General features: G+C 30.9%; 4 protein-coding genes across 4 annotated transcripts in view; 2 read left to right on the top strand and 2 right to left on the bottom strand.

Annotated features, from left to right (window-relative positions):
- LOTGIDRAFT_154033 (hypothetical protein) overlaps positions 1-46 on the top strand; it is a gene marked incomplete at both ends in the record, with an annotated part of 2,912 nt that extends 2,866 nt beyond the window's left edge. Inside the window, one exon of the mRNA XM_009061766.1 lies at positions 23-46. Coding sequence (XP_009060014.1) covers positions 23-46 — 24 coding nt within the window. The remainder of the gene's footprint in view (positions 1-22) is intronic.
- Positions 47-1,771: 1,725 nt separating this feature from the next.
- Positions 1,772-20,000, bottom strand: LOTGIDRAFT_182855 (hypothetical protein). Its single transcript, XM_009061765.1, has 15 exons — positions 19,880-20,000; positions 18,919-19,074; positions 16,588-16,753; positions 16,044-16,122; positions 15,050-15,156; positions 10,452-10,615; positions 9,581-9,754; positions 9,044-9,147; positions 8,195-8,326; positions 7,585-7,736; positions 7,058-7,236; positions 6,549-6,679; positions 6,086-6,236; positions 3,560-3,716; positions 1,772-2,493 (listed from the first exon to the last, which is right to left on the bottom strand). Exons 1-15 carry the CDS (start codon positions 19,992-19,994, stop codon positions 2,370-2,372), a joined length of 2,091 nt encoding a protein of 696 aa, XP_009060013.1. The 5' UTR covers positions 19,995-20,000; the 3' UTR covers positions 1,772-2,369.
- Positions 20,001-40,251: 20,251 nt separating this feature from the next.
- LOTGIDRAFT_228920 (hypothetical protein) lies at positions 40,252-42,054 on the bottom strand. The gene is made up of 2 exons (XM_009061764.1): positions 41,968-42,054; positions 40,252-40,836 (listed from the first exon to the last, which is right to left on the bottom strand). The coding sequence occupies exon 2, from the start codon at positions 40,800-40,802 to the stop codon at positions 40,440-40,442; it is 363 nt and encodes a 120-aa protein (XP_009060012.1). The 5' UTR covers positions 40,803-40,836; positions 41,968-42,054; the 3' UTR covers positions 40,252-40,439.
- A 4,942-nt stretch (positions 42,055-46,996) lies between these two features.
- On the top strand, positions 46,997-69,099 carry LOTGIDRAFT_106380 (hypothetical protein; the record flags this gene model as incomplete). Its single annotated transcript, XM_009061763.1, has 19 exons — positions 46,997-47,154; positions 47,618-47,719; positions 48,036-48,150; positions 51,650-51,772; positions 52,235-52,342; positions 52,596-52,666; positions 52,821-52,932; positions 53,660-53,769; positions 54,124-54,259; positions 55,215-55,325; positions 55,581-55,649; positions 56,178-56,274; positions 57,283-57,393; positions 57,714-57,827; positions 59,407-59,504; positions 59,883-59,967; positions 60,490-60,609; positions 61,429-61,521; positions 68,945-69,099. Coding segments are annotated over 19 exons (2,088 nt in total), but the record flags the coding sequence as incomplete, so codon positions are not given.
- Positions 69,100-72,089: the final 2,990 nt, after the last annotated feature.

The raw sequence follows: 72,089 nt of genomic DNA, 5'->3' as shown, positions 1-72,089 counted from the left end.
TTACGTATCTTTTGTCTTTCAGTATATATATATAATAATGAGATGATTTTCCGTTTTTACGATGAACTGTTTTTGAGTATTTGTCATTGTACAATAGTTGTTTGCCGTGATTACGATTTATGGTAGGCGTATTGGTGACCCGATTACTCCAAAACAATCATGTCATTAATATTTTGATCAGATTGATTATACTTCAAAAGGTTATCACTTCCATGGATGTTTGTGCTGACACCTATCAATACCGAAACGAGGTCATTGGTTATCATGTCTCCCAAAGTGCTTTCTCAAAATAAACCGTAATTTTGATGATGTGTTCAAGACGGTAATTCCATTATGTCCAGAAGTTTAGTATTAATATGATCATAATAAGATTAAGTTCAGTATTGTCCTAAAGGTATAGATTTAAGTATGCCACCAGAAATTATTGAAGGCATCAGCTTTTTTTCTCAATTGGTTTTACGCCGACTAGCCCCTTTAACAAGAGTCATTATACTTTATCCACGAAGTCATCTCTTGACATCACCTAGTCATTAGCTTCATAAGGAAAGGCTTGTTTTTAATCTTGTTTCAGTCGCTGACCCAAACGACAAGAAGTCGAGGATAAATGACACAGACATCCTCTGAGAATATAAGCAATAAGTTCATCAGTAAACAACATATCTATAATTACATTGTAATTTCACATTGTTAAAACCATATAGTCAGACGCTTAAACTATTCTAATCTCCGTAATGTCTCTAGACAAATTCATTTGATTGAAGTAAACAATTAACAATATTTTCAGACATTCCTTTCTCAGATTTAACGGGGATGAGATCTGATAGACTGACGATCCAATTGATCGAAACGTTCCTATCGCGAAATTTGTCGAAAATGTCGCCACAATTTTAGAACATATTTCGTTTGTTTTTACGACCTATGGCTCAAATTATGGCTCATTGGAAATATCATTGCAGGGCTTCTTTTCACAAGTGATGACTTAAACGAGGGGATCTGTCCAGATCCAACAATCATCATCACAGACCATCAAAGCTGTCTTTGGGGAGCACGTCTCCACACATGGCTGCTTTTGTCATGTGACTAACCAAAGCTCTCCTGCCAGTAGATGAGGAAAGAAGGGGATGGTATAGATTTGCGGAACCCCCAAGAAGAGTTTTGTTTGGATTCTCTGTTCATACTTTGACACCAAATAGGTGATTAAGTGGAGGTGTATTGAGTAATTAGTGCTGTCACATAGGGTTAACTGGGGAGGGGGGGGGGATCATCAAAGTTAAAATTTACAAACAGCATGTGACAAACAGTTCAATAATAGGCGATCATAGGCGTGCGATAGATAAACACCCGTGTCCCTGTTGATTGCTGGCTTGGACCTTCTGATGTGGATGCTCTCCATTGTTTACCTCATCTTTGCGTGTAGGTTGGTGTAGGACTTCGATTTCCGACCAACGCACCTTGTGCCTTTTATTCAGTAACAGGTGTTCAGCCACTGCTGATTGCTTGTCTGGGATGTAGACTGATGATCCTTGATTCTCTTTACCAATATGGGATTCATTGAACTATGATGATCTCTTGTTGTTAATGATTCCCTTAAAGAAGCATTAAAGATTAAGTACATGTATATAAATTGTCCTATTTTCTTATTTCTTTGGTGATCAATTATCTGATGAGTAACCCACACGTATATTTGAATTATCAGGAAGCAAAAGGAATTAGAGATTGTAAACTACATCATGAAGTTATACACTTTGTAAAAAATAAAATAAGGAGAATTATAGCCACTTAAAATATATTTATTTCTTTCAACTTCAATCTTATCACAATATACAAATTTATTTTGTTATTTCTATATTTTCCTGGATTGTTGTTCACTTTTTAGACTTGTCCCATACAGATAACAAGAATAGTGTAGTGGAATTCTATATCAGTTTGTTCTGCAATGATCATAAACATGTTTTATATCCTACTTTTCCGCTCCTGGTTTGGTTACGAAGACGAATAATGCCATTCAGTGTGCAATAAGCAAAATTTTGCCAAACGTCCAGGTATCTGTAATGTACACAGCATGTAGCACATTAGGCCCCTGTTTATTGTCCCACAGCTACCACAGCTCCAACCATATTTTAAAGATATAACGACTTATACAGTTAACATCAGTAATGTTTCTAAGGAGAGCACCATGGGGGTGAGGCTTAAACCCCCAGAAATTAGACCCAAGATTTGGTTCTTCAAAGCCTGAAACTGTTGGCTCTGCTTGATGTTATTGTGGCATCTCCACCTAATAATTTATATCAACATCACTGGTTTATCATGTTTCATATCGGAATGTCACAGTTTATTTTGAATGTTGAATAATTGATGAGAAAGTTTTATTATAAATCTAAGTCAATATTTTGGATGATAGCATCACGCTCCATGGAATATGTATCATTTAAAAATTCTTCAAAAGGCCTCTGTAATAAAATACTATGTAATGCTCCACTGGTAAATCTGAAACTACAAAAGAAACATAAAATAATATCAAGTGATATTTTGTTATCAGGGCCTTTTTTTTGTTATAAAATTCAATACTTCTTTAAAATTCTTTTCATTAGATTTTTTGAAGAATGGGCCATGATATGTCAAAAGTACCATAGTTTCTACTTAATAGTAGGTCAACAATAAAACTTTACAGTTGATGTAAAAAAGGCTACTAAAACTAGATAATGATCAAAATTGACTGTTTTCAAAAGACATTAATTTGTCATAGCATGTCTTATTTTTATCTTATGTGTGATTATGAAAACATGATTACTTCTGTATTTATTTTTTTACATTTTTGTCAGATTCTCAAAGGAATACATTTATACAATGAATACTAATTGTATCCAACAGGTTTTAATTGTCTATCCAAAGCTCTTGTGTCTATAATTAACATCTATTATACAAAATAAAATCATATATAAAATTGATGGCATTTATGCATGTTGTTTCTTATATAATTCTATCATGTTTGTAATTCTATTTGGCTATTGAGTGAAATGTCAGTAATAAAATGCGAAACAGTAAAAATACTGAGTAAGTACATCAAGGGCATAGCACATTGTATTATAAAGGCAAATATTCAAGAGAATTTACTTAATTGTCATCATGTGTCTCACTTTTGTATAAACTATCGCATAAAATGACACCACAGTTGAATACAATTTGGAGTTGTTAAATTTCTCGATCCCACTTATATGTCATTTAGTCATTTGATACATTGGATACATTCTTGATGGTGAGAAAGTCGAATTTGATTGGATTTTTATGTGTATCAGGGACACTGTTAGCATCTTTTTGCACTTTTGCAATTTTTAATCAGAAGTCTGTTGTTCCTGCAATTCCACTAAGCGTTTCATGACGTCCCTATCATAAATTGCCATTAACAATATAAGAAAATTTTGTGATAATTACGGTTATCAAAAACTTGATTCTAGAGGAATCGCCAGAAGCACAGACATCCCACTGAAATTTGAAATGAAAAGTTGAAAAAACTAAGGTTGCTGCTTTTGAGACAATCAGGTGTCTAATCAATTCTTACCTTCTATAAAATATTGTATATTTATTTTTAATAAACTGGCTGAGTTTTTCAAATAAAGTTTCTTCTTCTTGTTTTTTAACCGCTTGTTTGGCTGCTAGAGCTTGTTTATATTGAGATAACAGTGGATCACTCTCAAATCTGTTTAATGCCTTGTCAGCTACAAGACAAAAATAATTTCTGTTATTGGAAGTTAATAACAATTTTCCACATTGTCCAAAATCATGAATTCAAGGCATGGTAACTTTTATATCCTTAACATGACTTCTTATAGAAAATTAAGATTCTGTCCAAAATCATGAATTCAAGGCAAGGTAACTTTAATATCCTTAACATGACTTCTTATAGAAAATTAAGATTCTGTCCAAAATCATGAATTGAAGGCAAGGTAACTTTAATATCCTTAACATGCTTCTTATAGTAAATTAAGATTCTGTCTAAAATCATGAATTGAAGGCAAGGTAACTTTAATATCCTTAACATGCTTTCTTATAGTAAATTAAGATTCTGTCTAAAATCATGAATTGAAGGCAAGGTAACTTTAATATTCTTAACATGACTTCTTATAGTAAATTAAGATTCTGTCCAAAATCATGAATTGAAGGCAAGGTAACTTTAATATTCTTAACATGACTTCTTATAGAAAATTAAGATTCTGTCCAAAATCATGAATTGAAGGCAAGGTAACTTTAATATTCTTAACATGACTTCTTATAGAAAATTAAGATTCTGTCTAAAATCATGAATTGAAGGCATGGTAACTTTAATATTCTTAACATGACTTCTTATAGTAAATTAAGATTCTGTCCAAAATCATGAATTGAAGGCAAGGTAACTTTAATATCCTTAACATGACTTCTTATTGTAAATTAAGATTCTGTCTAAAATCATGAATTGAAGGCAAGGTAACTTTAATATCCTTAACATGACTTCTTATTGTAAATTAAGATTCTGTCTAAAATCATGAATTGAAGGCATGGTAACTTTAATATCCTTAACATGACTTCTAATTGTAAATTAAGATTCTGTCCAAAATCATGAATCAAGGCAATGTAACTTTAATATCCTTAACATGACTTCTTATAGAAAATTAAGGTTCTGTCCAAAATCATGAATTGAAGGCAAGGTAACTTTAATATCCTTAACATGACTTCTTATTGTAAATTAAGATTCTGTCTAAAATCATGAATTGAAGGCAAGGTAACTTTAATATCCTTAACATGACTTCTTATTGTAAATTAAGATTCTGTCCAAAATCATGAATTGAAGGCAAGGTAACTTTAATATCCTTAACATGACTTCTTATAGTAAATTAAGATTCTCTCCAAAATCATGAATTGAAGGCAAGGTAACTTTAATATCCTTAACATGACTTCTTATAGTAAATTAAGATTCTGTCCAAAATCATGAATTGAAGGCAAGGTAACTTTAGTATCCTTTACATGCTTTCTTATTTAAATAAGGATTCTGTCCAAAATCATGAATTGAAAGCAAGGTAACTTTAATATCCTTAACATGACTTCTTATAGTAAATTAAGATTCTGTCTAAAATCATGAATTGAAGGCAAAGGTAACTTTAATATCCTTAACATGACTTCTTATAGTAAATTAAGATTCTGTCTAAAATCATGAATTGAAGGCAAGGTAAATTTAATATCCTATTATTTATTAACTTTTTCATTCATCACAAAAAATCCCGGGTAGATTGGCTTACATTTCCCTGCTGTCAATTGACTGTCATATTATAGAGTCTGTTTGTACACAACAATGTAATATGCCATCTATATTGTATAAGTCGTGGCATATCTTCAAGGAAATTTCGAAAACCAAATTACCTATGTGTTATCTACACTATAAATGTCATACTATATAACATTAAATTTCCTCATCCTGACGCATTCGGACGACTTTCCGTGCAGAGATCACCCGAATGTGACGTATTTTGTGGAGATTCCCTGTCTTTTTTATGCACCAAAGCATCCATCTGTCTAGAAGTCCGTGCGTCAAAAGAAAGATAATGCATACGTTTAACGCACATATGGAATCATATTTGACGCATGACGGATCCGCAAGAGCCATTAATGTCCGCATGACTCATTCGCATGACGCGTATATGGAATCTTAGCTTAATACATCCAAGCCTAAAAAGTATTCTTAAATAATGTAAGCTATATATATCATCATTGAAGTGAACCAAAATGACCATATTAAAATGTTTGTACTTTCTGAAGGTGGTCAAGTTGATAACCAATCATAGATGTCATCAGGTGTTCCAGATGGGTAAGAAAGCCCTTTCTATCAACTTTCAATTATTGTTTAAAACCTCAGCCTCATATTAAATAGTTCATTTGCTGTTACCAATGTATTGCCAGATTTGCATTTTGGATTTCGTTTTGGCGGCAATGGTGGCATCAGTTGAAGAAACTCTTCCTCCTGACCTCCAGCAGGCAAGCACTGCCATTGTTTGGTTTGGATCGTTAGTACTCAGGTTTTTAATATTATTAACTATTAATATTAAATACATCTTACCCATTCCATCATCTAATGTACCATTAACTGCCATTTCATATTCCACCAGATTCTCCATAAAATAAACTTCAGTAGTATTAACATATATATACATATAACACGATGGTGTAGATGATATAGTGTGAACATTATGGAACGCTCCAGCAGGTACCTACAACGATAACAACTTTGGTTTAGGAGGATCCTTTCTACCTGCTGGTCCTTGGCTTCTATCTTTCTAAATCATTACAGCTGGGTTGACTATAATAATGAGGTAGATTATTTAAGGTCACTCGAGCTGCTATGCCCTACATGTCTGGCAAATAGAGCCAAATTAACACCCCTGGGATCGTGCAAGGATTGTAGCATGTTAAGAGCCCTTTCAAAAGACTAGAAGCTAATAATTGGTCTGACAAGTACTATTGTACAAAGTCAAACAAGCAAACTCTGCCTTCCAAGAAAAATAATTGAAAAAGGAACATACCTGCATGTGTTCACCTTCTATTAAAGTATAATTTTCTAGTTTTTCTACCAGTTCTACTAAAACTTTCCCTTTTAAAACAGTTATACTGGTATTTCCTAAATCTTCTTGTACAAAATTCTCCAGATATAATCCTATTTGTAACAAAAAAAACAATTCTCTTTATCAACATGGCATCAGATACCTTTCAACTGCTCTAAATATTTTATTTCAATCTTACAATTGCATAAGCTTATTTGTATTTCACAATGTCACATTTGGATTTATCTACATAAACATGGCCATAAAAGTGTTAAATTTTTGCTCATTAATTTTACAGAATTTAATATATATAACATTGTTATAGTGACAAGATGTTACTAGAACATGAATATTTACATAGAGATACAATAAGGTTAACAATTGCTTTAACAGTTGATACACAACTAAATCATCAAAACATTTTTAAGCAATACAATTATCAATCTATAGGCCAAAATCTTTTTAACCAAAATAAACTTTTCTAAAATTACCTGGAAAATCAGCCACAAAAACCACATCAGCTGACTCTGAAGAGTTGGTAGTTGATTTCTGTATTTCTGCAAGTTTTCCTCTCCAGTCAGACAGATCTACCAATAATGGCATCAACCATGGTGTTTCTTTAAATGGACTCCACTCTTCTGATAATATATCAACTTTTGGATCAAACATTCTGTACATAACAAAAGATACAAATTCTAATTCATCCACACAAATAATTAGACCAGAAAAAGGACCGATGAGTTTAAAAATTTATCAATTTGTGAGAATTTGAAAATAGTAGAACTCTTCTCGATTACGACAAATAAATGAAGGTACTGGCTTTTAATCTTGATTTTCATTCTTCTAGTCAACCAAATTTGTAAATGGGTAGCCTACAGATAATCCAGAAAGGCCAAGGGGTTACCAATGTAAAGATAGGAATGAAACTAAATTTCATACTTTAAATCATACAGGTCAACTTATTCAAGGGAAGCAACCAATATATTGAAAATTAATAAAACAGTTGTCAAACATTTACCTTTGTTGAAATCTATCATTTATAGATTTCCATACATCAAAATATAAAGCTACATTGGTAATATTGTAGGCTTTTAAATGGTCAGCTATGCAATGTGCATGTTGTTTTAACATATCAGCATGGGAACTCCATCTTCTTGAACCAACCCATGCCTGGGGCAAAAAGAAAGAATATATTATCCATAGTCCATTTCTTTGGCTAGATGTTGAGAAACCAGGTTTTGTAAAAGACCTGCCTTGGTAAAAAACTTCTTGAATATTTTTATTTGCTATGAACAAATTTAAGAACACCAGCTATCTATGCGTAGAAGTTGGTTTAGCATATCATAATGCTCACCCATTGTATCCCCAGTTCAAATTGTTTGAATATATGATGTTTTATACACTTATGCCCCTAAATATCTGTCAGAATGCACCAAAAACTCTCTCTGAAACTCCATGAAAGGCTTATGACTATGAAACCTCCACAAATTCGCCAGATTTTTAAATCAGCCTGGACTGTTGTCCCATTGAGTCTGTCTACCCCCTATTTGTAATCCCAGTTTAATATGATTTTCTTTTCTCTTTGACTAAGACTATGTAAGTGCAATTTTCAAATCATCATGTCTTACCTGTGGATTCAGATATCCAGTTGTACCTGTATCTTTATCAATATAAGTTAATCTGATATGTTGTACACTCCATGAATGGATCATCATATCCCACGAATAACCATATAACCCATTAGTCCAGTTATTATAGCCCTTTAATATAAACATAACCTATTAGTTCAATTATTTAATATAACCCACTGGTTAAGTTATTATAGTCTTTAAATATAAATATAACCCATTAGTTCAAATATTATAGCCCTTTAATATGAATATAACCCATAGACTCAGTCATTAAATATAACACATTAGTTCAAATATAGCTCTTTAATATGAATATAACCCAGAGACTCAGTCATTAAATATAACCCATTAGTTCAAATATTATAGCCCTTTAATATGAATATAACCCATAGACTCAGTCATTAAATATAACCCATTAGTTCAAATATTATAGCCCTTTAATATGAATATAACCCATAGGCTCAGTCATTAAATATAACCCATTAGTTCAAATATTATAGCTCTTTAATATGAATATAACCCATAGGCTATGCAGATTTATACATTGTACACAGGTTTTTCTGTTTATACATCGATAAACTGAAAAGATTTTCAGGTCATTCCTTAAATAAACCAGAAGTGTTATTATGAGCCTTTTAATATAAAAATAACAAATTAGACCAGTAACTATAGCTCTTGAATATATATATATAACCAAAAAGTTGTTTTATTATGACAATTTCATATAAATATAACTCATTCAGTTATCATAGCACTGAATATAACCATTTATTCCAGTTATTGAAGCTATTTAGCTAAATATGTAAGCTATATAACTCATAGATGAATATTTGAAATAATGCCTACCTTGGTGATTCCATGTGAATATGGTAAAACTAGTTGTAACAATAAAAATAAAATAGTACCCAGGGATGATAATTTGTGGTACAATGATGATTTAATGGGCGGTGCTTTTGTGCTTTTTAAAATCTGGAATATAAAAGATATGGAATCAAGAAGTAAAAATTCTGACCTTATAGTACAAAATTTAGTATCAGGACTTCAGATGATCATTTTGTGCTGACCATGATTGGACATGTATAGCCAGGGTCCTAAAAAATTACTGTTTTGTAAACATGCTAACTACATCAATGGATTATTACATTATACAATAACATTTCTGAATATTCATTACAGCTAATAACTGTAAAACTGTAGTCTAGATACATGATTGAGAACACAAGACAAAAGTCATATATGAAAAGGGAAACAACTCTATGACACATGAATAACATTATCAGAACATCTCTGAAGGTTGAGGCACCTACAACCACTACTTTATCTTTATACGAAGAAAAATATTAGCATTATTTTTTAATATCTGTTGACAAACCTGCTGTTTACAATCTTCAGTTTTGATATGTTGTTTATGATATATACAATGATCATTGGGCTGTAAATCTTCTTCTTCTGGCGTAAACAATTGACAATTAGCTGATATTGATTTAAATATACGTCGTGGCCAGTCCGTATAACAAAATATTACTTGTGTTGCCAGCATCATCCATGGAAACATTCCTGAAAATAGAATAAATAACTTGGTTATCTGCTATATAATAACAGCAGGGCAAATACACATTCTGAAATAACCGCAAGACAGTCATGACAAGCATTGTTCTAGGAGAATCACCCTTATGTTTAGAAAGGAAAGTTTTGAGGGTTCATAGTTTATTATGGAATAATAGATTGCTAAATCATGAAGAGGTTAACTTTGTCATGGCAGTAGAATATCTGAATTGGATTGCAGTCGGCCGGATGATTCAAATAATATGGTCAATGCTCATCAGATTCAGTCTGCATTATGTCTTTAAGAGTTGATCATTTCTCTCTTTGTGATTAACAAATTGATCAATACCAGGCAGGGTATGCGCACTCTTCTAGACACCTGATACCCTTTCCATTCTGAAATACTTACTCACTTGATATATTTCTTCATGCGAAAAGTTCATTAGCTGGTACCAATGTTTAACCAGTATGTTAATTTCGTTTCGTTTTGCAGTTTGGATTGTTAATACTTGCCTTTTTATTGAATCATTTGCATTCTACATGACATGATAATTGCAGCGCATTTAAACTGGCCAAATGATAGATTCCATGACTAGAAATGTGTAATGTGGGCTTAAAAGGCTATCTACTGTTATTTAAGATAGTGCATCAACATCAGCAATTGTTGGCAATTAAAGGTCAAAGCAATATATATAATCATAGTACCAACCTATATTAAACATTTGAGAATTCATTAAATGGAAACTTGAACACATGACCATTCCTAACAATCTAGTTTTATCAAAAAATAATAAAAAACCAACAGAGATGTCTATTATCAAGCCACCAATATGTACTATAAATAGATCTATCTGTTCTTCTGTTAATAACAACCTGAAAATACATTGTTTATCATTTTAAAAAAATGTCTCTATTGATATTCCAGCACTGTACACAGGTCCTTCAAAAGTTGGAAAAAGATAAGTGTTGCTATTCTAATCATTGTCGTCAATTTGGTTTATATTCAAAAGTGAAATGTACTTAACAAAGGCTAAGCTGCCCTGTCTTTCAAAAATAAAAAAATAGTAATTGAAATCAAATTAAATCAAATTGATGGATTTAGAAATTTGATTAATAATCTAATTTGAGTTTCAAACTCAATGGAAGAAGAAAAGCTGTTTATTGAATTAGAGGTAATACAGTTAGAATAGTGAATAAAATTAGTTTGGTCTGGTCAGTAGAATTACCAAGAGGGGACCAATCATCTAACTTAATTAGAATTTTTCATGCTACTATAGTTAACAGTGTCAAATAAGACCATTAATTTAATTTAGGTGTCTGTCTTCGTACAGACATAAAGATTTAATATCATACAATAAACTTTATAAAAGAATGATATATCATACAATAAACTTTATACAAGAATGACAAATCATACAATAAACTTTATACAAGAATGACATATCATACAATAAACTTTATACAAGGATAACATATTATACATTAAACTTTATACAAGAATGACATATTATACAATAAACTTTATACAAGAATGACATATCATACAATAAACTTTATACAAGGATAACATATTATACATTAAACTTTATACAAGAATGACATATTATACAATAAACTTTATACAAGAATGACATATCATACAATAAACTTTATAAAAGAATGACATATTATACAATAAACTTTATACAAGAATGATATATCATACAATAAACTTTATAAAAGAATGACATATTATACAATAAACTTTATAAAAGAATGACATATCATACAATAAACTTTATACAAGAATGACATATCATACAATAAACTTTATACAAGGATAACATATTATACATTAAACTTTATACAAGAATGACATATTATACAATAAACTTTATACAAGAATGACATATCATACAATAAACTTTATACAAGGATAACATATTATACATTAAACTTTATACAAGAATGACATATTATACAATAAACTTTATACAAGAATGACATATCATACAATAAACTTTATAAAAGAATGACATATTATACATTAAACTTTATACAAGAATGATATATCATACAATAAACTTTATAAAAGAATGACATATTATACATTAAACTTTATACAAGAATGATATATCATACAATAAACTTTATACAAGAATGACATATTATACATTAAACTTTATACAAGAATGACATATCATACAATAAACTTTATAAAAGAATGACATATTATACATTAAACTTTATACAAGAATGATATATCATACAATAAACTTTATACAAGGATGACACATCATACAATAAACTTTATAAAAGAATGACATATTATACATTAAACTTTATACAAGAATAAAATATCATACAATAAACTTTATAAAAGAATTTCATATCATACAATAAACTTTATACAAGAATGACATATCATACAATAAACTTTATAAAAGAATGACATATTATACATTAAACTTTATACAAGAATGACATATCATACAATAAACTTTATACAAGAATGACATATTATACATTAAACTTTATACAAGGATGACATATCATACAATAAACTTTATACAAGAATGACATATTATACATTAAACTTTATACAAGTATGACATATCATACAATAAACTTTATACAAGAATGACGAATTTCATATCATACAATAAACTTTATACAAGAATGACATATCATACAATAAATTTTATACAAGAATGACATATTATACATTAAACTTTATACAAGAATGACATATCATATAATAAACATTATACAAGAATGACATATTATACATTAAACTTTATACAAGAATGACATATCATACATTCAACTTTATACAAGAATGACATATCATATAATAAACTTTATACAAGAATGACATATTATACATTAAACTTTATACAAGAATGACATATCACACAATAAACTTTATACAAGAATGACATATTATACAATAAACTTTATACAAGGATGACACATCATACAATAAACTTTATACACGAATGACATATTATACATTAAACTTTATACAAGAATGACATATTATACAATAAACTTTATACAAGGATGACACATCATACAATAAACTTTATACAAGAATGACATATCATACAATAATTTTACACTAGGATGACATATCATACAATAAACTTTATACAAGGATGACATATTATACATTAAACTTTATACAAGAATGACATATCATACAATAAACTTTATACAAGGATTACATATTATACTTTAAACTTTATACAAGAATGACATATTATACATTAAACTTTATACAAGGATGACATATCATACAATAAACTTTATACAAGAATAAAATATCATACAATAAACTTTATAAAAGAATTTCATAGCATACAATAAACTTTATACAAGGATGACATATCATACAATAAACTTTATACAAGAATTTCATATCATACAATAAACTTTATACAAGAATGACAGTCTCAGATACTACTGATTAAACCCTCTTCATTGTACCCTTTAAAAATTCTGAACACCATTCAATAAAGATACCTAACAAACAATGTTAGATAATTGCACTCTTAGAAATGGGATGCTGGGATTACACAAGTGTGGCATCAGGTGTCCTAGAAGGATTGGGCCTGTGTAAGGTCTTAATTGAGTAAAAATTAAAGGGACAAATGTGTAAATGTGAAAATATGTAAATAGTCTTCTGAAGTACTAAAAATGTATGAAAATTGCATAATTCCTTCAAAAATATCTCAATTTCACTATCTCTATGTAAGTTTATTACATATATCACAGAGTATCTTAAAATAACAAGTTATCATTTTAACATTTAAACGCGGATAATTCTGGACACATATGGATTTGGAGCCTCAAATTTGGGCGGTGACAAAGGCTCAAATTTCATATCAGTCCATTTGAAATCTGTTGGCTTCTGGAAACTCTGGCACCCCAACACCTTCTGCTTTAGAGCTGCTTTAACCCTTCAAGCTTTGTCTCAAGGAGACACCAAAAGCATTTTCTAGATAAACCCAACATACTATTAAACTTATAATAATGATAAGTTCTGGTCAAAATTACTTTTTTTTTATCTTGTAGATGGTCAAAATTACTCAATGGTCAACATTTCTACATTCCTAATGCAAACAAACTTTATTTGGAAAATTTCCAAGAGACAACTTTTAATAACAGTGTGTGGTGTATTTCTTGTTGTTCTTTGGTAGAAATACTGTTATTACCCCAGAGATACCAAAAGTATCAGACAGGATAATGCTATGGTTTTTTTTATTTATACATTTATTCCAGTAGTAAGGTACATAATAATCACCATGAGAAAGATTGTATACATTGGAAATAATAGAGTATGAACACAGATATAAAGAGCTTGTTTTACATATAATCTGTATAAATGGTCAGTAGATGAAAAATGAGTAGACCATTCTGATTATAGACTCTGGATTAAATTAACTTATAGATTATTTTTTTTTATACAAAATTAAAGGAATAGTCTGGTTTTTTTTTTTTAGTAGGATAGGAAAGTTAAGTGCTCAAATCAATGGCTACAGACCAAAATCTTAGAGAAATATATCTGAAACTTATCTGAAAGTTTTACCTAAGAGTACCTTGCTGTTAATTTTTAGAACAACAAAACTATTTAAAAGGCTTATATAATAAACCATTAAAAGTTGCTTGGTTGGTGTCAGAAACAGATTTTAGTGAATTAAACGCTAAGTTGTAGATAAATATATGTCTTACTTATTCAGGTTTCAAATCAAAAAAATGACCTACAACTTTGGATTTCTTTTGTATTTGGAGTGATTAAGGGTTATATATATGTACTAATACCATGTATTGATACATGACCCTTGGAGTGATTATGGGTTATATATGTGTACTAATACCATGTATTGATACATGACCCTTGGAGTGATGATGAGTTATTTATGTGTACTAATACCACGTATTGATACATGGCCCTTGGAGTGATGATGGGTTATTTATGTGTACTAATACCACGTATTGATACATGACCCTTGGAGTGATGATGGGTTATTTATGTGTACTAATACCATGTAATGATACATGACCCTTGGAGTGATGATGGGATATTTATGTGTACTAATATCATGTATTGATACACGACCCTTGGAGTGATGATGGGTTATATATGTGTACTAATACCATGTATTGATACATGACCCTTGGAGTGATGATGGGTTATATGTGTACTAATACCATGTATTGATACATGACCATGTGATATGATACTTGTATTGTGGAACAGTGTATTGTTATGTGTCAATTAACAAACATTGTCAGCACTATAAATAGCTCTAAAACACAACTTACTTAAATGGGTCAAAAACCCAATGACTTGATAAATTCTGCATTGAATAACCATAAACCCAGTCAAAATCTAACTTCTTTAACCCAGCGATAAAATACACCAGAAAAACCTGCAGAAGATAAAAAAAATACCAGCATTGACAGTTTAATTTCACCAAGTTTCTCTTAAAAGAAACCACAATCTTGAAAGTGGATGTAAAAAACATGTTTATGAAGGCGTATTAAAGATAGAGATTGTATCAAGCTATTTTATGATACAATAAATCAAATCTCTGTGGTAAACTATACATGTCAATACCAGTCTTTATATCCTAGTTATTACTCATATTATCAAATTTATTCTCAGCTTTGCATTGGAATCTTATTGGAAAATCATCTCTTTTATGTAACACAAAATTGAAGACTAAAACTCAGAAATAACTAATCTTTGATATTTTAATGTGTGATATCAATGTGGCCATGTGGTGGGGATAATTTTGACAAGATCATTATATATCTATCATTTATATCTTTGATTGAAAAATTGTCAGTTCACAAATTCAGCTAGTATTAAAACATTTAGATCTATTTGCATCAAAAGAAGAAAGAAAACATGAGGATACAAGGATAAGAGGATAACAAGAATGCTTTCTTGCAGCTGATCCTTGGCCAAACCTCTTGGCATTAATCTTCCCCAGATTATCTGTATCCATTTACCGCCAGGTCAATTTGAATAATGAATAATGAAGAAAGACGACATAATTAAGTTCACCAGATTGTCACAAGCTGATCAAGATTAGAACCCACAACTGCCATTTGTTTTAAACCTCTAACTAACAGTGCAATAGAATTAAATCAGCTAAAGGAATTATAATTTTCTTAAATTTAACACCTTTTTAAGAGCGACGAATATTAATAATGAAAAGAGTAACTCGAGGCCATGTATAAAAGTACATATCTGCATTGACAATCTGGCATCATGGTTACAGTATTATCACTAAAAGTCTATCTATATTACCTGTGTTCTAAGTAATGTATAGTTCCATAATGGTACATGACAGTTTCTGTATTTTTTAGAGAAGAAACCATCAAGAGACCTGCAAACATAGTAATAACACAGTTAATGTTATTTTTCTAACAGTTTCAGAGCCTGAAGAACACAATGCTATTAAATTTTCTTAAGTGCAATGCTTCTCAACAGGGGAAATGGGAGGCAAGGTGATCTACGACTGCAAAATTCACCCTGAAAATCGAGAACGAACATTCAGCCCAAGGGTCTTATTGGACCATCTTGATATGTGGAGTATGAGTAGTATAATTCATGGTTAATTGTTGAATACATTTTTTCGAGTGAAAAATGTTTCAAAATGACTGATTTATTTTGGGGAGGAATAGATTTGGAAGAAATCTTTCAGGAATGAATGATCTAACTGAGGTTGAGAAGCACTGCCTTTGTGAAACATGTCAAATCAAATCTGGTAAAAAAGGTGCAGTATTTTCCAGCAGTAGTCTTGATCAGTTCTCAGAACATTCCATTTAAAAGCACACCAAAACAAACTTACCAATATCTGTTGGCATCAGAAATAGTGAGTAGAAATGCCAATATACCATATAAATAACTATGATTATTCCAGGAAGTTTTATCCAAGAAAAATATATACCAGTATGGTAATAAAAAACATAAACAACTAAAACGGTATTGAAATCCTAACATTATTCCAGTAGCACCTGAAATAACAAACAGTACATTGATAGATTATGATATATATAATACTATCATATCTTGTAGCAAGAATAGTACACCAGTTGTTTACTGAGATTCTACCAGTGGCTAATCAAGTTTTATTTCAAATATCTTGGTGGTATTTCTATGGGCATCCATTCCAAGTGGCCTGGCTTTGTCTCCCCACTCTCGAATTTCTTATCATTTGACCTAGGGAAAGAAAGGCCACCTGACAATAAATCTTACTCAGTATTCTATATACAGCGTTCTATTTCTTTTTCCATTCATAAAGTAGAATTAGATTTAAAACAAGATAATAAATAAAACCTACATGACATGAATTCAGAAAATAAAACTGAGTGTTGTCTGAAATTCTTCAGAAGCAATTTATTTTAGGCATCAAGATAAGATTTTGAATGTGCAATAGGTAGGTATCTTTTCAAGATAAGGAAAAATATTTTAAGGGAAAGAATCTGCTTAAGAAAGTCCACCCTTTGCCAGTTATTAATCACGGTCTGCAATGTCTATCAGAATCGTGGCACAATTCCACATGTTTCAGACTACCTAATGACATGAATGGAAGCCTGTCATTTGCAGTAAACAAACTGGTAACCTAATCAAGCTTGCATGTTCTAATAATCCAAATCAAATTTCTGTTGACTCTCGACTTGACCTTTATCCCTAATCAGTTTTGACACATCACCAGAAAATACGACCAATCAATAACATGAATTGTTGAAAATATTTGCCTCACTTCTTTGTAACTTCTCTAATTTGATTGATGGGCCAACTATTTTTCCCGGAGTGAAATTCATCAACAATTCTTATCTTAGGCCCAGTATTTATATTCTCGTTAAACTAATGGTAGGAATAAAAGATGTCCACCATTAGCTATCTCATTCTCAGTCAGCTAGAAGTTGACGTCTGGTCAAGTAGAAAATGGCGGATATTGGTACAGGAAGTAATTAGTTCAATCACATAATACAGTTTCTAACTTAAAATTAAGAACTAAATGTCAAGACAAAAAATAAAGAATTCCTTAATTTGTTAAAGAATGTCACTGCAACCAAAAACAGTTTTGACAGTGATGGTTGTTGCCTGATTGGTTGCCGTCTTCGTGGTTATTGTTGCCGTTTAAAACTAAAACAGATGAGTCTTGAGAAATACACGACATGATAATTATCTACAGACAGAACTTAATGAGCTACAAAAAGATCTTATTGAAACTTTTAGTCTACTTACGTCCAGTCTGGTGCTTAAACATAATGAAGAAAAAAGAGCAAGTTTTGTTCTAAATTCTGAAAGTTTTTTGGGGGAAGAGTGTACAGGCTTCTTTACAATTTTTGTCAGAAGGTTTCTGGCAATCTCAGCAATCATTCATATGAAAATTGATCATAAAGACAATACATCAAACAGTGACGTAGCCAGGATGTCACACACCACTGACCTCAAATGTTACTTATCTGGAAGGGGTTGCAAATTTACAAAACATAACATTAAGCATGTATCTGACATCAAGCTGTAAGTACACACTAGCTGGGTCACTTAATGTACACAGTTCAAGCAATTTTCATCATTTCAGAAATTCACACAAGGAGGAGTCAACATTTCACATGAAACTGCCCTTCAAGAGGCTAAGAGAATGAAAGTCAAGAACCTAATCCCTTGGCAACAATCAGACCTGCCAGAGGTTGATTTTCTGTAGACTTTGATTGCACTGATTATTATCAACATTTGGGAGATTGTTGGTAATTTCAACTTTTCTTTTTGCCTCACGGCACTACAAGGTAATGAGTGTCTCCATTTCAATGTTCACCAATAGTCAATAATATGACAAGTGGTTTGAATTACCAGTCAGAAATGTCAATGGAGTCCACACATTGACTTCTGAATATTAGGGGCAACCATATCTTACAACATAAATAAAATAATGGTTTTGATTTGAGAGTAAATAATGTGAGAAACCCTAACTGGATCATATTTTTTTAGTATATTCTTTGAGAATTATCATTGTAAATATTAGAAGTATATTAACCTATAAAGGTTGTCTGGAGCTCTATTTAAGCTATCTATACACTCTTCAGAATTACCACCTTTGGATGTGTTGGCACTTTCAAATAGTAATGTTACAATTTACAGAACTTATTAATGTTAAAATATTATCACTTACCAATTAACATAACAAAATATACTATATACATCCATTCTAATGGCAATGGTTTTAAAAAATTAAATAGTGGAAATCTACATTCATCAGTATGGCCCCATCTTACATCAGCCATACCTAGTCCTCTTTCTTGTGGTATATCAATCAACATTAAAAATCCTGAAAAATGTTTCAAAAAAACAAATTATGTGAATCATCACCTTCCTTTAGCTCAGGGGTTTTCAAATTTTTCTCTCCCCTCTCCCCTATAAAAATCGGTACTATTTGGTGATTTTCACTTATAAGAGCTGAAACTTCTTTTCTATTATTAGAATCATGAAACATCAATCTATATAGCAGCATTTTTATCAATTTACATAATGAAATATAGCCTGTGGCCCCCATGGAAAATTGTGTGGCCCCTGCCAAGCCCAAGCAACGAGTGTTTCCTATAAACGCCACCAAATCTATATCAATATTTGTAATGTGCATGAAAACAAACATGTTACAAATCAAAATATAAAATGTTATAAACTGTGCCCTTGGACATAGTGAATATCTCTATTGATGTAAACAGTAGCGTTTTACTGTAATAAATAATCAATGTAAAACATCAGAGAAACTGTAAGATATTTATGGGTTCTGCTCTATAGCAGATTGGAAACTGTTCAATTCTTTATACAGCATAATTACATAGGAAATATAAATCAAAACCTCTTCTCAGACCAATATATCATCATTTTATACTAGCTTTGCTTGATCAAGCAACTAATTTTACCGTTTCTTCATACCCCTTACATTATCTCTGAAGTATAGAGCTACAACATGAGCCAGATGAATGGTGAAAATTGACAGGAATTATCATAGCATTTAAGACTCTGCAAATTTTTTTTTCTTTCTTTTTCCCTCAATCTTATCTTAGACAGAATCAATATATCAAATGAAAAGTTTGTATTGAAGAATTTAATTGGTATGGCTTCCTTACCAAATAGAAACCTGACAACACCAAGACAAGCCGGATCACTTGGCCTACACAAAAGCCGTATTACTGCTTGAGGTGATTTGAAATCGTCGATTGAAAATCCAAAAGTCTTCTCCATTGAAGATAAAGGTTGGTTATTATTTGATTCTGTTCTTCCACTTTCATGTTGTGTTTTTTTCTTCATACCCATGTCTTTGAAATACTAGCTTTTTCTCTGAAAAATATGAAAATTAATTCAATTAACAAAAATTTTTCTTTAAGAATAAGTCTTTATTCACAATCTATACACTTTGTTTGAAAGTAGAAACAATCCTGTAGCCAAGCTTTTAAGAATTGAAAATATAGCTACATGTAAATCAAATGTTCGTGTTAGAAAGCACAGTTGATCTAGTAGTTACATGTATTGTTGCTAGCAGACTTTCAATCAAAGGTTCTGGTTGGCTGTAAACAGAAATAGAACACTTCAATACAGATGGCATCATCTTTCAGTTGTGTTATTCTGGATTTTGAATTTATCAATCAAAAGCAAATTTGCATGTACCATTGAGCTTTGAAAAATATCATGAACATATTTAAGGTGAACATATTAAAAACAGACTGCATTGGAGTACATCTTTCTTATGCTCAAAGAAACTCAAAATATAGACCTAAAACAGATCAACTTGTAATAAATGAAGATTAACAACCAGAATTAAACAAATCTCATGAATTTGCTGGGTGCACTTTTAATTTGTCAAAAATAATGACATAACATTGCTTACAAGCACAATCTACTAATCTAAACCCTTGGTGAGACACATCAACCAAATATACAGAATTCTACTCTTTCAACCCTCATTAAAAACAAATCATCAGAAGTGAGACAAATGATAAAATAGTGTGATATTCAGTATGAGAAGAGGTTACAATGATTATATTATTAGTAGGAAATAGTTGTAAAAATATTAGAGAACAAGCAATAGAACACACCAATCAATACTGACTGGTAGTCTAGTAATGAACACACCTTGTCAATAATAAGAGCCTAATTAGTGAAAACTCATCAACCAAATAGACTGATTAACATTCTAAAGACAGAGAAATTAAATAAATGACACCATCAGTGACTGGTATGAGCAATAAGATTACACGTCTACAGGATTAGCATATGACACTACTGCCATAAAACAAATCATCAGATCAGAGCAGTGTTTCTCAATCTTTCTAATCAACTTCCCCAGATGAGAAAAAAATTTCTGATCCTCGGTTGATTAGAGACATACCCACCATAAATCCAATACAACAGACTGCAAGTTACATATTTTCAAGTAAGTAGATTTATTCAGAAACTTTTTCAATACAGTATGATAATTAATTTTTACACTAAATAATTACAATAAATAATTTAGATTAATTAGAACAATTTAGTATGTGACCTTAACATCAGTTTGTCTAAACACTCTTGCTATCAACAAGTCAGGAGCCCATTTTGATAACAATATTTTTAAAACCATTTCATATTCCATATCAATATAGGTTTCAAATCTCAATATATGGTCACAAATTTAATCTTTCCTCATCATACCAATTTGGAACATATTGGGAAAAAGATTTATGTTTAGAGATTTGGCTACAGACCAACAGGGTAGGTAGGATTTTTCGAAGCTCTCTCCTTACAAATTATGGATCTTTCTTCCAGACCATTCTTTTTTCTTAAAGTACAATTCAATCTATGACCATTACCAAGTGGGTCCTTATAGTTTTTATTATCCAACAGAATCTTTAATGTGTTAATATAATTGTATAACAGTATTTTCCCAACTCCCTTAAAGATATTTGTAATGGACAAGAGACTTTGACAGTTTTTAATTGTGCTACTAAAGATGTCAGCAGAAACAATAAAAGAAATCAGTGACGTCTTCCCAAGAGAATAGTTTAAGATTCTAGTTAGCACTTTAGATAATAAATAGAAAGTGAAGAGGACACGTCAGTAGGTCTTGTTATAGAATTAATTGATTAACCTTTCATCATTTTCAACACGACATAATACAATCATCTCACTAGTCTCTCCCACAAACATATCAAATTTAATCTTCATGTGCATCTAACTAAATTTCTTTTTTCACCATCTATCTTCATTTTGACAATTCAATCCTAAAAGGAGGATGTCAAAATATTTTCATCCATCATGATGATTATTTGGCAGAAATCAATATCTGGCAAATACAATTGAATAAGAACGTAAAATTAGATATTTCAGATAAAAACAGTAAAGAGAAAATGTGTTGACCATTGAAACCTGTTCGACACCATTTATCAGATAGAAGAAAGATCTGCTGACTTATTTGGTCCAGACGACTTGACTTATACTCTCTAAACAAAATGATTGATTTCAAGTAAATACAAGTAGTAGATATAAATCTATATTAATCTATTGTTTTCCTGTTCCGAGATGTTATTCATCTATCCTACATACCAGTCCTATTGTTTACGTCTACCCAATCTTATTGTCTTCATTCTTAAGCAGAATTTATGGCAGTTTCTGGCGCCATAAAATAGAAAAGGTCCTAATGAAACATTGGAACTGTGGCCTCAAATCATGTTAAAATGCTTTAGTGTTAGCGATATAAATCACCAATTTCATGTTCCTCTTCACAGTCAAGAGAAAGGTCTAACAATTTGCTAGTACAGTACTAATTTAACGAGAAGTTCCCAGATCAATGTAGCACCAACTATGAAAATGGTACAACCCATCAAATAATGAATTTTGAGCATGATCTTAAAATATCATTTCAACTCAACATTTCACTTGAAATTTTAAGATAATTCATTTTAATAGTGAGATAGTATCTATAATTCCTTCAAAGTTATAACAGGTCTCTAAAACAGTCACCTCATGCTTTATTCGTGAAATGTTCTGCCAACACAGCACCAACACAGAAAGGTTTAGAATATACTCTTGACAACATGTTTGACCAGGAAGTTTAAACGTTCTAGAATATCTCAATATTTGCAATATCCAAATAGTATCTTAAATATAAGCTGCCCAACATTATCTTTATCTGTTCATTCATAAAACAGTCATCATTAACTATAAGTATTTTTGTTATCTTTTATGAAATGTTAGCACCATGTGGCCATACCAAATTAATTTCTAATTAGTTGAAAATTTCATAACATAGTTTTGAAAGTTTTTTATTTCATTACCACAGAAATTTCAAATGCAATACCAAAATCAGCGTCAGCAAAAGGAATAAAAATCTCTTAAATATTCTTCCGATTTATTCATAAAACAGTCATTAAAAACTATGAGCTTAAAAATAGTTAGCACCATGTGGCAATACCAAAATTACTTTCTAATTAGTTGAAAATTTCCTCACAGTTTTTACATTTTTCATTGTAACGGAATATATCTTGAGCAGTTTTCCACCAGATCGGAGATGATAATGAGTTTGTTATTTAACATTCTGACAGAGACATATTCACAGGATAAGAACAATCCCCTGAGGTTATATATGTTCAAATTAATTTTGTGTTTTCTCTAAAAACTGGTCTTTATCTGAGAAATGTTAGACTTCAAAAACAAATATATATACACTGGAGATTTGGATAAATAATTACGTTGACTGCCATGTAGAATATAGACTGTTCATTTCTTTTTTATTTCCCTACAGCTTAGAACAATTGTCTGGGTTCGCAGTGGTTCAGAGAGTTAGAAGATTGCTCGCTAACCTAGGTCCTAGCTTAAATCCAAACATGGGTAGTACTAATATTATTTAAACCATTTTTCTGTCAGTTAGTGAAGTGGTTCCAAGTTCCAATTGTAAAATAGGTACCATCAATAATACCTGCAGGATGTTTCAACCATGTTCTCCCCAAATAAGTGAAGCAGGTCAGAGGAAAGTCTGTTGTGAAAACGAACCAAGGCACACTGTGCTTAAGATAATGTATGTATACTTAAAAGTTCCTTATTAATTAGAAATAAAAAATGTTTAGACTCAAGTTACAAACTTTCCCTCAATGCACACTGCACATGTTAATTAGCCCAAGCAAAAAGGCTCATTTCAATCATAAATGTTGAAGCTGTCAACTTTAACACCAAGAACAAACAGAAAATCTCAAAAACATGCAATCAAAAGTAAAAAATGTAAGAATAACTAGAATTGATGGTGTTTCCTGTACAAGTGTAATATGATTCTATTTTCAATGATAAAGTAGTCTTAATTTAGTTCTAGAATAATGACCTTGAAATATGGAATCCTCTCCTGAGAATTACCTGCCATCACTTCATCATTAATATTTACAAATCATTTTAATGCGAATGGGAAATTCAAAATAATAATGGTAGAATAAATGTCAACTGTTGATATTAATATACAAGGGTTTAAGCTCTAGGTATAAGTGAGATATTGAGATATTTTTTCGTCACCAACAAGTAAATTCTTTTAATGAAACATAGACATGAGAACTGCAACTGTAATCTTAGTCTTTATAGCAGATCATTTTGTGAGGTTCTATAGAACATTCGGTTAGTGCATTAGTTCTTTACATGACATGATGTGGGTTAAATTCTTGATCAGTGTGTGATAGTCTGCTGACCTTGAATAAGTCATCTTCACTCATAATTCCAATCAACCCAGCTGTAAATGGGTACGGATAATCTGGGAAAGATCAATGCCAAGAGGTTTGGCCAAGGACCAGCTGGTAGAAAGGATCCTTAACTGTAAACCTAGGTTGTTATCCTTGTAAAATATACTTTTTCTTTCTTCAAACCAACCCATGTGAATTACCAAAAATGGACAAAACTGGCTTGAGGGGATTCATAAAGTCACTGCAACTCGAAGGGCTAACTTCAATGTAGATACACGCTAGCTTGGTCTCCACTTTCGAGGATGATAGTAGTATTGTATAGTAGTAGGTAGAACTTCAGCATGGATTTTCTGGATTGAATCCCCAGGTCTCTTGATTAGAAAGCAGGAATCTTTATTGACTTTCCCCTTTAAATCAAGGAATCGATAAATATTACCAAATATAGTGAGCTAATAACAGCTAATAACACTGTATACATCCTACTGTTCTAGACAACTGGTCATAGCAATGATGATAATTTCTTCAATCAATACATCATAAAGTCAGATGTCAGAAATAATTAGTATAACTATATAATAAACAATAAATACTATATTCACACTAGTCTATCTAGAAATCAGATGGTTGTTTTTAATGTTATTTTAGATTTTATGTTATGAAAGAAACTGATATGATCTTATATGCAAATCTCAAGGAAAATTCATATCTAATCCATGTTGCTCGGACCAAACAAATATAATCTAAGGGGATTCTTCCTACCAGCTTGTCATTGGCCAAATCTCTAGACATAGATCTTTACCAAATTATCTGTACCCATTTACAGCCCAGTCGAGTGGAATTCTGACTTATTCACTAAACTTTCACATAAGGACCGGGCTAAGAATCCATGACCACAAATCGTCTGACGTTACCAAGAAAATGTAAAGTTTCCAATGCTCTAAAGGACTTAAGTACAGAACCCCTGATAACAATTTCAGTATTAAACAGCTGGATCACACCAGGAGAGGCTAATGATAGTATTATCATAACAGTGAGACCTTTATTTCAACTGTATTTACCATCAATATTGGATTTGGCACATTTATTATTTATCTGATGATGACAATCATACAACTGAGCCTTTATTTTACATCATTTCGTTGAAATTTCCACTTTATGTCGCTTTTGACTTCTATATTGTGTAAAAAATTAAATTTCTCTCAAATTAGGCCCTTTATACTCAAACTTTCACAGGAATTATTATTGTTTAAAAGTTTTCATTTCAAAATTATATTTTTGTACAAGGTGTTTCTCTGGACGTTCTAGATTATTTCTTGATAGATTTCTAATAATATAGGATTTGAGTAAGGATTTTTGTACAATACCAGTATAAAAAGATAAAAAACTGTGTATGTAATTATTGAATTCTACCATCATCAATATTCTAGTTTATCTTGTCACTAAAATCTCATTAGAGTGGAGTTTTTTATGCCCCGCAGTCACCTTACTGTATAATTGTATCAATTCAATGATAATTCTTACACCACTAGAAATCAATTTAAATTAACAAGAGCTTCTAAACTCTTTACATCCTCTGCTTGATTGATGAGTTTAGATAATACTGTTTGACATTAGGATCCATCCTTAAACTACCTTATCTTCCAATGATTTATAACTTCTGTGAAAGTCTCGCAGGAATCTGTTTCAGAACATAAGAGAGTGGTTTTTGTAAATATTCTGACTGTGAAGTCATTCCATGACCAAATGAAACTTCATAAACAAATTATAAAGGCTATAATCTTACTTAATCTAAATCTGTTACCAAAAGGAAAACAAGCACTCTACAAAAGTCTACAGCCAACCCAAACATTTCATGACATGGGGGGCCATGGTGCTTGGATGCCCCCCCCCTTCAAAGGAATCCTGGCTACACTACTGCAGACAAAAATCATTTGAAACGATATTCTACAGCATTAAAAGTTATAAGTTTGCAGCATTTCTTGATATGTTTTCTATTTTCTTGTGAACTGCAAAGGATGAGATCCTGTTAACTTGCCATAAATAAAGAAAACCAATTGCAATATAACAAAATATAACAATAGTACATTTACTTTTGCTTTAAAAATCAGAAAGTCTTAAAACACCAATTTTCATCAAGTAGACAAAGGCAATAACTGAAATTTGCTGACAAAAACTGGCAAAATAAGCACTCATCCTAGACTTTTTACAAGAAAAAAATATCTACACCAAGTGTCAAAAGGAGAATTTGTGATGGAATATCTCTGTGGGAGGGATCCTTTAATCAATTATTTTACAATCACCTAAAAGGAAGAAAATTTATGAAGATTAACCTTGTTATTTACTCTAACACTGTGTTTGAACTCAACAGTTGGATCTTGTCAAGTCTCTGTCTAAATCTAATACATTTTAAATGAAGTTGAAATACGTTTCCATTCCAATCTAAGACAGGCTATAATTGAGAATCGGAATTTTCTGCACTCAACTGAAAATATCTGCAATTACCCTGTTTGAGCAATTTATTCACTTGATTTGACAACTCTTCCATTTGAAGCCATTTATAAGAATATTCAGCACTTATTGACATAGGTCAGTCAGCAACACAGAGCATTCAAATAGTCAAACAGAATAATATTATTGATGGAAGCCAAGCTGACATTGAGAAAATTACAACACTTGTGAAATCATTCATCTTGGAAGCAGTAGAACAACCAAACATTCAAACAGAATACTATTATTAAAGAAAGCCAAGCTGACATTGAGAAAATTACAACACTTACAAAATCCTTCAAGTGATGTTTTTAGGGAGAGGAGCCAAAAGTACTTGTAACGCTTATAAAAACATGTATCTAGTAAACTAATATATAACTAATGTTGGCCAACATGTTGATGAATATTTCCACCAAAATATGGATTTTAGAAGGAAATTCATTAAAATGGAAGATTCAAATAGACAGAGATGTATTGTCTTGATTAAAAAACAGTAAGGTGTAAACCTGAGAAAAAGGGTGTGGAAAAGATCGTATATATTAAAGACCAACATGGGGGTTACCACTGTCTCCTGAAAAAGTTGAGATTGGGACATGCCATCATACAAGAATTTCCTTCGATGGATGATCTAGCATTTCAACAATCAATACACAAAATGGGGCCTCTCATAGAAAGGCAAGACACCCATCTGAGAGATCCCACTTTGTTTACATCACATGGATTGAGATAGATCATGTGATTTATAGCCCTTTTCTGATTGGATAAAACTCTGCAACATCATTTACATCCCAGCAACAAGAAAATAATCTTGTATTTATTTCAGCTACCTTTTGCGAACATTTGGTCAGTATGTTAACAAGCGTATCCATATTGTACACACTTACTACTTTTTCGAGAACATCACATCTTCATAGCATGTTGCCCAACTGACAGAACATAATCCTTGACCAATTAGCCATGAAATGATAGAGACAAACTGTACCAAGCTTTAGATGTTTGTATGATGTTACATATTATAAATCTAGATGTGCCCTTAGATAATAAAGTCTATAAAATAGAATCAGTATACTTTTTTCTGGATGTGATGAAGTGTTGTCTGGGGGCACAATAGGAATGTTGATTAAAACATGAATATAATATCAGTCATATCGTTGCTATGGATACAAGAAAATAACATTTCCTATAAAATATAATAATGAGAGGACTAGTCATTAAGATAAGAATTAAAAACATGTTAAAGGAGTATCAGGTGGAAAGTACGTCTTATAACATTGATTAGTTGTCAATTACCAGTATCATTTATCAATATACTGTATTATTATCTATTACCATTACTATTGTTTATTACCATTACTGTTGTTTATTACCATTACTATTGTTTATTACCATTACTATTGTTTATTACCATTACTATTGTTTATTATCATTGTTTACTGGTTTTATATCCTAAACATGTCCCTAATGACCTATTTCAGACAGCTTAAAAGAGAACCGTCTGCAACTAATTAATTTCTTTCTTCAACTGTGTAAGCTGGTTAACTTTGTAAAAATGTCATGTCAAAAATGTTGTTTTTGAAAATTCGCATTTTGTTTTACTGTTCAGATCATTAGTACTTGGGATTTTTATTGACCCTTCAAACAAGAAACCGATCTAGAAATACTTTGTTTATACTATTTCAGATTGCGCAAATTTGAAAAATTCTTCATATTTTTACTTGAAAATTTTAATGACCCATGTTCTAGGTCTACTTCAACGAAACCAAAATTTCTAGACTGCCAGCTTTTTATACAACAATGAAGAATTCATAAGAAACAGCAAATCTCAAAAAAGTCTCATCTGATTAATTTTAATTCTGTTATTGAGCTTCAAAGGAAAACTACAGGCCAATCATTAAGATACTTGAAGACTATATCTTTCTGCAATTACAGAACAGGATCTAAATTATACATTACTAAAAGCCTTTTCTAACATTTTAAACCACTTTAATCATTGCAGATAAAAACATTATCTGGGGTGCTTCCTTTAATTCATTGTTTGTGTAAGTTTGGTTATCAAATGAAGTTCAAACAAATATTTTATGAGGACCAAATAGTTGTTTATATTGATGTTAATAGAATCAGATATAATAACATAACCTCCAGACGCTCTGATTATTTTCTTGTGTAATATAAATAATCTTAGACCAAAATATCAACATAACCCCAAAATAATAACATTATTGATCAATTATTGTCTCAAATCAATCTCAAACCTTCCTCAAACAGTTTCCACAAAATATCATCTGCCAAACCAAATATCATTTCTGAATTTTCATTGAACCTTTTTTTCTATTTGGAACTCTTTAGTAAACATAATCTACACCAAGTTTGAAAGAAACAGAAATAAACCATTCGGACCATTGAATAGAATTTTCAGGAAATTCTGCAATTTGAAATGGCATTTGAGTATTTTATTAGTAGCATTTTTTTTAATCTATTTAACATCTGAGAAACTGTACATAAGAAAAGAATTTCTTATTAACTTGGTATTTCTTGTATATAACATGTAACACAATTGTATTGGCAAGGAATGATACAAGATTTTATGTAAGTATCTATTTTTGCCAACCAGTTTTTCAAATAAGTATGAATTATTGATGGCATTATCAAAATAGATTGTGGTTTTATTTGAAAACAGAAATGTTAAAGGGATTGTAAAAAGGATTTCTACATTTTTTTATGTGTATTGAGGACAAGGAAAGCATCAATTTGCACCATTGTAATTTCTAGACAGATGTCTCGGATTCTTTCAATTTCACCAAAAGTAAGTGTCACTACTGCAATGGGCCATATATGATACAAGCAGATTTTTGATTATTAACGTCATCAAACACTTAGTTTTAGTGGAATTGCAGGAACCACATATGTCTGATTTAAAATTGGAATTGTGTAAATTGATGGTATCATTGTCCCTGATACACATAAAAAATGTAGAAATGCTTTAAACAATCTCAAACCATCAAGATATTGAAATTCCAAGGAAATTATTATGTTATATTTGATATTTGAGGTTTTGTTTGTTCATTATAGAGTAATATAGAACATATTATAAAATATAGGGCCATGTACCGTATAATTAGACATAATTTACAATAAACAGAATTCTACTTATATTTATGTAGTCTCACACAATAGGTTAGCTACCTTATTGAAATACTTTCTGACATTTCTTCATAATTTTCTTAAATTCATGGTTAACTATTCATAAGATTGATATTTCAAATTTTAAAGAAAATGTTCAGAGAAGAAACAACTTTGCAAAAATCCAGTGATTTCTGTTCATTGATAACTTTGAGAAAAACACATGATAGAATAAATAGAATATCATTATATACCAGTATCTATGTAGAAATATATCGTCATATATGTCCAGTTTTTAACTGATTTTGATAAAATTAAAAATATGAAACGCAAACCTAAAATGAATCAAAATCAAATTTGACACTTTCGAAATAACAACCCCACAGATATCTACCTCTGTAACAGATATTTCGCATATTGAAAATGTCATAGAATTTTTTAAACTGATTTAGATAAAATTTAATATGTGTAAGCCTATTATATAAACCTCAACTGAAGTTAGAATTAGCACTATCTAGCATATTTCAGTGCGATTAAGCCCTGCAATCAGTATATATACAAATTAGATTGTAAATGTATAAAAGATGTTGGACAGTTAGTGAACTTTGACCCCCTATGTTAACTCCTATAATCTCAAATTGTGACAATACAATGGATACTTTAGATGTGAATTGAGTAAAAAGGTGCTCCTTTCTCCAACAATGTGGGCATTGGGTATTTGGACAAATCCATTTTTCCTTAGATCATAACCTTTGTGGTTTAGCCTACTAATTGAATATCAAATTGAAAGTAGAGATGAGAAAGTAAAGATGAGAACCTAAAGAGAACCACCTTTATTCAACCAGCCTCAACCATTACCTATGACAGGGCAATATCAAATCAACTATTCCCTTAGCCTGGTATAATTTATCAGATAATAAACTATATCGATATAAAAACGTATCTAGATATGACAAGAACAAAGATAAGAAACTAACCTGTCAATAAAATCAGGAACTAGAGACCTAAATAACAATACTAGTATCCTGTTGGTATAACAGGAACTACCTAATATACATCACTAACCAATTCATATGAAAATATCGTTCATGTAAATAAAGTTAATATTGAAGACTAACCTTATACTCCCAATCAATTGTTACACTGGAGGAAAATACTTCGATTTCTCTTAAATCACGTTTTCTTCTTCACCTCACTAGCTTGTTATAGTTTATTATAGTGGAACTTCTAACTCAAGCCATTTATAAACAGTAACAACACGAGCATGCGCATTCACATAGTCTTAGAACTTGATTCCAAAGTTTCTGCAAATCGCATTAAGAACACAATAAAAATGTTGTGCGTTAAGACAAATACCAGTTCTAAATTGAAACAATTAAATTACATTGGAATCCTCCAAGACTTGCAGGAATAAAAAGAAATCAATTTGAATACGTGTTAAATCAATCTTTTTAAATGCTTAGACAATTTATATTCGCCTCTTTCGATTAAAATACAATCGAGGATTTAAATTCCTCAGATAAAGTTGGACCAGTAAATTTTAACTCGATCGCAATTCCTGACATGCATAAAATTTACATCAAAATCAATTTTCTTCTGATTACGTAAATGGCAAGGGAATTGAAAATGGAGAGGCAAGTGTTAGTTTATACTCATCAAAGGAAGCAGAATGAGGAATTCAAGCGGAAACTCTTTTTTTCAATTTATTTTTACGTCATTACGAAATGTCAGCAAATATATAAATTCTCATGGAATGATAATGTGTTGCTACAGAAAAAATGGAATTGCTTAAGAAACAATCGTATAAAAAAATTGACACCTCTTGAAGAAAATTAATTTAGTATTTTCAACCTCACGTTTGTATTCCAGATATGGTGCAATTTTATATCTATCCGGGATGGGGGTGGGGTGGGTTGGTCCAGTAGAAGCAGTATGGTTTGTAATCATGTATAAATTTCTACCAATCTAAATGTATTGAGAAATTCTCAATGAGGTACAATCGTTTTGCGATTGCAAAGTACAAGTAATATAAGCGTTATTGCTTATAATATGTTATTGGTCAAAAAACAAATTTTTTTATCGAAGAACACATTCAATTTTCATTTGCAAAGCGCAAATGAATAAACATTGAAGCATATGTTTATTTGAGTAAACTTTCCTTAAAAATATCAATAATTTTCAATTTCAGTTTTTTTGTCTTACTGGTACCAAGAATCAATAATCGGATGCATCTTGAATATCTTTCTATACTGTAGTTTCTTGTAAGAGATGTATTGGGGAATATCAAATTCCTTTGTTTCTTGCATAAAAAGCATCCGAATTATACTCTGCATCCCGTATCTCCGCTTATGTCATGGCAAGCTATTTTGAACTGGCGTGATTAAAATTAAAGTCGTGTCGAGAACACAGAATCAATGGTTTAAAGCTATTGGAGAGGATGCTTTTGACAGCTATCAAGAAATTGAACAGGAATTCTGAGATGTTGTCATTTTAATGGCTTGACTGTCATGCTAGATCTCTTTCCGGTTTCACGATGCCTGATCCAACAGCAGTAGATTGCTTGTGATTCTGTAGAGCATTCAAATTGTAAATTGTCATTGCGGGGCATCTGATTTAATGTGTCACGGTGTTGATAGTTTTACGACGTTCTATATTGCTTCACAGTTTTGTCATTGATAATCATAGAGATATAGACACGGAGACGATTCTCAATACATTAGGTGATTAACTGCATTAAATATCATGGAATCAGCTCATCTGACCAGTGGGAGGCTGCCATTATATCAAGCACAGTCAGCTAAATAGTTGGTCGTGATAGTTTACTATGGAATTTGTCCTTTCGAAGGGTATTTCTGAGCAAGAGGTTATTTCAATTTTCAGTGAAAAAGAAAAGCGTCTCGATACAGATTAAAAGCAAAATTTCCTGTTTCTGAGACTTAGGTCAAACGAATGGTGCCCCCTTTTAGTAGACTTTAAAACTCAAATCCAACGCAGGTTTTGCACAGGTTTTTATGATATTTGATTTGAGATATGGATATGCTTCTTTTTCTACCAGATCAGTTTGTTTAATATCGATGTTTTGTTTCAGTGAATGGAAATATTGATGTAATTACCCTTTCACTTTGATTTCTGTATCAGACATGACTGTTTAAAAGGCAAAGTTTAAATAGAAATTTCAAGAATGTTTGAAGTGAACATTTAATCAGACTACAGCTGTCAATCTGAAATTAAAGACTACAGAATGACTTGCCGGATTCATTTTAATCACATAAAAGTCACATTAAATGTCTAGTTCCAAAGCCATCACAGTTTCGCTGCTCGTTTATTTTTCTCAGTTGATCTACAAGACATTCTGTTACTTACAGAACATATGGTTTTATCTGATGTGTTACGAATATATCTAGTTTTACAAATATCCCTACTTGATGCCGAGATAGGTGCCAACATCTTTCGGCAGCTTGGTGGGTATACGAACCATAGTCGACACATTCTCATATTAATATAGAAAATTCAATAGCAATCAATTCGTTAAACTGATTCCTAAGACTATTCCGATGATTCCATATTATTTTAAATGTCACCAGGGCACCAAAAGAATCATACAAATTTGCATACCAGTTAACGTCTGTGTACTACTGGATTTGACTACCATATAATATACATAACAAAATCTGTTTAAAAGAGAGAGAGAGAGGATGAGATGCTATAGAAAATAGAAGACACATCAATTTTACTCAAAGACTATACAGTATCATTGTTTCAGCTGATCGTAATAAGAAAGATGTAATCAAGCATGGAGATTATCTGTGTGTAGTTGGGATCAATGTTAATGGGCAAGAGAAGTTTGTCTCGAGTTAATTTCTCATTTCCATACTCATTTTAAGATCAACACGCCAACCTTCAATAACCTGAATTTCTCCTCTTGTTTTCCTCATAGTATAATTAGAACTTGTTTTGATATTCAGTTCAATTTCCTGCTAAACTTATTTCATTGCAATCTTGTGTTCCTTATAACGATTGTCAAAAGCAACATAAAGGCTTATACGGTTATCATCTGTTCATGGAAACGATAGTCATCAAAAGCAACACTGCTAGTTTCTTTTCATGGTAACGATGGTCAAAGAACAACATAAAGTTAACGTTCATGGAAACGATGACAAAAGAGCCGCCCTGGTAACGATTGCCAAAGAGCAGCATTACTATCAACTGTTCGTGGTAACGATGGTCAAAGGGCAGAGTTGCTTTCATTAGTTTTTGGTAAAGATTGTCAAAAAGCAAAATCGCCATCTTCTGTTCCTGGTTAGTAACGATTGTAAAGGAACAACTAAATATTCTTAAAGAGCAATATCGCTATCGTCTGTTCCTGGAAACAGTTATCACCATCTTATCTGTTAATTGTAGTGATTGTACAATAGCAACATCCCAATAATTTGTTCTTGGTAACGATTGTCAAAGGGCAACATATCTTTGTTTTTTTTGGTTACGATTGTTAAATAGAAACATCTTTCGTTCCTGTTGTCCTGTTGACGATTGAAAAATATCAATGTCGCTCTTGTATGTTTCTGGTAATATTGCAAATAAGGAATATCGCCATCTCCTGTTCCTTGTATGGATTGTTAAAGCGCAACACCACAATCTTCATCGTTATCTTCTGTTCCTAGTACCAATTGTCAAAGAACAACATTGTCATCGACTGTTCCTGGCAAGGATTGTGGATTAGTAACATCTTAATTATTGTTCAATTTTGGTAACGATTGACAAAGAGCAACATCGCTGTCTTCAAATTCTAGTATTCATAGAAATCTTCTTTTCCTGGTATTATTTGTCATAGAGCAAAATTGCCTTCCTCTTTGCCTGGTAATGTACATTGCAATTTTCTGTTCCTAGTAACGAGTTGTGGAAGAGTAACATCTAAATATTCTGTTCCTACTAGCGATTGTCACACCACCGTCTTCTGTTAGTTGTAACGATTGTAAAATAACATCATAATTGTCTGTTTGTGGTAATGATTGTCAAATAACAACATCATTATTGTCTGTTCGTGGTACCAATTGTCAAATAGCAACAACTCAATCTTCTGTTCCTGGTAGCGATTGTCAAAGAGCAATATCGCAATATTCAACAACACATTTCTCTTTCTATAATTATGCCAAACAGTCTGCAGTAAAATGTCATTTTTTTTAAATAGTATCTTTTGTCGAAAATCAATGAACTAGGGTGTAATGGGCCAAAATTTCAGGCCATTAAACACATTAAACTTAAATACATTCGATTTTATTGAAAAGCTCGAAAAATTGATTTTTCTTACTACATACGAAGAAGATGGCATTAAATTTAAGTCAAGCATGCTTGAATTTCTCTTCAATTTCTGTCTCTAGTGTGACTGGTGACATTTTACAAAAATCGTAAAATTATGCCAAGGTCATTACTCTCGTCAAAAGAACGCTCGTGTCTTGTACGTTTAGTTCGAAATACAGAAGCTAGTAGTTCGAGACAGAACTTTGTTTCTATGAAATATCTTGCCCAACCAGCATGCGGATTATATAGTGACTTTTCCGATCCAAATGATTTTGTGATAAAATTGGTCCTCCTTAAGCGACTTGGCCAACGATCTGATGTCTGCATTCGTCATTTTAACTTAAACGGTCAGGGGATTTGGCTCTAGTCATTATACCGACATCTGTTGTAGATGTAGTCATGATATAGGAAAGAGTGATGTCTTCATGGTGGATGTGGTTTTATTCCTTCACTCTATGAAACTACCATCAGCACATTCATTTCAGTGGGTTTTTTTAAATAAAAATATATATTCATTTTAAGCTTTCCGAAAGACATGTAGGCCTATTCGTAATGGACATTAAAGTTATTAAAAAATATTATACTTCAAAGTACGTCAAATATCATGTTCATATTATGTGTAATATAAAAGAAACATCTTTTACAAAGAAAATTAGACGGTATTGTGTATCATGGCTGTATATAGTTCTATTTTAACAATGTGGTACTAATAAGTTTCATTACACAAAGGTGTTTTTAATGTGAAACTGTGTAGGATAAAAAATTAGTAGGTTTGGATAATTGACAAACTCCCAAAAATCAATAGTGATAAGAAACGTATCGTATTGACATATTTTCAAGGATGGCAACTGAAAGAGACAGATTGGTCATCCATTTGACCAATCGTACCCTCGTCTCAGAAATGGGAATTGTTTAGCTAAGCTAATCAGTATTAGTGTTCACAGCTCTCCATCGAAATTTGGGGAAGAAATTATGAGATTTTGTACATTTCAAGTACTTCTGAAGACTTTTGACGAATTTTCAAGACCCAAATCAACCACCGAAAATGACAAATCTGTCCCTTTAAAATTGAATATATATAAAATTTGCTTTAATCTTAAATATTGCTTTTACAAAGTTCTAGAGAAACCGTTTTCAGACCGAACACATACAGAGAAAAATACAATAAACTTGACTGTAATAGCTTTAGAAATCTACAAGTTAAATGGTGATTGGAACGACATTATACAGCTCCAGGCTAAATGTAAAGTGAAAGGTGATTGATTCTTTAAATTGGGAAAATTGTGTGTCTGACATTAAAATGAGTTTTTTTCAATAAAAGTTAAGTACGTGGAAACATTCATTCTCTGTATGGTATAACACTATAAAGATTATAGAACTTGGGATTATATTGATTAACCAATTATAACCATTAACTTCAAAGTCAGAATCAAATTCGCGATTTAAAAATAGAAAGGATCGAGTTTTCTATAAGTTGCCTAGATTATGAAATAGAGCAATCTTCTCTAATTTAAAGCATACGAAATTTCAGAAATTTTCTAGAATTTCCTATCTGTAGACCGTTATTTTCAACAAATATTCTTCGTATCCGTTTCTGACATAGGTATAAAACTGGGTTGAAAGAATGACAGAATTTAATCTGCTAAACCTTGAAAGGTTTTAAGAGCTTTGTGTTGGAACTTATATTGAAGCTATCCAATTGATTTGTAGAATAAAATTAAGTGTGTAAGTACCTTTCCAGACTAAAATACATAATGCAAATAAAGAATCTTTGCTGTAGTTTTTGTACTCCAACCAGATATAATTAAGGAGGTGATTTTGTCATTGTTGTCGATATCATATCCGTATGTTGACGATATGACATCCGCACGGATATCACTTTCGTATATGAGCGATATCACATCCGTATGTTGGCGATATCATATCCGTATGTTTGCGATATCACATTCGTGTGTTGACGATATCACATCCGTAAGGATGACGTTATAACATTCGTATGTTGACGATATCACATCCGTCTGAAGAAAAGAACAGATTTGTCGGGTAACCATCGACCTTGACTCTGGATGAATTGCCATTTGGATGGTTACTAGAGTTGGTGATTATTCTATGTTGTTGATAGCATCTAACCTTAATGAAATATCTGATTAAATCAGTGAATTGAACAATCAATTCTCTCATTGTACACCAAGTATCTTGTAGAAGCTGGTATGTTTCAATTCGTGACAAGAACCAGTTACCTTGTGTTGACTTAAAGTATCTTGACTCCATTTAGTCTGAGAGGCCAACATGGATAGAATCAATTTAATCATATAAAAGCTTCGCTCCAACTTAATCAATTTACAGGATCAGGAAGGCCTATAGTGCCGCTATTCAACACATTTCTCATTGTTAAAGAAAAGGTCAACACATTCAATTAGCTAGTTTAGAAACTCAAACATGCTTTTAGGAGGAATCCCGTTTTATTGACATGAAACGTTTCCGTCGTGAAGTTCCGTTAAGTACTTCCAAAGTAATCAGATTATGTAAAAGAATTGTAATTGTATATATTATTCCTGGAAATAGATTTATAATTTGTGTCCTGTCTATGGGCTTGTTAGAAACTTGATAACTTGTGTACATTGCATAGATAGGATGACTTAATTGTAGTCATTATATATAAATAGTCTAAACTTTACGACATTTATTAGCGTCTGATAGAATGTTATTAGTGGTCATTGATTAGAATAGTAAGAAATCGAAGGTAGGATTTATTCAAACACCCAATTCTCATCTATTTTTTTTTTTTTTTTTTTGCTATACACCAGACATTTCAAGATACTTACTTCATGCCTTAAAATATAGTTAAAAATTAAACCAGAAAAATGTTCAAACTCATTGTGTAAAATACCACGTAAATCATGTCTTGGATTTGTTAACTTTAGTTCGTCAAAAAATATCTATCAAACGATAGTAAATGACACAACAAGTTGCAGACTTCATAACCAGCTGATCATTTCCAGACTAAATCAGATACGAACCCTCAAAGTCCCTCGGATATTATCATTAAGTATATTTCTTATTAATGGAATTGTAAAGAGGTATTGTATCTTCTTGTTTTAATTGAAGGAACCACAGATGTTTAATTGAAAAATGAAATGGTGCAAATTGATGCTATCAGCGTCCCCGAAACACACAATTTTTTTTTTGTAAAATCTCTACAATCCTTTTAACAAGACTACCTGCATGCTGTTCAGAACCAAAGGTTTGTGGAAAATAAAGTTATTTATACAATTTGAAGAAATTGTACTGCATTTGCCTTCATAAGATGCAGAGAAATGACACTACAATTTTTACTTTATTTTGTCAGTGAAAAGGTGATCCGTATTCATCATGTTATTTCGAAATAAAGAAGTCAGACAATCGAAATTTAATATTCCATATTAGTAATGCCTGTAGGATTTAATCAACCTCGATCAACGTCATGGTATGACACCAGCATATTCAACCCACAGTCTAAGTACATTGTCAATTTACTGGATTGAAATAAAACTTTATAATTTTAAGGCAAATACAATTGGAGTTGAAGTTTGTGATAATTTCAATTCGATCTCCTCGGGGTTCCTACAAGAAAATTGAATTGCCAATATCTGTTTAAAAGTAAATTTAATAACTTGTGACATACCGTCGGCAATTTTAAAACGAATCTATTGGTAGCTGTAGATTAGAGCAGGGTTCATCAAAAAGAAAAGTTTTATTGAACTTGAAATGAATCCCCCTGGGTTTTTCTGTTATCCATCAATCGTGCTCAGAAACAGATTTATTCAGTAGCTTAAACAGTCTGTAATCTTCAGTACCAGAAAGTCAAAGAACAAATTCTTTTACAGGATCAGACAGATTTATAACAGGAATTATTCTCGTAATGCACATGCGTTTCTTTTATAAGTTTATAAACTTATGATATATTAATGATATATACGCCTTTTGGAAATTTATAATTTCATTACAAATTACTTCCCTTGAGATGTGGAATTTGTAATCTGGTCTAGTCATCGGCTTATATAGTTTCTCTGATATTTCAACTCTATGGTACTATGTGTTTTGAGTCACAGGCGTACACCTTAATTTCGTGTCTAATACAAATATCATACTTTTTAAACATAATAATAGGACCTATTTTTATCAAACACTTCGATAAAAAAGTATTGAAAGCAACATGCGACTACAGCTTGTTTACATGTAGTCTGAAAGCAAACATAACATGGGTTATGTCCCTTATCACAATATTCAAGACAACAGTCAACTGCAATTATTGTCTCCCTTCGACCACACCTTATCATTTTAGAAATTTTATCGTGTTGAAATTTCAGTTATGACTATTTGAGGATTCAAAAGTCAAAAATAAAATATAACCCACAGTCAACATCTCAGACCTCGCATAACATTCTTTTTTTTAATATAAATGAGATAAAAACTAATCTTCTGCTTCGGAACTGAGCCAGAACACAGAAAACTTTGGACATCTTGACAAATGGCTACTGGTAGAAAAGAATGTTATTTTATAAATATATAAATTAGTTTTACAATCATTATTGTAATTACAAACAAAAATAAATGATTTTTACTTTTTTGTATAAAAAATTGATGCTTAAGTTACTTATACGGCCAATCCCGTGCCAGTCTTACTTCAATGTCATTTAACTAATTTTTTTTCGATTCCCGAAGTAGAAAAAGCAATTTTCAACTCTTACAGATTATAACATCATTAAAATAGCAGATTGGCATTATCATTTGCATTTTGCCAAGGACAATGCAATTAATATCGGAGTTCCGCAAACCCTGCTGTGATCTCAAACGACTGGAAGGTCAAACCAGTTAAACGTCAACCACGCCTAAGATTCAACCGAGTAGATCAAGAATTTAAAAAAATCACGATCCGTTACCCCAGGCAAAATTTTATATCATTTATCATAATTTAAAATAAACAATTGCGTTATAAATTAAAAGTTTATAAAAATATACATTAAATGATTAGATTTAGATAAATTATTAACAAATGCATGAATTTATGAACAATAAGGAGCACATTGTGAGTAACAATTTGTTTTGATCATGACTGAGTCTCAGTCAACTGGAATAATTCTGGTTTATAGGAATCACTGCTGGTATTTAGAGTAGAATTTAGACTGTTATTAGAGCTATCTCCTGACGACATCATTTCACTCTCATATTTACTACCATCACGAACTAGGGACAGTCTGACTGGATCTCGGTAGGGATGAAGGTGCATGACGAATGTTTCCCAGTTGATATTATGGAGACCAACATCTTTTAAATGTGCCATCTTTGTCTCGAGGTAAGCTACTGGATCGGCTGGTCTTTCGATCATCAGACAACTCAATAAACTTTCAAATAACTGAGGTATTTTGTGGTTGGCTAAATATTGTTTAGCTTGCTCTCTTGATGCACTCATTCTGAAAAAATCTGGGTTTTATAAACTGCTGGCTCTGCAAAAAAGAAATCGAATTAAATATGTTAATACCTAGGGTACAATCTCATCGTGTTCAAGTTACAAGTAGGCATAGCAAAATGACAGTTATCTGTGATCAGATTGAGGAATCAGTGGTTAGGGTATGATTGACTGTGCGGGGTTTGCTCGTTAAGCTATAAAAACATAGCGTACACTCACTTACAATGTGAATACAACATTATTATCCCCTCACGTGCAGTTACATGACTTGTATTTCCCATATTGTGACGTCATATTAAATATCTGCCCGCGAGCATATCAATAACGTCCCGTAAGCGACGACTATCTTTATTGGTTCTTAACTTCTTAAGTATCTAAGTTTAATTGTCGGAGAACGGAACGTCAGACTAATAGTTCTGAAATATATCTCGGTCTAGCAAATATTTAGATAACTGTATACCTATTAGGCCTTCTAGCTAGTAGGACTCGTTTTCAGCACTTCCGCAACTAGACTACGCTTTATGTGCTTTGCTTTAGTTGTAAACGAATGCAAATTTGTCAAATGTTTGCATTATGAAAATTTATATCCAAAAAGCCCTATAGATCTTTATCAGATAGTAACGCAAATATTTCATGGGTCAGTATAAAACACCACAACAATGTTCCGGTTTCACCCAGACCAATTTATAAATTATGCTTGGTGGGTAAGAATCTCGAACTCTCCATAATTTATAGTTTTCATGTCAACACTGAAAATTTGAGAATTCATTGAACAGTCAGTCGGGTTTTAGTCTAGAACAGGTCTTGTTGGATTAGAACAACTTACAAAAGAATTTTCTTTTGAAAAGGACATGATAATGACAAGCATAGAACTAATACGATTTTGATTGTATATGTTTCCAAGATCAGGCCTAAGTTTCAAGCTTAAGTTACATGGCCTGTTACTTTCTGGTACGAAACATAAAGTCTTAGGTCCAACATGTCTTTACTAGGTCTTTAAAATATGATAATAACAAAATCGTGATTGATATCATACGGTGAACGAAATATAAAATGGACATAGACGATTTGGATTCAGGCATAGCCTACACATACAATAGGTATAAAGCTACCATAATTAAAAGACTTCAAATGGCATAAAATAGAGAATAACAAATAATAAATATACCTTAAACTTACTTTATCACCTGTAATTAGGCTACTGTCTTCGAGTAAATTCTTGTTATGTATATTATCTACTGTAACTGTTAACTGGATTAAAACGATTATACTTTGACCTCACAATTGACCCAGTAGCCATGGCGACGAGACGCTATTATTACGAAACTCTTACTATAAGGGATTGAAGACACAGTTGTGTGACAAATTTAATTACAATTGACATTCTAATTAAAAACATCTAATAACAACCACTGGTACATAATATTTACTTTAGGTATAGAAAATCTCTTTATTACGAAACTAAAGTTATAAGCTTTGCATGCATGTTCATGTCAACTTCCGGTTTTGCTGAGCGATATTTTAATTTTTTGAATTCTTCTCTTTTTATAGCTTATAGTAGTAGAACTAAAGTACAATCTAAACAGTAATACTGGCTTTAGACAGAGATGCATTTTGTAAGACTTGACTCCTCTTATTTAGCAACATTCTAATTTCTTTACTTTGTTGTTGACTTCCAACTATCGATCTCATCCCGTCATCATGGATTCAGGATTGGTCATTGATATTAGGATGAACAGTAGTTATGACGAGTCGGTCAAAATTGGAATGACAGTGGTTGAATCCCTCATTTACTGTACAGCAATGTCATTGTTGATAATTAAAAATCTGACAGTAGATCTAATCGATTATACTCTCACTCTGTCATTGAATGGCCTATAGTCCAATTCAGGTTAAGCTCTGAATCACAGGGGGTTCAATGAAATTTTCTATTGCATATGTTTTGAGAATATCTTTGGTTCCAAAGAAATATAAATTTGTAAGCTTAAGGTTGGAATATTTATTTCTATAGAATTGTTCATTTGTATGAGCTCTAAGCATCTATAAAGTCTGCATGTTAAAGTGAATGGGCTGAATGTTAGACAGGACCATGTCACTTTAGTGTTTTCAACCTTATTCTGACACATGTAAAATACCGTCTATTCTAAATTTGATTTTTATTTTGTAGCTGCAGCTCTGTAACACGTAATTACAAGAAAACTAAGTGGTAATACCATAGCCTTTCGATGAAATTGGTCAACGTAAGCAAATCTGCGCTTTTTTATTACACTGATAGTTGTTATGCCATTACACTTATGACTTTAACCGATTCTTAAAAGAAAAAAAATCCCAAGAAAACTTTGTTGTTGAAACTTAATGATGGCATAATAGGCTGCACAGAATAGGCATTCAGACCAATGTCAAGATGTTTTATCAACCATTAGAAGATGTTAAGGCCCAAGCTCCAGTTGTTGTGGATCCAAGTAAAATAGTTCAAAAGAAAATATCAGCTGTAGATAAAAATGTCAGATGTCTTTGTATATCCTTTATAATTTGACTTTGGGTTTTTCTTTGCTTATTTAAGCTAATTTGTCTTCATTTTCATTTGTTTATTTCAAATTCTAGGTCTTTTAAGAATTTTTGCTTCAAAGTATCATTCAGATCCAGACAAGGGAGAGATTTGCCATTTTTTGGGTTGATTTAAGACTTGAATATATTTAAATAGTCTTCAGAAGTGCTAGAAATGTGCACAAATCGCATAATACCTTCAAAAATGCCTCAAAGTAGGAATTTCATTTTCTACTTTATGATAATTCTGGGAACACAGCAATATAAAGGTTCAATTTTGAGCTTTGAAAGCTATATAACTGATTGGCTTAGCTAAAAAAATTCCTGTATCTGAGACTAAAATAAATGTAATTGTAATGGCGAACCTGTTTATTTAAAAGACTTTCTAGGACTCATGCATGCCTCTTAATGACAATGAAAAATATTTTCATATTCTTATAATGTCACAATTGCAATATTCCCAAAATATTCCAATATGATCTTTTCTCTATACCCCAATGTAAGCTTGTATTCTAATTTTGTCAATCTTTCCTTAATTCTATTCCACTGCATTTATGGAGCTTTAGTCATAGATTGGGTTAAAACTCCAAGATATGTTGCACTTGTACAAAACCAAGATGACTTTGTGTAAGTAAAGCTTCCCAATCTTTTGTTGCTTAATCTTGAAACTAAGTGTTCACATCTATATTTTTTGTTTTTGAGAATTGCTCACTCCCTGACACTTTCAACCCATTTATCTATTTTCTATTATCACTGAATTTAACACTCAAACTGATTAGCTGAACATTTTATGTAAAAAAAAATCTAAGAAAAAAACGGTTTTAGGCCATAAATTGTTGGCAGCCAGACATTTAGCTCATAAATTGTTCCCAATCTATATGATGGATTTGTGAAAATTTCACTAAAATTGCTCATTTGGAAAAAGAAATGTCCTTACGATCTAAATCAGAGCTGGTCCTCACAGTCTGTCATTGTAGAATTTCCATTAAACAATAACATATAGTCAAGGTTTCTTCTAATTTTATTCTATGTAATTTGATGGTTAAATTTGATGAATTCACTATTTCAGGATATTTATATTAACTAGTAATAGAATACCATGTTTTACCACATCAGATATACAGATAGAAACAACCATTCCTATAACAACTGATTTAAAATGCACTACAGGTAAATCAATTGTTAGTTAGTCTTATCCAAACAAGACCTTACAGAACTTTAACATTTTACTCTTCATAAAGCTTGTAAAAGGTGTTATATCTTCTGATATAGAAAACTAGCAATAAGGAAAAAACTATATTACAATATATTACTGTTTAAGGGATTGTAAAAAGGTTTTTGATACATTTTATGTAAATAGATGTTAGCAGTGTCCCTGATACATGTATTTAGTTAAGTTGACCTCTTGATAATCCCTTGTTGTGGTTAGACAGAATATAATGGTTTTCTAGACAATCTTCTGTAATAGTGTCTTGTCCTGTTATCTGGAATATTTTTAATTTATTTAGATTATTTCATTAGACAATTATTAATACCTCATGCCTTACTTTTTTTCCTCATGAATTTAAGAATTTATCAATAGAAAATACTCATAAATCCTAAATTTATTATGTTTCAGATATACCTAACAAAAATAGTCAACAAAAAGGTGAGATATTATATGACACAAATATGACTTTTATCCCTAGTTCTTATTATAACTAATATTTAATTCTCAATAAGTATTTGTAGTTATGTATTTTCTATGGCCTCAATGTTAGAAAGGCATAGTCTTAATAATAAAATAATTTAATAAAAATATTGTTTATTTAGGACACCTTAATACTGAGCCTCCTTGTGCAGTTTGATTTGATAATGATTGAGAACACAGGGACTTGAAAGTATTTCATGTGATTTAATTGTATTATGATACTATTATTTTAGAGATAGTTTTAAGTATAAGAACACCAGATCATCCTATATTATTAGAATTGGGAAATAAACAGTCAACACATGATTTCTTAGCACAATTAAAACGAGCTAGAGATAGTAAGTATTCCATTTTGTGTAAGGATTGATCACTTTTAAATGCTAACCACTTGCTATACTGATAGATCTCAACATGGAATATGTATACCTATGAGACATAGTCTAAACTTAACAATGTGATGGAAAGAAAAATAGCAAACCTGTATTCACATACTGCTGATCTGCTAGCTAGTTCTAACCATGTTAGCTATTAGACTAGGTATAAATTTATATACATGATATAACTAGTTGAAGTTATGATTTACATGGATTCTATAATTTTATGATAAGGTACTCATTTCCACTTCTACTTAAGGAAATTGGTGGTCTTGTATTTTAAACTTTCATCTTTTAAGCCTAACCTGTAAGAGGAAATGGATATGGGCAATTTAAGAGAGATTATTATTGCTAATAATCAAAAAACTTAATCTCAAACTTCAGAGTTTGCTTTTGTTTATACTTTCAGTTGTGTCTCAGAACGTAGGATTTGGTATACCATCATCTTTTCCTTGGTTAAAAGCATTTCAAACAGATTCATCATCATCTAAAAAGAGTGAAAACAAGAAAGATAATCCATTTCAAACTGATGTTTTTGATCCATTAAAACATATGAATCTAGAGGGTAGCTGTAAACCAAATGGTAAAAACAAATTTCTATTGTTTGATATGATTTACTTCTATAAGGTGTTGCTGTAGCCAGAACTACTTCTGAACAATGAAATTTGTAGACTTCAGCCCTGAATGCAAATTGTGCATTCAATGATTTACATATCTCCAACAACAATCCTTCCCTCAATTTTATTTTTAAATTTCTCTTCATCATCATTTTAATAGATCTGCCAATGCCCCCTAGGCAAATAAATGTTCGAAAATTGAAAGTATAGTTTTGACTTTATTAATAATCTTTTCTTGTCATTGTTTCAGCCATGGCAACTTCATTAAGTACCGGCAGTGGATTTGATGATAATTTTGATGAAATAGTTACCTTAAGTTTAAAACCAGGGTTTAAAACTAAATCACAAAGTAGAGATTCTTTAGATGACTTAGACAGGTAACCTTTTTTTATTTCATGGAATATAGCTTTGAAATGTAAAAATTACTACCTTCTACAAACATAATAGATTTTCTTTTTTGGAAAGTTGCAAATTTGATATTTTACTGACAATATCTTTTAACATGATATTTATGTGTTATAAATTTCAAAAGAAAACTAAGATATAAGGTCATACAAATCTTATCTCAGATATTTTTCAGTTTGAAATTTCGTGAATGGGTAATGAGTATTCGACTTTCGTGTATACAATATATCTGAAATTAGTCATAGATATATTTGGTACTAAACTAAAGTTAGTTGAAGAGTTCTTGCCCTTGTGCCTGAATATGAAACTAATTATCATAAAACTTGCTATGTGCGAACTACAAGGAAAAATCCACGTTAAAATCGTATGGGTAGTTTTTTTTAAATGTTAGATGCTTTAAGGTGACGCCGATTTTCATGAAACTGGGTAAGATGGTTATAAACCATATGCCGAAGTAGGTGTGTTTGACAGTTAATCCACTATCTTTTATTATTCAATGTAGATTTATCTTTTTTTTACTGTTAGTAATTATATTTGGTACTGTTTATATTTTGTAGAAATGATGATTTTACAGATTCTGTAGATAGTTTACAACAACAGCTTGGTATTAGTGATGGGGTAGAAATGCCAGTTGGTAATAAACCAGTTACTGCTAGAGAAACATTTGTTAGACATTATATGAATGAGAGAGAAGATGAATTTACTAATATTCATCCTTTAAAGTGAGTGTTTAAATTGATCCAGTGGATTCCTTTATGTTTTTATGTACCTGTTTCATTCAGGATATTGGTTGCATTTGTTTGAACGAAAGAGAAAAATTTTTTTAACTTTTGATGTGTATCTGGGTTATAAATGGCTGCTTTTTGCCTCATTTCCTCTTTTTGTTATTGAATTAATGCTTGTTGCTATTGCAAAATAGTTAATTGACTAAAGTTGTTACATCATTAATGCTTAATTTGAGTGAAATTGCAAGAATAGTGCAAAACGATGCTATAAGTGCCTTGATGAGGTTACATTTCAAAAGTTTACAAAATCTTCTTACAATCCCTTTAGAAAGGTAGTCAGTAAATATATACTTTTAGATAATTTTTTGAAGTTTCATGATTGATAGTCAACCCATGGCCTCCCACTCTGAGGAAAGGGTGAAAACAAATATTTTGTAATGTTAAATGTATGTATTTGTAGAATATTCTGTGGAACCTGGAATGTTAATGGTCAATCTCCGTCAGAACCTTTAAATGAATGGTTATGTTATGATGAAGATCCTCCCGATATATACGCATTAGGGTAAGTTTCATACTGATAGCTATATTAATTTCCCTCATTGCACACTGCATAGTATTGCCTGTTTCCTTTAGCCCAAACTGTGGAAGAAAAGTCGGATGTAAATTTCCTTTTTGATCATATTTCATACATAACTCTTAGTACTAGTTCAGCCAAAGAAGAGTAAGCCAATGCTGCTATCCTGGTAAAAGTTCCTAGTTGCACACTGCATGGTGTTTACCTTTTTGAATTAGCTTAATGAGATGCAGAAAAGTAGGATGTAAAACTCCCAACAATCACTTTAATAAATTATAACATAATAGATCTTAAATTATTTCAGGTTTCAAGAATTAGATTTAAGTAATCAAGCCTATATATTTTCGGAATCTACAAAAGATGTGGAATGGCAGAAAGCTGTGAGAAATTATCTTCATCCTGGTGCTAGATACAGAAAGGTGAGGTCCATATTAATAGTACTTATTATAGTAAAGTGAAGGACTACTGACCAGGTACAAGGATTGTGGTTTAAACTGATATTAGGATAGATAACGGTATAGTATAGGAATTTATATTGTTAGTGATATGACCTCATTAAGTAATACCGAAATAGCGCCATATCATGTAATAGAATTACCAACTTCATTGACTATCTCTATTCCAATATCACAAATCATTTCAAAAATATTTTAGGGCTAAAATTTACAATTTTTTTTTGGGATCTCTGTATTAGTCAAATCTCTGAAAACTGAACAGGTTAGTAGTATTGACAACTGTAACTGTTTAAAATAAGAAAAATGATATTCATTTTATTTACCTACTTATGTGAAGCGCAGTGGCAGAGTCAGAATTACGTCCGATGGGGGGACGAAATATCTGAGATTGCCCAAGTTTCTAACCCAGTTATGAGATTTTTACCCGAAAAAAGGGGGGCCACTGCCCCTTTGTCCTTCCTTTGGCTCCGTCACTGGTGAAGAGTTAAACTAAGCTTATCGCTTACAATTCGCAGTTCGTGAGATACTCGTGTATCTAACAAAATAGTAATGAGGTGTGCATGGAGTACTTGCAATGCAGACTAATGAAATCCAGAAAGAATGGAAGGAGGTCATGTAGTGTGGTTATTTGTGGTGATTAACAACTGTATCTAAGTGGGCAAAGCCTTAACAGCTATCACGTGAATTATGGTGACATAATAAAGTCTAAATTGTACAGGGTGAATTTCTAATGCACTGAACTTATTTAGAAAGGATTGGGAAACTAAAGTGACGCAAAAGTATTTGGGCATAGAAGCTTATATGTATCCATTTTTATCAATCCATTCACCCCATTCCTGCCGTCGTTTGTCATGTTCTCTTTTCTCTATTGCTTTTTGAACTATTTTAGAATCAGGTTTCGGCACAGTTTCATCCGATTGCATCATCAGCTCTTCTTTTTCCTTGTCAAATATATCATCGTCCCATTCATAATTTAGGTATTGTTTGAGTTTCTGTGGAATTGGTAAACTCTCAGTGTTCCTGGTGTATTGCCTGATTGTTATTCTAGTTGAGGATTGAAGAGATCTAGGTTTAGAACACACTCTCAATAACCAGGATGTTTTAGCTTGATTCAAGTGCCATTGATACACAAATTCTGGTGAATATATCCATTGGGTAATACTACGACTGGAACAGTTGCCATAACGATACATATCTGTAAGGAACTCCATTTCATCACATTCATAAATATATGTTCTATTCACTGGTTTTAAATTCACCTTACATCCATGAAACAGTAGAAGTTTTATGACTTCTTTAATTCTGAAACATTTATGTAAAGCTTCTTCAAATAAGGTTCCTTGATCACTCCCAAGGTTAGGATTGGCACCATGTTCTAACAGTAGCTTCACTATATTGGTATGATTTGACTTGACAGCAAATCTCAATGCTGACCACTGGTCAGAAGACAGTTGGTCTACATGACATCCTAGTTTTAAGAATGTCCTCACATGATGTTCATAACCATTATCTGCTGCTAACATTAATGGTGTAATACCATTATTATCACCAGCATTCAAATGATAACATTTTGATAAAAATCTGTTGAAGGTTTCTGCCATATGATGTTGTAAGTCTTCTTTTGGTGCTGGAACATTTGATTTATTAATTCTAGAAAAATCATTAGTCATAGCTATCATTAATGGAGTACGGCCATCTTTGTCTCTCTTATTGACATCAATACCCATGTTAACTAAACAGATAATGGCATCTAAGTCATCAAAATCCAGTGTTTCTGCCTTCAGATTTTGTAAGAGTTTATGTAAAGCTGTTGAATTATCTCTAGGATCAACAGCATGTATGTTCATACCTCTCTTTATCAATCTTTTCATCATAGAACCCATAGCTCCATCAGCAGCTATCAGCAATGTTGTTTCACCATGCTTGTTTGTGACATTGATATCCGTACCTTGATCAATAAGAATTTCAGCAATGTTTGAACATTTCTTTTCCAAGGCCATGGTTAATGAAATATGACTTACATTGACACTAGACCCATGTTTTAATAATAAATCAGCACAATTGATGTAACCTTTCTTAACAGCTATCATTAGCGCTGTACAATTCTGAAATGTGTCTCTTTTGGTGACGTCAGCACCATGTTCTAAAAGAATCTTCATGATTTTTTCTTGGTTATTATAAGCAGCTTTTAGAAGAGCATTGTTAACATCTTTGAAATGGTATAATCGTGGCGTTTTAAGGATTAGTTTAACTTCGTTTAAATCCCCATCTATTGTTGCTTGTTCAAGTGACCTGAAAATTGATTTAAATTGATATAACATATAAAGACAAAATGAAGTACCCCTGATACTAAAAAGCCAGTTCTGGCAGACCTAGGTGCTGTTTCTAATCTGAAACTTGTTGTACCCTTACCTAGCTTCTGTTAGATAGTTTGCCAAAGGTCATAAAGAATTGGGGACACATAATACATATTATACAAAATAAATCAAATAAACATGACAGTGGTATGCATCAACCCATTTACACGTCAAATTTGAAAATATCATTCCTGATCTCATTCTGATGATTATAAAACTTTTGTAACAAGGTTATTATTGTAATAAGAATTGATTAGAATTTAAGAGTTTTAGGTTGATTGAACCTACAATGTCATCTCAAATACAAACATTTACACTCCCATTCTGTTCTGTTTGTTGTTTACACTTCAGATCTAATCATAAAGATGATTTATCAAACATCTTACTGTTATTTCATACTTCTTAGCCTTGAAAATTATGTAAAAAAAATCATAAGAAAAAGTAAAAAATAATGATCCCTACCTCTTTTTGGTGAATAGATGAGCCATGTTAATGCTCTGACAAGGTATGTGTATGACCTACCTATCAAGTAGGTAATTGATATGAAAGATATATCTGAAATTAAATATGATATCACTCAGATATCTTTACTATTTATCTCTTTGTTTATATCTTATAGACCTGTTTGTTTATTTTTTAATAATCTGTTGTCTACAAATCAATGTTTGCCCAATGCTATTGTGTCAAAATCAACACAAAACTCTTATTTTATACACATGTTTTGCATTGAGATTTTGAGAGAAGGGGGGAGGGGGGGGCTTTGCCCAAATACCTGGGTCCACCCGATACCACCCTACCCGCTGATGGATACATACATTTAATGTGTCAGTTGACCAAACCTATGTCCATGGCATCAAGAAATGTAACTATAAATAGGAAATCCTGAAAGTGATCAAACTAGGCCTTAACTTAGCATTGTTTTAGATGGTATATATATATATATCAAATATTTCTCTCAATATTCCGGATCACAAATATTTTATTATCTTCTTATGTCAAGTTTAATTATTATTTTGTAGTCCTCAGCATCAAACTGTGAAAGACAGGTAGAATACATTATGGCTGAGAAATTGGCTGTTGTAGTGGTTATTTTTATGTATTTTCAGATTAAATCAGTCAGATTAGTAGGGGTTTTATTGATAGTATTTATTCAGGAGAAACATATACCATTTGTCAATAGAAACTTTATTGATACTGATTCAGTAGCTACTGGTATTATGGGAATAATGGTAAGAAATTTATTTTCTAATCATTTGTTACAGTGGATCAGATTGGCCCTATCTGGCATCCAATTAGATTTGGAATTTGTACTTTTAGACCACTATTCTGTGAAAGTAAAATTATTTGTGATGTCTTTATGTTGAAAAGTAGAATAATGGTATATATAGTATGATACTAGTCCAGCTAATCCAGAAATTTTTGTTACCACAAACTACCAAATCGTGGTGCCTACAAATATATTGATTTCACAGTAATTGAAATATAGATTTCTGTTTTTCTATTTCTACCAATGTACACTATATGATATTAGCAATCATTTGCTTATTATTAATATTAATAACTGCATTTCATTTCATTAGAGGTGTTTCAAACAAAAAATTTCATTGAAAATTACTATACAATTTATTGATGAATGGGGTCCGGTACTGTATGTTGACCACATTCATTGAGAAGATATATATATTTTGTAGGGTAATAAAGGTGGTGTTTCTGTCAGATTAACTTTACACAATACATCACTATGTTTTATCAACTCACATCTAGCAGCTCATCAAGAAGAATATGAAAGGAGAAATCAGGTTTGAGATTGCTTCATTTCTGTTTGAAAATACAAATTGTTATTTTTAACCAATCAAAGCATATCATGTAGGATTTATTTCAATGTACGTCTTATGGTATGATGAAACCAATATTGCTCCTTATTTGGTTTCGTTATCCCCAAATCCCCATTAATATTTGAAAATAGGATTGGAAGTTGCTATTTTCAATGAAAGCTTGATTGGTACAGAATGTTTTTTTGTCACTTTTAAAATAGTTGTTTTTTCTTTACAGGACTACAGAGATATTGAATCTAAAACCAAGTTTAAACAGTTTTTACCACCTTTAAATATCAATGAACATGAGTAAGTACCATTGACTTATGTAATTTACCTTTTTGACTCTTTTATATTCAACTCTTATCATCAAGCATCTTCAGAATTCAATGGAAAAAAATCTTTCTTACATAAATGCTGCTAATGTGTTACATATTAATAGTATATTAAACTATGTTTTCAGTATGATATTTTGGATTGGAGATTTAAACTACAGAATATCTAATTTGGGTATAAATGATGTTAAGAAATATGCAGATGAAGGTTTATATGGTAAAATGTTACCACATGATCAGGTAATGTATTAATATGTTCTGTTAAAGGTGGATTTCCTTATTTTATAGAGTCAAATTAAGCAAACTTTTTGACTAAGTGATGTTTCTAATGAATTACTAGGTATTCTTAATCATATCATTATGTTCTTATTGCATATAATTAACCATAGATGTCCATGTATGTACATTCTTGATAAACAAAAAAAGATTTTTTACCTCTCTTGACTCATTGGAATTCTGATGGTAATTCTCTTCTGATTAAGCTAATTATGAATTAATTATGGACATGTGAGACAAACTGGTATTTTACAAAAATTTCATAAATGAAAATAAAGGAACCCATCTTTAAGAAGTATATAGTACTATATGGAATTAAATGGGAATTAAAATTAAAATTAGTGTTTTATTATTCAGTTAAAGCCTGGCTATAAATTATATCATCATTGAGTTGATACCCATTCTAGCCCTAGTCTCCTGATAGTGACCTTCAGTCATACCCATTTATAATATAGTTTATAACCTTGTTGGTTTATACTCTACAGAGTTTATGGTTATCAGATTTTTACTTCGTGCCATTTCAATGGGAGTTGTACTAATGATGCATAAACTCATGACACCTCCCTTGTTTACATTTCTGTACTAATGGAAGAAATAGCAGTAAACTTTGCAGGATCATGAACATTACCTCACAAATGTATGCACTGTCCCTATCCCAATATTCATTATATAAATATTATGTTAATTTTAGTTATCTAGCCAACTTGGTAAAAGTGATGTATTTCGTGGTTATTGTGAGGGTCCTATAACATTTACACCTACTTATAGATATGACACTGGTACTAATAATTGGGATTCCAGGTAAATTTTTATTTTCCATTTCAGACATTTTTCATTTCTAAGCTCAGTGAAATTTTTGTTTTTTTGTTCATTGGAAACAACATATTGAAAAAATATAAAAAAAACTTTTATTGAAATAGTATATAGAAATGCTTAACCGTAAATGAACTGACTATCGCGAATGCTGCTTATAAATTATAATGCATATCTTTTGAAAGTAAAATCATAAATTGCATAGTTTTATTGGAGTTGCAGGACCAACACACATATCTGAATTGTGGTTGGAAGTGGAATGGTGCAAGTCAATCAGGGTCGTTGATAATATTACACATTGTCTCAAACACTGTTGATTTTCAATTTTCTTGAAATTTGTAGTGAAAAGAAACGTATACCAGCATGGTGTGATCGGGTGTTATTTAAAGGAAATGGCATTAATCAACTAAGATATAATTCTCATCAAACTCTATGTGTTAGTGATCATAAACCTGTTAGTGCTTTACATCAATGTAATGTAAGTGTATTATTTATTTAGTATTTACCAACATGAAAATATAGAACCCCGTGTCCATCAGATCTGTCAGTCCCATGTAATTTGATATGCCTATATAAATTTAAAGGGATTGATAAAGAGGTTTTTTGTAAATTTTTTATGTGTATCGGGGAGACGGATAGCATCAATTTTCACCATTCCAAATTCCATGTGGTTCCTACAATTCCACTAAAACTCTGTGTTTGATGACATCACTAATCGCAAAATATGCTTGTGTTGTATAGGGCTTTCTTAATTAGTGACATTATCAAACACTTAGTTTTAGTGGAATTGCTGGAACCACAGATATCTGACTGAAAATTGGAATGGTGCAAAATGATGCCATCAGTGTCCCCGATACACATACAAATATTAGAAAACTTCTTTACAATCCCTTTAAGAAGTCACTGTAATTTGGAAGATGGTAATGTTTTGATGAATGACTTCTGATATTTTTCTGATTAATAACAATTTCTATATGCAGATCAAATCTTTAAATCCATTTTTTATTCACATATTTTACAAAAGAAGTCAATGAAAAGTAAAAAAATTACTTCCTTATGTTCTTTTTAGTCCTTTTAATATCATGATTATGTAATTGAATACATTTCACATTCTGCAAATTAAATGAGGTTTTAAAGGGGATGATAAGGAAATATTAATATAGATTATCCTGTTTAAGTGATGTAGTCATCTAAATATTTACTTTACCATCTTAAAAAAATGTTCTGAAACTGACAACACTATATAATTCAATGATATACTTTTGTTGTATTGCTTAGAAATTGGACATTGTATTTTGATTTTAAAAAGTGACACAGACAGATGAATTTAACTTTTGCTCTGAAAACAAATTTTTAGATGACAGCATGACTTAAAGGTATAAGAAGGATGTATTTATTAAATTATTCAAACTATAATCCACTATTTAATCTAGATACGAGTCATAGATCAAACTAAATATAAGAAGGTATATGAAGAAATTATGAAAAAATTAGATAAAATCGAGAATGAATATTTACCTCAAGTTAAACTAAGTTGTACAGAGGTAAGTAATATATTATTATAATATTTATCTTTATTTTTAGGGATACAAATAGAAGTTATTTTCAGGTGATATAATTATGAATCATGTATTTCTTCAGTTTCATTTTGGACAGATTTTTATTATCATACCATCATGATTTTCATGCATATCCTAGTGTTACAATAAGTCTTAATCTCATAATATCAAGATACCTTGACCTTGCCATATTTTAAGACATTTGAATGGTAAATTTTATGAATGCATGTTTTATTTCAGTTTTCATTTAAAGATGTAAAATTTATAGAACCAAGATCTGATAAATTAGTTGTTTCCAATATTGGACAGGTGAGTCAAGATTGTATTTACCTTTATAATTTTAAAAACTTACCTTTCCTTCTTTGACAAGAAATCAGATGTTGAGTTGTTCAACTGTTATCAAAACTTGTATCACATCAGTTTCAGTTGTTATGCTTCGACTCAGTCAATTTGAGTCTTGCTTTCTAACCTTAAAGTCAAGGGTTCTTTCCCTGTAAATGTCGAGATAATCCTTCACATTTTTCAACCTGATTGTCACTTGTCAGTGATGCAGGGACTGACATAAAAAGGTTTAATCATTCGGTAAGGACAATAAACAGATGCCCTGTGTGCTAAAAGCTACTATGCGCATGTCATGGCATGGCATTGCAGTTTTAATTAGCCCAATTAGATGCAGAAAAGTAGGAGATAAAACCGATTTATTTTTTACCATTCATTGATATGTTATGGCTTATTCAATACATTCTTACATTCCATAACAGTATTCACAGCACATTGAATTCCAGGTTGATTGTATTATATTAAAAGTGCTGAATGAATTATGTTTTGTTTTTTCAGGCACCAGTTACTATAGAGTTTATTAAGAAATTAGATGATAGTGATATATGTAAACCATGGTTACAAGTTACACCATCTAAAGCTGTGTTAAAACCAGGTCAGATATTGTAGTATTAGAAGTATATTGAAATTCATCCATGTTGCCTAATATTGCTTTAAGCAGTTTTAAATTCTATTAAAGAGATATAATTGCTTGTGTTAACAGATTTATTTTTATGGGCAGAAAATCATTTGAAAATGTATCTAAGCCAGTATGGATGGTTTGTGCTTGATTCATTTGGATGAAATAATAACATTACATACAAGGGTCTCTTTCTTGATTCTAAAAAGGTGATTCTAATAAGATGATTGTAATAAGATGATTCTAAAATTGTGATTCTAATGATGTGATTCTAATAAGATGATTCAATAAGATGATTCGAATAAGGTGATTCTAATAAGATGATTCTAAAAATGTGATTCTAATAATGGGATTCTAATAAGATGATTCGATAAGGTGATTCTAATAAGATGATTCTAATAAGATGATTCTAATAAGGTGATTCTAATAAGATGATTCTAAAAATGTGATCCTAATAATGTGATTTTAATAAGATGATTCGATAAGGTGATTCTAATAAGATGATTCTAATAAGATGATTCTAATAAGGTGATTCTAATAAGATGATTCCAAAAATATGATCCTAATAATGTGATTCTAATAAGATGATTCGATAAGGTGATTCTAATAAGATGATTTTGATAAGGTGATTCTAAAAATGTGATCCTAATAATGTGATTCTAATAAGATGATTCGATAAGGTGATTCTAATAAGATGATTCTAATAAGGTGATTCTAATAAGATGATTCTAATAAAATGATTCTAATAAGTTGATTCAGGTGATTCTAATAACTTGATTCTAATAAGTTGTGAAGCAAATGAGCAAACACAAAAGTTCATTTCATAGAAATATATTTAACCCTAGGTACACTAGAAGCTGCTACACTACCATAGAATTAATATCAGTTGTTATCAAGTGACATCACATAACAAGCTTAAGTTTTTTGTTACATGGAATTTATTTTCTGACATGACAGGGTTAACTATCTGTGTTTTATTTGTAGATGAGATATTAAATATTCAGATAGATATATATGTAGAGAAAGCATCAGCTGCTAAATTAAACAGTAAAGATGATACATTAGATGATATTTTAGTTTTACATTTACATGGTGGTAAAGATTTCTTCATATCCTTTATCAAATGACAGAATTCAACTCAAAGGGATGTAATCATCCAAATTTTTTACAAAAAAGAAAAAGAGTTCAATTTCAGCTTTCCATAGCATTTTCCAGAAATGAAATCTAGTGTCTTGTTCTTGTGCAATTCAACAGATTTACTTGTCATTTCTAGTAATATATTTATTTGAAATTATTTCCAATTTTGTCGATTATTACTGTTTGTGGGAAAATTCTTAAAAAAAAAAAACAACAGATGCGACAAGACTTTCCACAATGTTTAATGATAATGATTTATTCCTTAACTAAACTGCAAGTTCCTGTAACTGGGAATTATTTACCTAGTTCCTTTGGTTCATCAATAGAAGCTTTAATACAGATGCATGGACCAATTCGAGAATTAGATATACCTAAATTAGTAGAAATAGTAAGTTGAATTCATATTTTAATATTTAATGCATTAGAGCACATATTATATCACTCATACTTCAGTATTGTTCACTTTTATTTTGGTAACCATATTACATGCATGTTCATATATATAGTATATTCACTTTCTTCCAGAAACAAAAGGCTGCTATTTTAAAGGTAATTGTATATTGTTGTTGTACTGTATGTGATGAAATTGGGATAAGTAATAACAATGTGAACCTGTAGAAATAGGATTATTAATAATGGTTTTGGGATAAGTCATATTGATATCCCAATGGTTAATGAGTCAGTTTCATCATCTGTCCCTTGATCCAGCAAGTCTATATAGTGCTTATTTATTGAGTTTCAACCTCATTGTTCAATTTAAACATGTAGTAGGTTTTACAAAGAGCATATCAAGGGTTGAGTGTTGAAAACTGACTTGTTTATCTTTGAGGCATTAAAATAGAAATAAATTGATGTAAATTAAAAATTGTTTTTATTGTTTAGCTTTCATTATTGTATTTGACCGTGAGATAATATTGGGACAACTAATAACAATGTGAATTAGTAATAGTAATATTGGTTATGGGATAAGCTAATACAACTTAAAAGGGATTAGAATGTATCATAAATAGTATATGTTCATGTTATGATATGTTCAATTTTTTGAAAATGTTCATCTTGATGTTCATGTTAAGCTTTCAATGTATTTTCCCTGTTTTTGTTGATCTGTTTCAATTTTGCTGTATTTTTATTGAGTTTTAAGTTCAAGCAAATATTTCAGTGAACACATTTTCAAATGAATTATTTATTAAACAATATGTGCCTTTGTTCAAATTTCTTATAAAACTCAATTTATATTTTAGTAATCTCTTTGAAATTTTATCTTTAATACAGACATTGTTACAATAGTCATTTTTTTTTTACTTAACCTATTTTTCACTGAACCTATCTTTGTCAAATTTTTTTTAATTAACACGTTTTTTTTTTGCAATCTCTTAAACGCAATTTCTTATTATGCAAAACTTTTAAAGTCAGTTTTGCAAAATTCCAAACACAATTATCATTTCTTTATAAATTTTGTTGCTGATCCTTGATGTTTACCTTAGTTACAATGTTTACCTCACAAATCAATCACATTGCTTAATCACTACTCTAGCAAATTATTCATATATAATCCTAGCTCATCCGATACAACCTCTTCTGATATTTCATATATTTGATATACTTTGACTTGTTTGATAATGTTATAAGTAGTGCAATTGCAATAATACAGTATATACGTACATATTAAATGATATGATGATGTGTCTCCAATGTATACATGTCATGTATTTGATATACTTTGATTTTTACCACAATTGTGATGATACATATATTAAATGGTATAATGATGTGTCACCAATTTATGTTATCTTTTTAGACTACATTTTTACTGCTACTAAATGTGTTTTTATGAAGTGAGGGAAGCGGAATTGGGTACATAATGATTTAATGAACAGTTTTTCTTTCACAATAGATGTGTTCTGACATTATAAGACAAACTTCTTGATTGATTTGTATATTTTATTGTATAGGAACAGCATGGCAGTTTAGATAATTTTGATGTTACATTTACTGGTGGTAGATTATATATGGTACCTAAAGAAATATTTCGAATGGTCAATCATATACATTTACATGGTTTAAAGGAGGTATGTAATGGTTATATCATTATTGAAAGAGGTTTTAAGAAAAGTTTCTACCATTATATAATTTTAATACCCAAATTTATATGATATTTGACAATAATAGACTGAGAGCCTCAGTAGCTCAAAACAGAATGGTAGGACATATAACTTTCTACAGAATACAGTTCTAATGAGTTGGCATGTCTTGATCAGGCCAGTTACGTGAGTGTAGATAATTATCTTATCAATATACACCATTGATTCAAACTGCCCTAGTGGAATACGTCAAATTGACAATAGTCTGCTGTATAATGAAAACGTTTTGCGTTATATTTCCATTGGGTAAATGAAATATTATACAATGACAGTTATTTCCCTTTAATTGTCTTATATATTCTTCAGGAGAGTTTATTTCAACAACCAGGTTTAAATTCTGAGATACAACAAATACGAGAATGTTTAGACACTGGTATACCAGAAACCCTGCGTATCCTTTTGATGAAAACTCCAATATTATGAGCCTGGCATTTTGATGTGATTGTTATAACATAGGTATAGTTTTGTAAAAGAACATGCATTGTTATCTCCTGGATGCATTTTGTTGCTGCTCCTCATTAAAGTGTTTATATACAGTAAGATTTGTGCTAAAAGGTGCTGTAAAGTGGAATTCTAAACTTTTTATGTGTATTTGGGATACTGAAAACATTGATTTGCACCATTCTCATATTGACATATTCAACTTAAACTTAGCGTTTTAAGACTATACCAAAAGCTAGTAATAAAATATAAGAGCCTTTGCCTCAGTGACGTCATAAAACACTGAGTTTGGTCAGACTTTTCTTAATACTTGATTGTCAATTAGTATATCAATGATTGTGAATCAGTTTGTAAACTATTTTGGATAAAAAGGGAGGATATGGGATGAATTTGAAGCTATGTAAAGAATTGTTCTCTGATCTTATACTTCCACCCTGCGAGTTATTGTACTGGTATCCTTAACATAACCTAGCTGGAAGTATCCATTCTGTAGCAGAGTCTTTACTATTATTCCTGGAAGCATTACCAGAATCGGTCATACCTAGTATAGCTTATTATAAATGTCTAGATACCTCCAATAATTATCTTCTTAGTAAACAGGTAAGTAAATACATACAAAGATGCCAAAATATTTCTGAAGGAAGTCCATGGTTGAATCTCATCTGGAAGTCCAAGGTTGAATCTCATCTGGAAGTCCTAGGTTAAGTTTTATCTTGAATTCCAATGTTGAATCTCATCTGGAAGTCAATGGTTGAATCTCATCTGGATGTCCTAGGTTAAGTTTCATCTTGAAGTCCATGGTTGAATCTCATCTGGAAGTCCAAGGTTGAATCTCATCTAGATGTCCTAGGTTAAGTTTCATCTTGAAGTCCAAGGTTGAATCTCATCTGGAAGTGATTTAGATGAAGAGATTATTTTATGCAAACCAATGCTAAAAGATACATCATGAGTATATTAAAATAGAAAAAATTCTTCCAATTGTCTGATTAATAGGAATAGAAAATGAGATATTCCATTAATAGTATTATCACAAAATTATTCAAGCTTTAAAAGATTGTTTTCTTATGCTAAAGCAAATTGTTTTCTTGTCATTCTCTTATAGTTGTTTTTGGTGATTTGAAGAAATAGAAACTAAGTTTAATTATAATCATATACTATAGGGGGTCATTATATATTAAACTTTGATCATTTATCATCATTACATAACAGTTTAATCTAAGTGTATTTTTAAATGTCGTGTCTCTAGGGTTAGAATAACATAAAACATCATATTAACAGTAAAACATGAGTTATCTTGAAGAGAAAGGTAATGATCCATATCTTGTAATGAACTGAATGAATGATGCTGAACATTCATTTCTTAATGAATTTTTTTATTCATTACTCTTTCAGACACTCCTATCCATACCAGACTTTCATCGGAATGTTTTTAAATATTTATGTGCTTTTCTTCGAGAATTGTTAAAATATAGTGAAGATAATAATTTAGATGTAAAATTTTTAGGTAAGTAAATATTTTGAATTGACTGGTATTGTCAACTTTTTAAATAGTTGCTCAAGACTTGTCAGAAATATTGTAATAATGTTTCATAGCATAAAAACCATTCTAGAAAGAACAATTCTCTATGGGTTTTGATGAAACTTGATGTGAGTGTTTGTGATAACCAAAGAATGAACCCTATTAACAGATAAATATATTCTTTCTCTCATTCTTGAAAACGCATTCAATTTTTAGTTCGTAAGCACTAAAAGGCACAAGCCTTGCCAGATTTTGGCAAAACTTGGTAATGTTGTTCATTATCACCTTAAAAAGTTCCAAAAGAAATGTATGACTGAAGGTTGAATATTTCATACTGATGGTTGTTACTGTACTACCAAGTGTATTTGTTTAAAATCAAAGCTGACATTGGGCGTATATTATCTTGCCGGGCAAGCTATCTTTAAAAATATCCTTAAGGGGAACCGTCAAACTCGATACAAAGTTGGATTCCACAATGTAAATGTTTGACTGTCTGTATGCTAACTATAGAGAAACTAAGTTGTCCTACTATGAAAGACTGAAATAAAAGATTTTGATATTAGAAAAGTTCTTATATATCAAGATAAGAAATGATTAGTTCTTATCAACAGTGAATGTGGAGTACAAACCTATTGAAAGTATGTTATTTAGTGTCTGTAAACTACCATTCTACCACTATCAGAGTTATTGGGGTAAGATACTCAATAGTACTTCTATACATTATGTTACTATCTGATCCAAGTTAATATATTCATTGAAACGTCTTATCAATAGTACTATGTTTGTTCTGACTACGTCCAATCACTGTTGAGTTTCTGATTATTAGATAATGATTGGTTCAAATAAATTGCATCAATAAGGTAGGAGGTTATTGATGAAAGGTCAAAGGTTAACTTAATAATGTTTAAGAGTTAAAAAGGTTTGAAGTATTATGACAATTGATTAGAATTTGATAATTCTATTGACTATCCTCTTCAAAACGATCAACCAGAATATTTTGTTGAAGTTGCCTGACAATTTTTTCTGACGCACTTCAAGTGCAGAATTATTCAGTTTATTTACCGATTTTTAGCATGTTGACTCAGGCACTGCATGAATTCAGCCAATAATTGTAACTTGTTCAAAGACTATTTACAAATATAATTTCTCTTAAATTGATGCAAATTTTGTTAACTAGATTTAATAAAGATGAAAGAGGTTTCATTCAGACTGTTTCGTGCCAAAGATTTAAATTGTTTGAATATTCGAAAAGGTTTAATAGTTCATATACATGTAGTTAAACCTGAATAGCATGATCAATCATAATACAAAATATTGTTTTATTGCATTTGATTTTTAGTTCTCAGGGGATCTCTAGCATATACATGAACTTTGTACTGTAAACCCACTTAAATTCATGAGAAATAGATCAGATAGAGTGGCAAGCATACAGAGAACACTTGATGCCACTTAGATTTGTAAACTCAGCTTTCAGTTAACCATGAATGTTTATGAATAAGACTTGGGGTGAAAAAAAGAAATTGATAATATGATAAAAATATGAAAATATGAAAAAAATATGATAAAATGATAAAACAGTTTCCTTGAAAAATAATGTTCCTGTTATCTAGGTCTGAAAAATTGTAACACTCTTATTGGGTAACAAATTCATTATTGAGTTATTTCAATCTTTTAAATGACATTCTTTAGTCTAATAAAATTTGATATTGTGTAATATTGGAAGCCTGTCAATTATAGAACATCTTCACATTGTCAAGCTATTATAAACTTCTTCTTATACCTTGACTGCAATAGGCAATTTTCTAGTATCACCCAGAACAATTTGATTGGATTGTACCCAAGAGAATACAGACATAAAGACTGTTTATGGTTTACAGAGCTCTCATTGGCTATATTTGGTAGTGTACAATCCAATCAAATTGCACCATTGACAAACTTCCATGATAAAAGAAAGGTGACTATTGCAGTCTAAGTATAAGATGAAGTTATAGCTTGATATTGTGAAGATGATTATAGAAATTCTCAAAACTTCTTATAATATTGATCTCCATCTATTACTTCATTATATCAAATTTATTCATAATACTCTCAAAATTACAGTCACATTATTCTCTACCAATTGTATGAAAAATGAAAGAAATATTTTTTTTCAAGAGTTTTAGAATCATTGATATTTTGATACCAAACAGGCGCTATTCAATTAGATATTATTAACATTAAATGAACAATGCATCATTTCACATGCAGAAGTTTTTTATTATTACTCAATGCAGAAAACAGTTCAATATTTTGGTGGAAGTAAATAAAACAATAACCTGGTAAAGGCAATCTGATTCTCATTTCCGGTGTACTCATAAGAAGTTTTTACCACAGTTATATTCTAATGATGTTATTTCTAACCAATTAAAGCATGTCATGTAGAAGCAATTTCTTATTAACAATGACAAATTATGGAATAGTAAAACCTAAACTAGAGCAAAATGACAGTTTCTTTGGTTTGTGCTATCACACAATTTGTCATAATGATTTGATGAATGTTCAAGATGCCAGTCATGAGACCCTAATTGAAGTGTCTATATTGAAAATAAAAGCCAATAAAATAACGGAACAAAAGTTTGGTCTAGTTTTAATTAGACTGTAAATGGAATAGTTCTTGTTTGCTTTATAACGATTATGATTTTCACAATTTGCACACTGCCCTGAGAAACAGTTACTCTTGAAAAAGGCACTTTATTATTCATCTACAATTTGATGAATTTAAAATGCTTCAATATACATTGAATAATCCAGTACTAAGAAATTTCTACATTTAATAATAGAATAGTAAATTATTATGATGTGACACTATATATAGGTTGGAATAAATGTTGTTTTCCACCACTAATAATGACACTGTCTGATGATGTAATTATCTTCTGATATTTAATCATGTAACCTCTATCATACATTTAACCATTTATTATCTCCCTATAATTATCATAAACATTCATTGTCTGGTACTTAGACTGACAAATGGCAACTATGTCTCATTTCATTTTTTTACTACCCTTTTAATAATGGCACACAGTTGACATCCTGTCAAGAACCAATGTGCAGAAGTAAAAATGTAGTGCTGACCAGATTGTTGCCAGTTTTGAAATAAAAGACTTTCATGCGCTACTTAGGTACGGTACATTTGTTTCTGATATTCTTCAATTGTTGGATAATCAGATACCTTTAATACATTAATATGTGACATTCTTCAATGAAGAACACTTAAATCAATTCATTATATTGTGGGCAAAAAACTTAACATTATATGGTACTGGTATATATTATATGGTAAGTCTGGTATCTGGTATATATTATATGCTACTGATATCTGGTATATATTATATGCTACTGGTGTCTGGTGTATATATAATATGCTACTGGTATCTGGTATATATTGTATATGGTACTGGTATCTGGTATATATTGTATATGGTACTGGTATCTGGTATATATTATACTACTACTGATATCTGGTATATATTATATGCTACTGGTATGTGGTATATATTATATGTTACTGGTATCTGGTATATATTATATACTACTGGTATATATTATATATGGTACTGGTATCTAGTATAATATATTACTACATAGTCTGGTATATAAATTGTCTTAACTACTTTACTATTGTATCCATATGACAATAAGAGTTTGCAGGCACTTTCTTTACTAAATCAGCATATTGTTTGCGGAAATTGACACATATTATTGATAGGAAATTGATATGACGATTAGCTTTCATGCAGTTTGTTCTGTTTTTAGCTTTTCTATGGCCATTTTTTATCTATAATAGTTATAAGAGTTGATTAAGTACATAAGAAAGTGATATTATAATTCAAGTAGTTAGAAATCAATGACGAACAAATAAGTTCCATTTTATCAATTAATAGACATATTCTTTGTTACACCTTGATAGAATCCAGTATTGATTCTAATAATATAGTCTGAAACTCTGTCTTATGTGTTTTATTTGCTGTTGATAATGTGTCAAGCATAATAATAAATATCTAGATTTAACTAGATTTCCTAGATTTTTCGGAAAATCAGGATTATGGAATTATAGTTCACAATCTGTAAAATGTACAGCAAGATATTTCATTCCTTTTGTGGGTTGCCAAACTCATTCTAATCTAAAGATATCTATACAAAAGTCAAGGCTGCATATTAAACTAATCAAAAGCTTAATATCAGCTAAATCACAACTGACTATAATAAATTGTAGGTTAATTTCTTACATTTAGATGAGTGTTTTTCAACTGATGTCAGATCTGGAATGACTATTGTAGCTCTAAGAATATAAATGAAACAAATATCAAGAGACTTGGCTTTACAAGTTGTGATCACAAAATGGTGCATGTTTCAGACTAAGAAATAAGAAAACTAAATGACTAATTATAATCACATCAAACTCACATAAGATAAAATCACTTAATAATACAATATAATAAGACTTAATGTTAGGCATAACTGTTTTAGATAGATCTTGATTTGGGTAAAGATACAGAATAGTAGCAGTTAGTGTTTTTAGTGTATGCAAATATATGTGACTTAATTGCCACATAATTATGCCTGAGAGGACTTTTGAACATTTTATTTAGAGGGATTGATTTTCACTTCAAAATAAGACCTATCACAGGACCCCCAGGTGGGGTATGGGGGGGGGGAGGGGGGGTCATGACTATGTTGCCCTCTTTAAAATACACTACGAAGATGAAAATCTCAAATAAGTGAAAATTCAGTCGTGACTTCTGCTAGGATATGTATAAAATCATACCATACAGCTGAAATATACTACAAAATGTCCAACTAGTGAACTTACAGGTACACTTAAATTCCAGAACTCCTTTTCAGCCTTCGCTCCTACATCCTCAGGCAGATATTGTGAAAGTATTATATCCTGGTATATAACAGTATATGTGGCCTATATTATTATGACATAATGTGCTACATGTATTATTATATGGTTTAATCAACAATTCAAATATACAGAACAATATTCCTATTCTATTCCATGAACTCTATATTTACTATGTTGAGTGATTTTTCATGTTGTGTCAATTATTCTCATTCTCCAAAGAATAGCTTTGTTTTAATATTTTGAATCCTATAATGTTCTATAATTCAACTAATTTTTGTGTAAAGTGACCCATAGACCATGCAATGTTCTTTAAACAAATATTGAATGTTGATATGACATTTTGTAAGAGAGAATGGTGTCAATATTTTACTGTTGTTCTGTTAGGATATTATTAAAAGGTGTAGTAACTACAACTATGCAAATGAGGCAAATGTTTAATATTGGGTGAAAGAAAATAAGAATATATCATGATATCTACTAAATATATCACTTATTTGATATCTAGGGTAAAGGTGATTAATGTTTGAAGTCTACATGCATCCAATCCCTTTGCCCATGTTTTTGCCTCTTAGAGAAAAGACCCTACTTATATCCATCCATGGTGTAATCATACAAGCAACTTTCTCCATGTGAGTCCTCCTTACTTGTCATAGTTAGACCCTTTTGATCAGATCAAAGTATAAGTTTGCAAACATGAACATAAAAAAAAAAAAAAGAATATACCACAGTTTTAATTGTGTTGTTTGGCTTCGTTTTAATCTACCAAGTGTTTCATTATAAATAAGATATTTTTGAAGGGCTTTTTAGTTTCTATGAAATAATCAAAACTGCAAATTTAAAAAATTAACTGTCCATTTACATTAATTTGAAATAATTTGCCTTAAAGAAATCTTTGGAATTAATTTTAGTTTCTATTGTATGGATGTTTTCTGAAATGAAAAGTCTTTTAATTATTGAAAGATAGAGCATTAAAATAGGCTGTAACTGGCCTCAGGAAAAGTTGTCTGAGTAACTAAGTGAAATTATAATAGATTCAATTTTCAACATAAAGTTTTTTTATGTTTCTATTATACATATTATTGTTAGATAATTCAAAAATGAACACAAAATGTATCTTGACCTACTCTCTTGTCACTCTGATTTCATTTTTTCAGTTAATACAACTTAATTCTAGTAATGTTAGTCTAAGACTGTCTTGTGATTTTACATTACATAAATATTGGAATTTACATGGGGCAATTTCTTTCAAAAACTTGGGTCATTTTAAGTGCATTTTCTGTAAAATTGCTTGTCTTACTCTTAAGCACATAGGTCATATTATAAGTTCTTGTATTTGTGATACAGATGTGTTTCAGCAAGATTTCAGATTTTGTCGAAAGTGTCTAAGTTATGTTTTTTTTTTAGGATTCATCACTCTAATGATACCATTGATTAAATAAAAGTATAGTTTTTTGCACATAGAATACTAAGATTTTTCTAGTAGTTAATGAGGATATCCCAGCCAATGCTGTTGGAAGCTACAGTCTTTGACCCTAACTGAAGTGGCTATATCTTTAAAAAAAGGGAATGAAAGATTGGTCTAAATTTTGAAGCCAGATGGGTGTTAATTTTTTATTACTTTAAGAATACTTTATTTTTAGTAAAGTAAAACAATATCCAAAAAATCAGAAATGATTGACAAGGGGTATTTTCACATAAAAAAAAAACAGTTTTCTTGGGTAGTTATGGATGATTCCTTAACAATGCTTTTGGAAGCTAGCTTGGTGTTAACCCTATCACTAATAGGATATCATTAAATAAAACAAAATGCAAAAAGATCAGAAATGATTGACAAGTAGTGGGGTATTTGCACATAAAATAACAGTTTTCTAGGGTAGTTATAGATGATTATGTAAATAGAGAATAAGATAATGATTTAGATTGATCTGATAGAGTAAAATAAGAAGAAGAAAGAAATGAAGGAATGAAATAATACTGGCAGATTTATTGTAGTATTACAGTAATCTAATTCTTCATTATTCTAATAATTATACTTCTTTATCCTTTACTTTATCAATATCAATTGTTAGACCATCTTCTCATATAACTTCAGACTGAAAATGATCCTATTGTCTTTGTATGATTGGTTAAAATAGTTAAATTTCAGCTATCCATATCACTTTTCAGATTGAAAATTATACTTCAAGTTCTTCTGCAATTAAATGAAATACAGTAGTGGATTTGAAAACAACATAAATTTCTAAGGCAAACATGTATTTCCAATAAGATAATTCTGGCATATTCTGGATATTGACAAAGATGCTTCTAGACACTATCTGATTCTATAACCATCAGGACCTAATCTTTGTGATTCCATGAGATATGTATGCAACTTCATACTTCCCAGCTTCATGAGTGAAAGCATCTAATGTGAAGTTGGGAGATATAAGCAATGGAAAATCAAGTATTAGGCTGTATGCATATGATATGTAAGTTTATAATATAATGTTCAAGTGTTATTATTTCTCGTTACAGCATCAATGTTTGGGGAGGTATTTTTACGTCCACCAAAACCATTAACAGATCCAAGGTTAAAGAGTGATGCTCATGCAAAACAAGCAAGAAGAATGGAAGATGACAAGAGAGCTGCCTTTATTTATCATTTTCTAACTAACGAGTATGATGACTAGACTAGGACAGTGTTGTGTGGAATACTTTTAGAATGGTACCTGATTGGAAGTAGTGATTCTGAGCAAAAGGTTTACCACTTAGTCCCATAGCCTAGAAGGCAATTCAGGAATGATAGATATTTAAAAAAAAAAATGTGCACATTGTGCTTTAGTAATGTATTCGTGAGAAATGTGTTTTAATATGGACCCTGCCCACACACTTGACAACACAATACATGGTTATTTTCACTAACACATATATTAATTGTGTGCACATATTACACATGCACATCACTGTGTGTTATATATCAGTGAAAACTCAACACAGAAAGTTGATCTCCATAGATGGATCCTGCCATATTTAAAATTATTTAATGGAGTTCTATTCGAAGCTGTTGGGTATAGCAATTATCAAATATGTGCTTTCAATATATAATATTAATTTATTATTAAACTGTGTGCTTGACTGTATCGATGTGTTGAATCTTTAAGCACACAAAATTTCTGGCCTGCTTTATATGCATGCATGGGTCTAGGTGAGTGGTATGCCAAGGTGCTTTGAGCAAAATTTTATAATGCCAAGAGTCTCAGTGCAGTTCCATTTATTATGCTTAATTTCTGAGAATATTGGGGTCAATGCAGTGTGCTATCAGTCTTATATACCCGGGGTTGATTGTGATATAAACTTCCAAACTATAATTGTTCTTAGCTTATTAGATTTTACTTGTTTATTATATAATAAGCACATTCCAAAACTTTATAAAATAAGCACATGAACTAGATACTAGATAGAGCAAATATTTAGAAATTTGGTAATAGCTCTTAGGGATATTTTGGTGCTTGAACCAATTTAAAGCATTAACATGTTAAAAATCATTTACATCTGCTTGCTTTTAGCCATTTAAAACTCAGCAAGAAATTTTTAACATTTTCTTATTATGTTTTAACCTGTATGCAATTGTTGCCTTGCTTATAAATTCTACAACATATTTGACAGTGTATGATTTAGGACTTATGTTCCTCTATTTGAAATGGAACAACTGAGATTCAGATTGAAGACACCAACCGATTACCTTGAATTATTAAGTCCTAAATTAGACACTGTAGTATATAAGATTATTAACATTATTTACTGTGTATGTATTTATTCTATTGAGAACTTCATTTATTTTAACTATTTTTAATTAACAAATTGTTGAATTTATTTTGTAATAGCTTAAAGTAATCTTGTTATTTATTGTTTTAATATATTATGTAAACGGCTCTGTGAAGTGGACACATGCAAATAAATTATGTAACTTGTTAATTTTCATTTATGTTTTGGTGCCATGACTAGAATCTCTATATAAGACAATATATTCATTAAACTAATAAGCATGTTTCAAAATTATTTAATTTAACGGATTATTACTTAGTTTTATAGATTTATTAGATTATAGAGAGTTTCTGTTGTATAGTTATGACACCAGGTAAATCTACTGATGAACAAAGATTAATATTGGCCAAGTTTAAAAATTTTCAATTTTTTGGTCATCTTAAGAGATAGTATATCTTAAACTTAAACAAACTGATATGATACCATTTCTCTAATAAAGATATCATGTGACCTAGGAAAAGAACCCCTTGTCATTCATGGGTTAAAGTTAAGACCTTTGTCCTTAATATTTTGACCTAGTAAAACTATTCCTGTAATTATTGTAAATGATAATTTATCAAATTTTTCACCATTTTCAGAAAAATTCATTGTCATTCATATTTTGTCCAGAAATTAAAAAATTGGTAGATGTACATCTTTAACAGCTTTTCAGAATTTGAATCCAGTATGGTTTCCAATGAAATCAAACAAAAAACCATATAAACCTATATAGCAAATACAGAGACAACCATTTCTCTTAAAGCACTAAAAATTCTCAATGAAAATCATTAAATTCCTAACCAAAGGTGACATGAGTAAGTTATATTTTTACACCTGAAAGAATTTGTCTGTTTCCTGAAGGCAAAAGTTAACCTTTTAAGATCTAACAAAAATAAACCACAAAAGGATATATTATGGTATAGCACACTTCTTTAACAACAAAGCATGTAACGTTTCAACATAATTTACAGGTGTCTCATCAGATGAAAATGAGTCTTTTAGGTTAACAGATTCTGGAAATAAATCTTAGGATTGCTATAGAGCAAAAGAAATGCTTTAATTTTTACCTTGAATGGCTTATCATTTTCAACATGAGTTCATAACATTTCATGTTCATAACTGAAAATTTCTGAATCTTAACTTAATTTGAAACTGATAGAGGAAATGTGTTGGAGGTACTTTTTGAGACTGAAATTTAATTTTTATACACGTCACTTTACCATTCTTCATTAGATTTTATTTCAAATAATTTGTGACAGAAAATGTCATTATTTAATTTTCTACGACAAAATTTTACAAAGACCCTGGAATAAGATTATGCCCAAGTGCAGTTTATAAATCTAATTTTTCACAAGTCAGTATAAAATGCCTATAGATTAAAATTTGATTAGAAAATAAGAATTTGCTTTCACAAATGGATACTGCAATATCGATACTGGAAACCTAAAAGACAATCTCAATTTGTTGAAGAAATGAACTGCAATAGAAGATCTGTATCTTCTTCCTTTCAGATTCTACACGTCAGATTTGTATCATTCATGCTTGGGATAATCGTATTGAAAAGTTGCCTACCATCTTTATACCACCTGATCTCTTCGTGAGGATCAAGTAAAGTGGCTTTCTTCGGGAATCTGGTCCGAAAACACAATCCCAAAGAGAATATTCGAAATTACTTTTACGAGGTGAGAATAATCTTCAGAATTGCAGCTCAGTACCTACGTCAGACGCATACTCGCCAACCTGGATTCGAGTTCCACCTCAGAATTGGATGAGATAGTCTCGGAGTTTCAATCGGCTCCCCTTTTCAGTGGTGCAGGTCGGATTGTCTGTTAATGGCGTTATCCATCTTCAAACTAATTAGCTTCAAACCATTTTA

Source organism: Lottia gigantea (genome assembly GCF_000327385.1).
Source record: "Lottia gigantea unplaced genomic scaffold LOTGIsca_5, whole genome shotgun sequence".
Taxonomy (NCBI): Eukaryota; Metazoa; Mollusca; class Gastropoda; family Lottiidae; genus Lottia; species Lottia gigantea.
The sequence above is the reverse complement of the archived record's forward strand: the minus strand, read 5'-3'. Positions and strand labels throughout refer to the sequence as shown.

Coding starts and splice junctions, on each gene's coding strand:
- LOTGIDRAFT_228920 (XM_009061764.1), bottom strand. CDS start 40,802: ATGAGTGCATCAAGAGAGCAAGCTAAACAATATTTAGCCAACCACAAA.
- LOTGIDRAFT_182855 (XM_009061765.1), bottom strand. CDS start 19,994: ATGGAGAAGACTTTTGGATTTTCAATCGACGATTTCAAATCACCTCAA. Junction 9,148..9,580: donor ACATATCAAAACTGAAGATT/GTAAACAGCAGG, acceptor AAAGCACAAAAG/CACCGCCCATTAAATCATCA. Junction 2,494..3,559: donor TATACAATATTTTATAGAAG/GTAAGAATTGAT, acceptor TTTCTTTTGTAG/TTTCAGATTTACCAGTGGAG.